General features: G+C 43.9%; 4 protein-coding genes and 2 non-coding genes across 12 annotated transcripts; all 6 read right to left on the reverse strand.

Moving 5' to 3' along the window:
• Window positions 1–6,574: 6,574 nt before the first annotated feature.
• On the reverse strand, window positions 6,575–6,657 carry LOC133260000 (small Cajal body-specific RNA 18). The gene has a single exon (XR_009740657.1). It is a non-coding gene; the product is annotated as a small Cajal body-specific RNA 18 (non-coding RNA).
• A 67-nt stretch (window positions 6,658–6,724) lies between these two features.
• LOC133259937 (small Cajal body-specific RNA 17) lies at window positions 6,725–6,867 on the reverse strand. The gene has a single exon (XR_009740605.1). It is a non-coding gene; the product is annotated as a small Cajal body-specific RNA 17 (non-coding RNA).
• A 343-nt stretch (window positions 6,868–7,210) lies between these two features.
• LOC133259799 (WAP four-disulfide core domain protein 6A-like) lies at window positions 7,211–11,263 on the reverse strand. 2 transcript variants are annotated; one of them, XM_061437743.1, is made up of 4 exons: window positions 11,044–11,263; window positions 9,693–9,824; window positions 8,204–8,371; window positions 7,211–7,536 (listed from the first exon to the last, which is right to left on the reverse strand). In XM_061437743.1, exons 1-4 carry the CDS (start codon window positions 11,144–11,146, stop codon window positions 7,514–7,516), a joined length of 426 nt encoding a protein of 141 aa, XP_061293727.1. In that variant the 5' UTR covers window positions 11,147–11,263; the 3' UTR covers window positions 7,211–7,513. The 2 variants fall into 2 exon arrangements, with proteins under 2 accessions (XP_061293727.1, XP_061293728.1); XM_061437744.1 differs by having other exon boundaries at window positions 11,056–11,251.
• A 5,774-nt stretch (window positions 11,264–17,037) lies between these two features.
• LOC133259801 (eppin-like) lies at window positions 17,038–24,533 on the reverse strand. Of its 3 annotated transcripts, none has more exons than XM_061437746.1 (4): window positions 24,045–24,533; window positions 22,421–22,552; window positions 17,884–18,051; window positions 17,038–17,351 (listed from the first exon to the last, which is right to left on the reverse strand). In XM_061437746.1, the coding sequence occupies exons 1-4, from the start codon at window positions 24,133–24,135 to the stop codon at window positions 17,338–17,340; spliced, it is 405 nt and encodes a 134-aa protein (XP_061293730.1). In that variant the 5' UTR covers window positions 24,136–24,533; the 3' UTR covers window positions 17,038–17,337. The 3 variants fall into 3 exon arrangements, with proteins under 3 accessions (XP_061293730.1, XP_061293731.1, XP_061293729.1); XM_061437747.1 differs by having other exon boundaries at window positions 17,884–18,062; window positions 24,045–24,416; XM_061437745.1 differs by lacking the exon at window positions 17,038–17,351 and adding an exon at window positions 17,743–17,780 and having other exon boundaries at window positions 24,045–24,408.
• Window positions 24,534–27,502: 2,969 nt separating this feature from the next.
• WFDC8 (WAP four-disulfide core domain 8) lies at window positions 27,503–51,830 on the reverse strand. 4 transcript variants are annotated; one of them, XM_061437751.1, is made up of 9 exons: window positions 51,760–51,830; window positions 51,115–51,187; window positions 45,836–45,927; window positions 40,502–40,611; window positions 36,727–36,867; window positions 35,274–35,441; window positions 33,576–33,716; window positions 32,342–32,484; window positions 31,326–31,453 (listed from the first exon to the last, which is right to left on the reverse strand). In XM_061437751.1, exons 3-8 carry the CDS (start codon window positions 45,892–45,894, stop codon window positions 32,345–32,347), a joined length of 759 nt encoding a protein of 252 aa, XP_061293735.1. In that variant the 5' UTR covers window positions 45,895–45,927; window positions 51,115–51,187; window positions 51,760–51,830; the 3' UTR covers window positions 31,326–31,453; window positions 32,342–32,344. The 4 variants fall into 4 exon arrangements, with proteins under 4 accessions (XP_061293732.1, XP_061293736.1, XP_061293735.1 ...); XM_061437748.1 differs by lacking the exons at window positions 31,326–31,453; window positions 51,115–51,187; window positions 51,760–51,830 and adding exons at window positions 27,503–27,590; window positions 51,221–51,325; XM_061437752.1 differs by lacking the exons at window positions 51,115–51,187; window positions 51,760–51,830 and adding an exon at window positions 51,221–51,344 and having other exon boundaries at window positions 31,325–31,453.
• Window positions 51,831–59,646: 7,816 nt separating this feature from the next.
• On the reverse strand, window positions 59,647–62,236 carry LOC133259803 (WAP four-disulfide core domain protein 13-like). Its single transcript, XM_061437753.1, has 3 exons — window positions 61,929–62,236; window positions 60,454–60,603; window positions 59,647–59,924 (listed from the first exon to the last, which is right to left on the reverse strand). Exons 1-3 carry the CDS (start codon window positions 62,215–62,217, stop codon window positions 59,857–59,859), a joined length of 507 nt encoding a protein of 168 aa, XP_061293737.1. The 5' UTR covers window positions 62,218–62,236; the 3' UTR covers window positions 59,647–59,856.
• Between the last annotated feature and the right edge of the window lie 1,280 nt (window positions 62,237–63,516).

The following is a 63,516-nucleotide window of genomic DNA, read 5'->3' on the forward strand; positions in this document are numbered from 1 at the left end:
ACTTCTGGGTATTCATGCTCTAAAGGACACCCATTCCAAAGAAAAACCTAACCCAGAGGAATATGGGCCCATAGCATAACGACAAACTTCAGGAACCGGTTGTGGAAGGACTTCATTGGACCACATCACGTTAGGCCGACAACCTGTCACGAGAAAAAAAGTCCTCTGTGCTCACTGAGATTTCCAGGTGGTGCTAGTGGGAAAGAATCTGCCTGCCAATGCAGGAAATGAAAGAGACTCAAGTTACATTCCATCCCCTGGAGAACCCACTCAAGTGTTCTCGCCTATAAAATCCCATAGACAGAGGAGCCTGGCAGGCTTCAGTCCATGGAGTCACAAAGAGTTGGACACAACTGAGTGCCTGAGCCTTATGATCGTTGGGACTTCTAGACTCTTCCAGGTGCCATCCTCATATATCAGTCAGGGTCTCCAGACACAAATGCAATCCAGGTTATTTTAAACATGATGGAAATCTATTTTTCAAATTCTGGGTGGTTCGCAGGATGCCCAACTGGACAGGAAAATAAGATTAGGGGAATGGATGGGAACAAGGAAGGCGACAAAGCCAGGGCCACATCATCAGAGCCCTGAAGAGACCCATCTTGTACCAACACCTTTACCATCATGCCCACTGCCCCCCAGAAACAGGATGAGGCTCTCTGCTCTTGCTGCTGCCCTCAGAATGGATTCCCTTTTATCCTTGCTTCTTGCTTCCTAGCTCCCAACTCAGTGTTTTAAGTGAGGCGTCTGATTGAACCCAAGACTAGTGCCTGTTTACAAGCTGCAAGACAGGCTGGGAGAGAGAGTATGCTAGCAATAACCTCCTCCCTTCTAGCTCCAAGTCCATCCTTGCTCTGCTGGGGACGGGCTCTCTACAAACAAAGTTCTCCCTTATTCTTTTGCAAGCTTGCCTTCAGTTAGACTCTGTGAATGGGAGACTCTGAAAGAAAACTGACAGATGAGATGAAGGGAGAAGATTTTTTCTGTCTCCCGTCGGCATCTTTCCAGCAGCAGAAAAGAGTTAGAGCTCCACTCTCTAGATCACTTTTCAAGCCAGACACATTTGCACCTCCTTGGAAATCCAGCACCAGCTGGCTCTGCCTGCTGACACAGTAGATCAAGTACCACTGGAGCCAACTTCCCCTCATTTCAGAGGGCCGAATACCAGCCGCAGGGCATTTTAGAAGATTGAGTGCCCACCACACAGCCCCCAGCTCTGTCCTTCCAAAAGTGTGAGCCCCAGCTATGCCTGGGCCCCTTCTATGAACTTTTAGATCTGATAACCCCAAATCTTTTATTCTCCCAAATCTAGGAGTGATGGATGCCTCAGCCCCGCCTCCTTTTGGCCTTTCATCCTCCCAATACTCATGTAACCAATTCATATTTTTTAATTCTCTCTGTTTGAAATACAAAATATGGTGGTTTCAGTGTCCTTTAATGAACCCTGACTGATAGTGTCTGACCCTCTCAGCTTTACATTGGAATGCTGGTTTTACCTCATTCCAAGACTCCCCTGGATAGGGAATTCTTCATCTGTAGGATTCATCTGTAGGGATGAGATTAAGATGCTGAATATTAAAAAAAAAAAAAAATGACAAATAGCCATTATGTCCACCTTGATTTCCCATTAGGCTGTGGGAGCTGGCAACACCTCGTGTTAGTCATTCAGTTGTACTCAACTCTTCGTGACCCTGTGGACTATGGCTTGCCAGGCTCCTCTGTTGATGGAATTCTCCAGGCAAGAATACTGGAGTGGGTAGCCATTCCCTTGTCTAGAGGATCTTCCCGACCCAGGAATCGAACCTGAATCTCCTGCGTTGCATGCAGACTCTACAGTCTGAGCCACCGAGCAACACCTTGCTACCCTTCAAACCTGGACTTTAGATCCAGATGTGTTATTGATTTGCTATATGACTTTGGACAAGTCTGCTTCCTGCTAGAAGCTTCTATTTGTACATGTGTTAAAAAAAAAAAAAAAAAAAAAAAGAGGGGAAAGTTATTGGGCTGTGAGAACTCTCTAGTCTCCTTTATCGGCTCATTCCCAGAGGTTCCAAGCCATCCACAGCTTCCTCTGGGCATTTCTGGCTCTGGAGGTAGTTTTGAAAAGAGAATGAGAAGGAGAAGGGAAATAAGGAGTCCTGGGTCTGCCTGCCACCACAAGTAACACCTAAAAATCCTACTCAAGGTATCCTCTTGAGTAGGGCTCTAAGGGGCAGAGTAATGAGCAAACAGTTGACAACAAGGAGACACAGCACCTTCCATATAAGGACCTATGCTCAACCCTGAGGGCTCTGCACAGGAGTGTCTGAGCACAGAGTACAGACACTGTCATCCGCAAAGCACACTGGGCCATTTACAAGGACCTCTGTGGTCCATGAGGGCAGAATGATTCTGTTCCAATTGCTCATGCATGTAAATTTCAATCAAGAACTGAGAGTTACCTATGGGATGGACAAGCATCAGTTGCCTCTCGGATTTGGCAGGGTTCCTGAGCTTCCATATTTTCTCAACTTTAGAAATACTCTGAATATTAGTCCACCACTTTCATCTAACAGATTGGAAACTGAGATTCTGAGAGGAGTACCTCTCCACCCTACCCTGTCCCAACCGGGCCATACATTCAATGAGGGGCAAAGTTGAGACTCATTTCCACGTCTTTATTCCCAGAGAAGTGCTCTCCCCATAGGATGCAGATTAATGATGACTTTTTGGTAATTTGGCCTGCATTACAAAGATGCACAGGACTGGAACAGACTTCCCAGGAGAACAGAGGTGTGAAGGCAAGAGTAATGTAAATGTAGGAGACACCACACACAAAGACCACTTGGCCAGGTGGTCACTCTGCAAAACCGCCAAATGAGCAGTGTTTTGGAGGTCTGCAGCGCAACCCTGCCTGATCCTCTCCAACTTTCAAAGATTCTAGTATTTTCTCCTAATGTCCTTCTGTACCAGGAGCAGACACCAATAAACATGTTAAACCTCTATTTTTTTTTTCTCACTGATGGATTGCCCCTTAAGTATCATTCCATCCACAGGTTCTGATAAAATCACTTAGATCTTGAAGATTCCTGGACTCTCCTTCTTGAGATGACAATTTCTTAGAAGACAATTTCTGGAGGACCCACACTTTAGACAAGTCCTTCCTACCCTAAGTGACGAGCCAGGCTCTTCTGTCCATGGGGAGCCTCCGGGCAAGAATACTGGAGTGTGCTGCCATGCCCTCCTCCAGATCTTCCAGACCCAGCAATTGAACCTGCATGTCCTGTGGCTCCTGCATTGGCAAACAAATTCTTTAACACTGAGCTACCAGGGAAGCCCCATAAGTGACCCTAAGTGACCCTAATGTAAGTGTTTGCTAACATCATTTTCAGAAATAGTCATAAATTTAAGCAGCCCTTTTTAAAGAGGGAGAAACTGAGAGTTGAGAAGATGATAGGTCTTACTTGACCAGTAAGTGTACCCCAGACTCTCTATAGAAGCTCTTGGTGCAAGTCAAAGCAAACAAGGCGTTTATTCAAAAATGACATGCAAGATGTGTGCTGTGGGGCTCCCTTCTCAAGCCTTGCCTTCTCTTACCTTGCCCTGTCTTTTGGGGACCCCTTTTTTTGTTCACCCGGGCTTCTCCATGTCTTTCCTCTTCCTCTCCCCTCCCCGCTTCCTGCTTCCATTCTATTCACTTCTTTATTTCATCTGTTTCAATTATCTACCAATTGCTGCAAATAAACTTTCCCCAGGGACTTCCCTGGTGGTCCAATAGTTAAGATTCTGCCTTGCAACGCAGGGGACGCAGATTCCATCCCTGGTCGGGGAACTAAGACCCCACAAGCCACGTAGCAGCTAAGCCCACACATTACAATGGCTAAAGCCCATGGGCTCCAGAGTGTACCAGTCACAACTAGAGAGTCCAGGGGCCACAACCAAGATCCCGCATGATGCAACTAAGACCCGGTGCAGCCAAATAAAGCACTTTTTTAATTCCCCAAACTTGGTAGTTTAAAACAAACATTTTATTTTTTGTGGGTGAGGAAATGGGAAGGAATCAGCCAGGTGGTCCTCTCTTGGGGTCTTCATAGAGTTGATGCTTGCTGGAGGCTCTGATGGGTTGCGAGCTCATTCATGTGGCTGGAGACTGATGCTGCTCCTTAGGCAGAGCTTCTCTGGGGCTGTGGACCAGATCACCTACAGGAGCCTCTTTAGCGTGATCATCTCAGTGTAGTTGGTCCCCTCCCTCTCTGTGGCAGATGCATGAGCCCTTTCCAAGATGGAGCTGCCCTCTATTAAGCCTCAAGCCTTAGGGCTCCTCACTCGAACAGACCCCTTGTAAGACTCTGAGAGTGGCCCAGGTAGTATGCTCCATATCATCTCTGAAAGCAAGATCTTTTAACCAGCCAGCCTGCTTTCTCTTTCCACTCCATCTTTCCCTCTCCTGTGCCGTGATATTTATGGCATCCAGCTAAAAGGAAGTTGAGTTGGGGAAGCACCTGAGTTTGGAATTAGTGGGATATATTTAGATGTGTGCATGCTAAGTCGCTTCAGTCATGTCTGACTCTTTGAGACACTCTGGGCTGTAGCCCTCCAGGCTCCTCTGTCCATGGGATTCTCTAGACATGAATCCTGGAGTGGGTTGCCATGCCCTCCTCCAGGGGATCTTCCCAACCTAGGGATCGAATCCCCATCTCTTATGTCTCTTGCATTGGCAGGCTGGTTCTTTACTACTAGGGCCACCTGGGAAGCCCCTGTGTTTAAGTAGTCATTCATGTACGTATGCTACATCTATGTACTGTGTATCAGTTATTTCTGTTAGGTAGTTAGAATAGGAAAAAGGAGTCCAGAATGGCAGTGGCTAAAAGACAAGGAAGGGAAAAGTCCATGAAAATAGAACAAAGGAATGTCCAAGGACCGGAGTGAGGTCCTCAGGTAGAACAAACAACACTCCTGCTAGCCCAATCTACACAGGGCAGGCCCAGGGGGAGGAGAAAAAACAAATAAAGAGGAGCCAAAGGGCCAGGGGTCTCTCGCTCGCTCGCTCACTCGCTTGCTCGCTCTCTCTCTCCCCGGCTCTCTCGCTCTCTTCTCTTCACATCTTTTGGGTCAGCATGCCTTCACACCCCGAGGATGTATTTTCCTTTAATTTTCTAAATAAAACTGAGCTGTAACAAGATGCTGTGACACGGTCTGTCCGAGAGCTTTAACATCCATTGCTTCAAATTTTTGTTGTGAAGAGACAGGACCAAGGAAATTACACACTCCCATGACGTTTCTATGTATCATAAGTTGCTGCCATCTGTCTTGGTACAAAAATGGTGCTGAGCAACATTCCTACCACCCACATGACACTAAGGAATGGGGCTAGAGGTTGTGTTGTAATAAAATGTACAAAATGCACCTAGAAGGATGGGATAGTGGAGGAAAAATAAGGTTTAAAATGTATGGAGCAAGAAAAATCATTCTGCAAACAATTCTTCCAAATATCAGAAAAATAAATCTATAAAGAGAAAAAAATTAGTTCTTACAGAAGCCTGTTCAGAGCAGGTGTTCTTTTTTTTTTTAATCGGAGGATAATTACTTTACAATATTGCATTAGTTTGTTGCAGAAACCAGTATTCGAGAAACCAAGCACCACACTCAGAGAGTTGGAAAACTCAGGTTTATTACACCGGTGGGCCCAGAAGAGTTAACACTCCAAGCTCTGAGCCCTGAACAAAGGGATTACAGATTTTTATAGACAGACTGTAGTGGGCAACACTAGCTGTAAATAGGCTGGTTTAAACTAAAAAGGGGTTTCACGTGTGCGGGAACAGCAGTCAAGATGGGTAGGGGGATGCCTGACCTGGACAGGCATGATTAAGCAGGTTTGCAGGGGTTGGGCAATTGCAAAGAGCAGGATAAGAGTGAGTGAAATAAACTCCAGTTCCTAGTATTGCAAGTCCCCACTTTCTGAAACTATGTGACCTACATGATCTACAATTTGCAAGGGGCAAGCTGAGTTACAGAGGCAGAGGGAGAAAGAGGTTATGTTAAATTTTAACTTTTCCTCTTCAGTTTCTGTCATATATCAACATAAATCAGTCACAGGTGTACATATGTTCCTTCTCTCTTGAACCTCCCTCCCCCATCTCATCCCAAGAACAGATGCTCTTTACTAGCAAGAATATACTTGATAATTCATTATGTACAATTTTAAATGTACCATACATTTTCTTCTTTTTTGATGGAATTATACAAGGAGAATTTACTAAAAGTCCTGTATCTTTAGGGCACAAACCTGCAGGAGAACTACAACTATCACATATGGCTGTTATTTATGCACCCCCACCATAATCAAAATAGAAAGATAGTCATCTTTTGATCAGCCACAGTAAATCAAAGACTGAATTATCTTTCCATAGACATTGACTTTTACAGAAATAATGTCCTACATTTTAAAAAATGGATAATTCATCTATATGGATTTTGTGCAATTAGTAGTACTAGCTAGCTTTTTAAACTTTGCAATTGGTGCAATTTCCTTTCTCACTTGAAATAATATTCACTTTTAAATTTAATGTGCATTCCTTTTTTTTTTCTTTTTTCTCGGTCTCAGTCCGTTCTCAGCACACGCTCCATCACCTAGTTCCCAGAACTCAGACTGCGCAGTGGTCACGTCATCATCGACCAGGGCTTGCAGGGGCCACCCTAACGTCACCCAAATCTTAGCCTAACTGCCTCCCCCTAACCTCCCAGCCCCCGGGTCCCTGGCCCCATTTCGCGTGACACGTTTTCATAATCGTCTCAGGCTCCGGGCCAGCAGAGCCGCCAGCCATGGGGCCCGATCATATAAGGAAAATACTGCGGCCTCATCCGGGGGCTGCATCGTGGACCCGGGAGCAACTCTGTTCCCTACGCCACTCGCTACACCCCACACCTGTCAACCTCCCTGTCCCGCTTCTCACGCCCGGGCCTCCCCGGCAGGTCCAGCCGCCTCGGCCTCTCCCTGGGCTGTGTGTGCATTCCTTTTTAAAGGAACTTCCAAGCTTTAGTCCAGACAAAACCTGGACCTGCTCTGTTTCCATTCTTAAGCAAATTTATGGCAATTGCACCAGGACAAAAATATCATCAGCCCTCTACAGGATTTTCATACTCTTCTTTCATACTCCATGGTGTCACTGGGAGATCCAATGACATTTTCTCTGCAGAGGGAACAGATGTGAATTATTCAGCTGCAGAGAACTCAGACCTCACAGAGCGCTTTATTGGGGTGAACTGGAGGTTTCCAAATGATAAATGGGGGCCCTGAAAGTTGAAGAAATAAGGTCACACACTGAGAAGGGATCAAAGAGCAAAGGGCATTGTGTTTGAAGAGTAGCTGAGCTGGAGTAAAGGATGTAAGCAAATCATGGGGCTCCTCAAGGGAACCGCCAAGGTCTTCGCAGCTGAGATTCAACCAGTGGAAGCCAACGTGGAACATCTGTCAGGCACACCTGGAGAGATCCCTGGAATAAGATCCAAATCCTGGAGGTTGTTCCAGCTTTCTTTATCCCAGCCAGCTGACTGACCCTGCAAGACAACAGGATGAAAAATGATGTCCTGGTGAGATGCTGGGGCCCTTCTCACCTTCAGGACCATAGCTTGCAATTAATGGAAGAAAGGAGATGGCGTCATTTTTATATCATTTCACAGGGAGAGAAAACAGAAGTGGAGTGTCTTCAGGGGCTCATAGAGTGATCGTGTGTTCTGGTTTTTCCAATAGTCCCAGTTTATGCCTGTTGTTCCCAGTGTAATAATTAATGGCATCTCCTTTCACTCTTAAAAGAATCTTAATTTGGTCAATAAAGCATGTAGTTGCCCTGGCTATAATCACCTTAAGAAAATAAAAAGAATCAGTGACGAGGTTTGATAGAAGTTAAGGCCTGGAGCGACTGGCTGGTGCATGGCGCCCAGCTCTGGGTCGGTTCACTGGGCCTTCTTCTGACTTGATCTCAGCTACTCCACCACCTCTGCTTACTCTGTCTGTACCCACCATTCATTTCATATTCACCCACATCCCTTGGACCACTGCTCCCTTTCCCACCCTCTCTTTCCCAAAACATCCTCTACTTACCCTTCTGTGAGCTGCATTCTTACCTCTGGATCATAAGCCCCAAGACTGCCAGGCTTCTGGAATGGACTAGTCAACACCAGACTTCCCAGGGTGGCCCAGGTTAGCATGGAGACTGGGACTTACTTCTCTGGGGGCAGATAGCATGGCAGACACTTTCAGATTGGAAGTTGTTATTGTTCCCTTGGCAACCTCCATAGATAAATGAGGAGCAGATTTCTTTTTGCTGATCATACCACCAGCGCACAAAGTAGGCGTTGCAGGGGCCAGGAACCTTTGGCAAAGTGCACACATCTGCAGGGAGATTGAGGGGCAGAGCTGTTTGGATGTCTGCCTCCTAAGGAACATTCCACGCATGTGCAAAGGCATGGGATGGGAGGACAGTGGGATGCAAAGGCATGAAAATTTTAGCGCACGGTACAGAACTCATCCTGCATGGATATTTCAGGAATGTTTACAGTAAAAAATCCTGAACGGAAGCATTTACTGAGCAGCTGTTTTGTGCACAGCCCTAGGAGGTACAAATAGAGTTCTTTAGAACCTCAGAGTCTGAAGCACGATGAGCACACAGTTATTAAAGGGTCAGGCATTGTTCTCAGTACTTGATATATATTAACACATAGTCTTATGAGGTAGGTCCTCTTATCATCTTCATTTTTCAGATGAACAAACTGAGACTCAGAGAGGCTAAGTCACTTCCCTAAGGTCACATATAGATGGTAAGGGATTTGAATGTAGATAGTCTGTTGCTTTTAACATTGAGACAAGATCCTTTACTCTGACTGGCAAGGCCCTGCCTTGTCAGAGCTTTCTCTGCCTACTCTAGCTTTATTGTGCTCATCTCTTACCATACTCATGCTCTTCTCTGCTCTCTGGGCTTCCTAGCTTGAGGATGGTGTCTTCTCACACAGGGCCTTTGCACATGCTGTTCCCTGTGCCAGAAACGTCTTCCATTCCATTTTTCCTACCTTCTATCCATCTTTCAGATCTTAAATCACGGATTCCTTTCCTGTCCCCCCGGCTACACTGAGCAAGTGGAGCCCATCACGGGTGTCAAGGCCACAGTAAATGTTTGTTTAATGAATGAATAATGCTTGATGAACAAGGTCTTCTTTAGAGCTCAATGATAAGGGCAGAGAGAAAAGAGTGTAAGAGATCAAAGATGTCTAGGAGAGGCATCCAGAATTTCTACAGACAGAGAGACCAGAAAAGAAGCTAGGAAATACAGATCATATACCCGTTTTTTATAGCTATCATGTCACCTGCCACCGTGCTGGCATTTGATGAGACTTCCATAGCTACTCAGCACCTCAGAGGATCACAAAATACTCACACCTTTCTTAGAAACAGGAAAACTAAGACCCTTAGAGGAAAAATTACATTACTCACATCACACACCTAAATAGAGGCAGAAATGAGATGAAACCCACGTCTGTCAGCACCCTCTCCAGCCCAGCATTGACAGGATTTGTGCCAAGTTGAAGATGCATCTGGTCTCTTGGTCAGAGACCAGTCATCAACAAGCTAGGGGAAGAGTATGACAATACCAGCACAGGTGGCAGGAAGTAGCCGTAGGGGTGAGGGTGTCAGGTAACCCAGGGGATTGGTGAGTTACCTTTGTCGATATCTAAACATTTCTTTCCACAGCTAAACTGGCAACATTTCATCTTCTTTGGGCAATCTCTGCTGTTCGTACATAGGTCTCTTTCTTGTATTTCACATCTTACCCTGTTTCGGGGACAATGCCCTGAGGGACAGAAGGATATACTCATCTGGAACCTTGAAGGGGTTGGAGCCCTCCCTTCCCAGGGCCAGGACACCATCACCAAAGGAGGAAAGCTGTTTTCACTTCACCTCTCACCTTCAGGGAGCTCAGAATTTCCCCAACGATATCCCCACTCCCAACCACATAACCGCTCAACATCTGATCTCTAAACCCATCATCCATAAGGTTCCAGGGACAGAGATGCTCGTCCCAGGACTATTCTGGTCACTTGGCCTTTCCGTATTTGGATGTTCCCTGGCTGGGGGCAGGGGGGGTTGCAGCTCTCAGTGGTTGCGAACTCCCTTTCTGGAATCAGGGCTTTTGAATTCTGTGCATCCCTTGGTGTGGCAGAAACTGTCCCTGAACCTTGATTTTCTTCCTTTGCCGAGAGGGCTGTTTTGAGGATTCATGTGACAAACCTTGTAAAGCCATTGTCAAGCTGCCCGGGACATCAGCAGCATCCCCACCCGCCATCCCCATCCTCCTCCTGCTCATCATTATAACCAGTACTGACTGAGTGTTTGCTGTGTCCCTGTTCTTTTCCCTTCAGCCCTCCTTACAGCTCTTCTGGGTAAGCTTTGTCACCATTCACATTGTGTAAAAAAGGAGGTGCTGTAAACTTGCCAAGTTCACACGGCTACCAGGGAGTGGAACAAGATTTGGCCCTGCCATGCGTGGCTCCGCTGCTATCTGAGGGCTCAGTTTTCTCTCTGCTGCTAATGGCAGGGGTCTTCATTATGTCAGCATTTCCGGGGACCTTCAAAGACCCTTCTTTACCCCAAAGACAAAGATCCCCTGTAGGTGCGGGTGTGGGGGTGGGGAGACTTTGGAAGGCTACAGTGAGAAGACTTAGAAGTTGATGTAGCTGGTGCTGGGGGCAGGGAGTGGCCTTTCTTATGGGGAATTTTCCCAACTTCCCTTAGTCTGTTTCATCCAAACCCTTCCAGGAAGAAGCCCTTTCATAATTATGGTGGGAAGTCAGTTGCCACAGGCTCGGGTTCCTGCATTCACCAAGGACATCTTAACCAGGAGGAAAGGGGCTAAAAGGAGGTCTCCGGATACAGTTCTTTCTCCCCCAGGATCCCAGACAGAGGTGGGGGAACACATTTCTCATCAGCAAAAATTTTTGTTCCTTCCTCCCAGCCAAGTTCAGTTTCTCCACTAGGAAGACTGAGTCTTCAATTCTTGCCTTGATACTTACTTTGATACTTACTTAGAAAGAATGCCTCCACCAGCCCAGGTTCCTGGACACCCCCCAAGAGAATGAATAGTATCAGGATTGGCAAAACTCTGAGGAACCCCATTATAGGAGGGACTCGCCTGGCTGGCAGCACCAAAACCAGGAACTCCTGCTCTGCAGCTTCTGCTTCTGAACTTTGGCTGCCCCGGCCTACCTTGACACTCCAGGAAACCACACATCACTGGAGCCAAGCCAGCCACACTCCCTCTTCTGGAGAACGACAAGCCCCGGAGGCCGTCAGTGGGACTAGCTGACTCCCACAACGTCAACCCTTGTGGGGAAGAGCTCTTTGATGGGCAGCTCCCTCTTCTCATCTCATTGAGGCTGTCTGGCTTTCTGGTCAACCAGGGAGGAGAACAAAGCTTGTCAGGGGCTTCTAGACCCCCTAAGCAGAAGGGTATATTTGATTTCAGGATCTTCTGTTTTCCAGGGGGAGTTTGGAGATCACGAAGATCCCAGTTCTCTTGTCTCTTTCTAATCTTACTCTTCTCCTGACATATCTATTTTGGTCTGCTTATTTTTCTCACACTGCTTTTGTTTTTTGTTTGTTTTTCCTTCTCTCGACACCTTTCTGTTATACTGCCTATTATTTCTCTCTTTTTCTTTGCATTTCCCTCTGTCTGGGTCTCTTTCTCCCTGCCATTCATCTCTCTTCTGTCTTTCTCTTCCTTCTTTTTGGGCCATCCCTTTTCATTGTGTGTGCGTGCTCAGTCATTCAGTTGTATCCAATTCTTTATGACCTTACAGACTGTAACCTGCCAGGTTCCTCTGTCAGTGGGATTTTCCAGGCAAGAATCCTGGAGTGGGTTGCCATTTCCTTTTCCAGGGGATCTTCCTGACTCAGGGATCAAAGATCCCTGCATCTCCTGCATTGATGGGTGGATTCTTTACCACAGCACCACCTAACTGGATAGGCACCACTGTTCTTTAATCATTGTCAAAGAGTAAAGGTATTGTCATGAGTAGCATGTGGGGGAAGAAACAGGCTGATTTCAGAATGAACCAAATATTCAGAGTGCCTGTTAAAGTTGTGGTGCTTTGAAAGCAGGAGAGGAGGTTATAGCTAACGGAGAGCTTCTATCACCTCTGAGTGTACTTTGGAATCAGTGATGCAGGGAGTGGAGGAGGGGGGAATAAATGTCAGTTATGACCTCATATCTAGCTGCAGCAGTGGGGCCTGAAGAATGTTCTGTTGAACTTTCCAATTTAAGGCTTGCAGCATCCGTAGGTCATATTCTTGGCTTGTCTCTGATTTTACTTGCAGCTGTAGGAGACAGTTCTAGTTCGTTATTTTTTTTCCTAATCCATTTTGTAAACTGAGGTGAAATTCATATTACATAACATCAAGAATTTTAAAATAACAGTGCAGTAGCTTTTCAGTACCTTCATAATATTGCACCTTTCACCTTTATTAATTCCAAAACATTTTCATCACTCCTAAAGAAAACCTCATACCATTAGCAGTCACTCTACACCCTCTCCAGCCTATTCCAGCCCCTAGCAGCCACTATTCTCTTTTTATCTTTATGGATTTACCTGTTCTGGATAGTTCATGTAAATAGAATCTCATAGTATATGACTTTTTGTGTGTGATTTATTCAGTTCAGTTCAGTCACTCAGTCGTGTCCTACTCTTTGCGACCCCATGAACTGCAGCACACCAGGCCTCCCTGTCCATCACCAACTCTCAGAGTCCACCCAAGCCCATGTCCATTGAGTCAGTGATGCCATCCAGCCATCTCATCCTCTGTCATCCCCTTCTTCTCCTGCCCTCAATCTTTTCCAGCATCAGGGTCTTTTCCAATGAGTCAGCTCTCAGCATCAGGTGGCCAAAGTATTGGAGTTTCAGCTTCAACATCAGTCCTTCCAATGAACACCCAGGACTGATCTCCTTTAGGATGGACTGATTGGATCTCATTGCAGTCCAAGGGACTCTCAAGAGTCTTCTCCAACACCACAGTTTAAAAGCATCTATTCTTCGGCACTCAGCTTTCTTCACAGTCCAACTCTCACATCCATACATGACCACTGGAAAAACCATAGCCTTGACTAGACTTGACTTGACTTGACTAGATGGACCTTTGTTGGCAAAGTCATGTCCCTGCTTTTTAATATGCTGTCTAGGTTGGTCGTAACTTTCCTTCCAAGGACTAAGCGTCTTTTAATTTCATGGCTGCAATCACTATCTGCAGTGATTTTGAAGCCCAGAAAAATAAAGTCAGCCACTGTTTCCCCATCTATTTGCCATGAAGAGATGGGACTGGATGCCATGATCTTCGTTTTCTGAATGTTGAGCTTTAAGCCAACTTTTTCACTCTCCACTTTCACTTTCATCAAGAGGCTCTTTAGTACTTCTTCACTTTCTGCCATAAGGGTGGTGTCATCTGCATATCTGAGGTTATTGATATCTCTCCCTGCAGTCTTGATTCCAGCTTGTGCTTCTTCCAGCCCAGCGTCTCTCATGATGTACTCTGTATGTAAGTTAAATAAGCAGGGTGACAATATACAGCCTTGATGTACTCCTTTTCCTATTTGGAACCAGTCTCTTGTTCCATGTCCAGTTCTAACTGTTGCTTCCTGACCTGCATACAAATTTCTCAAGAGGCAGATCAGGTGGTCTGGTATTCCCATCTCTTTCAGAATTTTCCACAGTTTATTGTGAGCCACACAGTCAAAGGCTTTGGCATAGTCAATAAAGCAGAAATAGATGTTTTTCTGGAACTCTCTTTTGCTTTTTTGATGACCCAGCGGATGTTGGCAATTTGATCTCTGGTTCCTCTGCCTTTTTGAAAACCAGCTTGAACATCTGGAAGTTCACGGTTCACGTATTGCTGAAGCCTGGCTTGGAGAATTTTAAGCATTACTTTACTAGCGTGTGAGATGAGTGCAATTCTGCGGTAGTTTGAGCTTTCTTTGGCATTGCCTTTCTTTGGGATTGGAATGAAAACTGACCTTTTCTAGTCCTGTGGCCACTGCTGAGTTTTCCAAATTTGCTGGCATATTGAGTGCAGCACTTTCACAGCATCATCTTTCAGGATTTGAAATAGCTCAACTGGAATTCCATCATCTCCACTAGCTTTGTTCATAGTGATGCTTTCTAAGGCCCACTTGACTTCACATTCCAGGATGTCTGGCTCTAGGTGAGTGATCACACCATCGTGATTATCTGGGTCATGAAGATCTTTTTTGTACAGTTCTTCTGTGTATTCTTGCCACCTCTTCTAATGTCTTCTGCTTTTGTTAGGTCCCTACCATTTCTGTCCTTTATCGAGCCCATCTTGGCATGAATGTTCCCTTGGTATCTCTAATTTTCTTGAAGAGATCTCTAGTCTTTCCCATTCTGTTGTTTTCCTCTATTTCTTTGCATTGATTGCTGAGGAAGGCTTTTTTATCTCTCCTTGCTATTCTTTGGAACTCTGCATTCAAATGGTGGATCTTTCCTTTTCTCCTTTGCTTTTCGCTTCCCTTCTTTTCATAGCTATTTGTAAGGCCTCCTCAGACAGCCATTTTGCTTTTATGCATTTCTTTTTCTTGGGGATGGTCTTGATCCCTGTCTCCTGTACAATGTCACGAACCTCCATCCATAGTTCATCAGGCACTCTGTCTATCAGATTTAGTCCCTTAAATCTATTTCTCACTTCCACTATATAGTCATAAGGGATTTGATTTAGGTCATACCTGAATGGTCTAGTGGTTTTTCCCACTTTCTTCAATTTCAGTCTGAATTTGGCAACAAGGAGTTCATGATCTGAGCTACAGTCAGCTCCTGGTCTTGTTTTGCTGACTGTATAGAGCTTCTCTATATTTGGCTGCAAAGAATATAATCAATCTGACTTCAGTGTTGACCATCTGGTGATGTCCACGTGTAGAGTCTTCTCTTGTGTTGTTGGAAGAGGGTGTTTGCTATGACTAGTGCTTTCTCTTGGCAGAACTCTATTAGCCTTTGCCCTGCTTCATTCTGTACTCCAAGGCCAAATTTGCCTGTTACTCCAGGTGTTTCTTGACTTCCTACTTTTACATTCCAGTCCCCTATAACGAAAAGGACATCTTTTTTGGGTGTTAGTTCTAGAAGGTCTTGTAGGTCTTCATAGAACTGTTCAACTTCAGCTTCTTCAGCATTACTGGTCAGGGCATAGCCTTGGATTACCATGATATTGAATGGTTTGCCTTGGAAATGAACAGAGATCATTGTGTTGTTTTTGAGATTGCATCCACATACTGCATTTTGGACTCTTTTGTTGACTATGATGGATACTCCATTTCTTCTAAGGGATTCCTGCCCACAGTAGTAGATATAAAGGTCATCTGAGCTAAATTCACCCATTCAGTCCATTTTAGTTCAGTGATTCCCAAAATGTAGATGTTCACTCTTGCCATCTCCTGTTTGACCACTTCCAATTTGCCTTGATTCATGGACCTGACATTCCAGGTCCCTATGCAATATTGCCTTTTTTTTTTTTTTTAGCAAAAAAGCAAATGAACACTTTATTTTCATTCTTTTAGTGTTGATTTTAGTAACAGCAATTTATGGAGTAAAGATATTAACAAATATGCAAGCAAAAATGAATACTTTTCCCAGCTACTTCAAAATGCTACATTTATGGCTCTTTACAGCATTGAACCTCGCTTCTATCACCAGTCTCATCCACAACTAGGTGTTGTTTTTGCTTTGGCTCCATCCCTTCATTCTTTCTGAAGTTATTTCTCCACTGATTTCCAGTAGCATACTGGGCACCTACCAACCCAGGGGGTTCATCTTTCAGTGTCCTATATTTTTACCTTTTCACATTGTTCATGGGGTTCTCAAGACAAGAATACCGAAGTGGTTTGCCATTCCCTTCTCCAGTGGACCACATTCTGTCAGACCTCTCCACCATGACCCGCCCGTCTTGGGTGGCCCCATACGGCATGGCTTAGTTTCATTGAGTTAGACAAGGCTGTGGTCCGTGTGATCAGACTGGCCTGTTGTCTGTGATTGTGGTTTCAGTCTGTCTGCCCTCTGATGCCCTCTCTCAGCGCCTACCATCTTACTTGGGTTTCTCTTACCTTGGACGTGGGGTATCTCTTCACCGCTGCTCTAGCAAAGCACAGCCGCTGCTCCTTACCTCGGACCTGGGGTAGCTCCTCTCAGCTACCGTCCCTGTGTGACTTCTTAGTGGAATGTTTTTGAGGTTCATCCACAGTATAGCATGCATTAGTGCTTCATTCCTTTTTATGGCTAAATTTTGTTTTGTTTTTGGCCACAGCACACAGGATCTCTGTTCCCTGACAAGCAATTGAATGCACACCCCCTGCAGTGGAAGTGTGGAGTCCCAACTACTGGGCGACCGCGGAAGCTCCAGTGGCTGAATTATATCCGATGCACACCAATAGCTTCCCACTTCAAGTATCAGAGCTCTGCTTCTCTGCTCGGAGTTCTCTCTGACTTCCTAGGAACTTGGTCAGCTTGCATGCAGAAGAGTCTGGAAGAGTGAGGGATTTAACAACCAACATTGCATCCAGTAGAGGATGAAAATCAATGACTAAACACCTCAGCTTTCTCATGAATGAAGAAAATTCAGAGGCAGGTTTTACAAGGTTCTTTGGAAGGTCCCTAATGGGATTAAGCTGCATTTTCCCACCACAGTAACGAACACATAATCAACTCCTCTCTTCTTTGTATCACTTATCCCACTCCTCAACTTGTATTTCTTGAAAGATCCCAAATAAACTTACTTTCACCCATGCCCTTCTCCTAGAAAGTAGCAGCACCCAAGAGCTCTTGCCTTAAAAGGGCCATATGATGCTTTGAAAAAACAGAGGAATAGTATAGTAACGCCCTTGGAATCCTCAACTCTCAAGGTTCTGAGTGTCTTCATTCCCTTTAATGATGTCACCAGAAACCTCAATGACCCTTTACTCCCTGCAAAGTGTAATATGCCAATAGACGTAAATTATTCAGCCTCAGAGGCACAAGACTAAATAAAGTGCTTTATTGGGGAAAATGAGAGCTTCACAGATATAAACAAGCAGCTCTAGAAGTTGTACATAAAGATAAGAAGCATAGAGATGGGATCAAAAGAGAAAGATTATGTCTAAAAAGAGGCTGAGATGGAGAAAGGGGAGACAGGCACCAGGATTCAGTTTAGGGGAGCTCTAAGGCCTTGGAACACTGGAAGTGGAACAGTGGAAGCCAGCCTGGATCATCTACAGCCACATGGACAGCGCTTGGTCATAAACTGAATCCCGGTGGCAGCTGCAGTGTATCCTTTCACATTCACGAATTAGAGCCTGTTGAGAACGGAGGATATGACCAACTGAGCTTCTAGGACTCAGCTTATTTTCCAAACTAATCTTGAAGTTATGTTTGTACATCTTTTCACAGAAGACTAAAAGGAAGTGGGTTTTTCTGGAAAACTCTGAATGGGATGTGGCTGGGAGTGGGTTGCTGGCGAAGACTCATGAGGGAAAATTGATGGCCTGGAAGGGGTGATTGGTCCACCTCTCCAGCACTAGGCTGGATGTCCTGTGATCTCTCTGAAGTTGGTCTCTGAGACCTCACCATGTCTGCATCCTCTCCCACTCCTAATACTTGCCAGCTTTGATCCACAACCACACCCCCTCCCAACCTCAGTTTCCCAGCAAGCCATGGTCCCACCCTCTGCAAGGCTCATTCTTACCTGCTGATCGTGGCTGGTCAGTTCCTGATCTTCACTTGGTCTGTCAAGGATGCAACTATTCTGGTATGGGCCAAGCAACACCCACACTCCCCCGCTCAGAGTGGCCCTGGCAAGGATGAGAGACTGGGGCCCCTGGGACTCACCCTTTGCAGAGCAGGCGCTCTGGCACACGGCTTGGGATTGGAAGTTGTTATTGTTTCCTCTACAACCACCATAGATGAAGCTGGAGCAAGAATTATTTGTCTTATCATACCACCAACGATGGAAAAGAGCCATGCAGGGGCCAGCTTCTTTGGGCATGCTGCATATGTCTGCAGGGAGATGCCAGAGTTGAGATTTTAAAGTGCCCACACCAAAAAAAAAAAAAAAGCAGCTGTTATTGTCCCCCTAGTAACTAGCACAGACGAAACCAAACAGGCTCCTTTTACCTTTTCACACCTTGGGAGCCCAGTTCCATTGATATATTTGCCCATTTGTAGACCAGAACAGAGCTGTTTGGCTATCTGCATCCCCAGGGAACATCAGGTCAGGTCCCCACTTTCCCTTCAGGTCACTGGACTCAGTGTCTCCCCTGAGAGTGAGGAGCCTCTGTTTTCAGGGCTGTGCACTTAATTCGGGGCATGCACATTGACCTCCCACATTACCAGTCTTGTCTTTGACTTCAGTTAAATGAGGATGCAAAATCCCACCCTGCTCGTCACTCGGGCTGTCCTGAGGTGCAAATAAGACCGCCCTCAAGGCCTGCTACGTTTTGAGCTCCTTGATTGTATCTAAATGTGCAGCTTCCAGCACAGTGCCTGGCAAGACTAGGTGCTCAATAAATTCGTTCTGAATGGATACAGGAGTGCCTCAAAACTGCCAAATTATAAGCCACTTACTCTGCCCTCCAATCCACGCCAAAGAAAGAGAATATGGGGTCAGAGTCAAGGGCAAGTCCATGCAGGGAATGGAAGGGGTAGTTTTTCAGATTGTCAAGCCCCTTTTTTCCCTGCAGTTAGCTTCTGTCCTGTTATGGGTTGAGTCCCCCTCCAATTCCAGTTCATACACTGAAAACCTAGCCCTCAGCACCTCAGAAGGACCCTGTTTGGAAATAAAATTGGGGCCTATATCATTAGTTAAGATGAGGCCATACTGGGATGGGATGGGCCCCTAATCCAAAATGACTGGTGTCCCTTAAAAAGGACAAGTTCTAATAGATAACTAGTATGGCACCCCACTCCAATACTCTTGCCTGGAAAATCCTATGGACGGAGGAGCCTGGTAGGCTGCAGTCCGTGAGGTCGCTAAGAATCAGACACGACTGATCAACTTCACTTTCACTTTTCACTTTCATGCATTGGAGAAGGAAATGGCAACCCACTCCAGTGTTCTTGCCTGGAGAATCCCAGGGACGGGAGAGCCTGGTGGGCTGCCGTCTGTGGGGTCGCACAGAGTTGGACACGACTGAGGCGACTTAGCAGCAGCAGCAAAGACCCACTGTATAGTGCAGGGAACTCTACTCTATATTTTCTAATGGCCTATATGGGAAAAGAGTCTTAAAAAGAGTGGATAAACGTATTACTGATTCACTGTACTGTATACCTGAAAGTAAGATAGCATTGTAAATTAATTATACTCCAATAAAAAAATTAATAATAAAAGGGTAAATTCTGACACGGACACAAACACAGGGAGGACAGCATGTGAACATGAAGATCGGGGATCTTCATGGCACAGAACACTGGAGATTGCCAGCAAACCACCAGAAGTTAGAGGAAGAGGTGTGAAACAGATCCTCCCTCCCTACCTGACAAAGAATCAACCAACTTGCCAACACGTGACCCTGAACTTCTAGCCTGCAGAATGGTGAGACAATACATTTCTGCGGTTTAAGCCATCTTGTCGGTGCTACTTTGTTACAACAGTCCTAGCAAACTAACACAGGTCCGAGCTAAACTGTAAGTTCCCCAAGAGTCAATTCCCACAGCTAAACAGTTGAGTCCTGTTGATTTTTACCTTCTCAAAGCTCACCTGTCTGCCCCTCTCCTTAAGTCTCAGGCTGTTGAGAGAGCCTCAAATTGATCTTCCAGCCTCTATCCTTGGCTCCTACAATCAGTCCTTCCTGCTGCCCACCAGAGAGAAGGACCTGACGGATCCGAGACCAAGCTAATTGCGTCATTCCACAGCTAAGACTTGACTTCATGAGCAGGTCTTCCGTGGCCTAGAGACACTTCGTCTGGCTCCTGTTTGGCGCTCTGGCCTCCTCCCCTACCACAGTCCCCTTTTGAGCTTCAGGCTTCCACAATCTTCAACACCCGCCCCCCACACACACACACACACCTTTCACTCCACATTCCCTCTGCCACCCTTCCATTGTTCATTAATCACACTCTTATTCTCCCTTCAAAACCCTTCCCAGACATCAACTCCACTATGGCATCTTGAACTCCATTCTCCACACCGCACCCCCACAGGTGCCTCACTCAATCCTGCATTTTTCTACTGTGCTTCTGAGTCATGTGAGTGCGTTTGCCATTTTTTTCATCTTCGGTCTCATCTATGAGGTGGTGAGCTTCTGTGAGGTAGTGAGCAGAGACCATGTCTGATTTCATCTTGGAACCCCATTCTTAGCAGGTGGTCATGCACAGTGTAGGATTTTGCAAATGCTAAGGGTAAAACAAAATGTATCCTGCCTGGAACTGAATAAGTCATTCCTTGAGCACCTACTACGTGCTCAGTGCTTAAAGAGGCAAAAGTATGGCCTCTGTTATATAGGAGCTCCCAGTCATGAATGACTGAATAATGTGAGCTAACATGTGTCACGTGACTATTAGATGCCAGGCATTGCCCTAAGCATTTCACCTGCATAAACATATTTGATCTTTCAAATAACCTTTAACATTAGTCTCTTTGCTATCTAGAAACTGAAGGGAAAGTGGTTAATTTGCCCAAGATAAATAGGCTGGTGAGAACTGGAGCTAAGATTTGAACTCAGGAAGTCTGCGTCCAGAATTCCTCAACTATAGGCAGACGAACAACCCACTGTCCCCCTGCCTGTCCAGTCTACTCCACTGTCGAGCCCTGTTGACTTCACTTCCTACTTGCCTTTCAGACACATCCGACTCTTCCCCACCCTCTCAGCTACTTACTCAAAGAAACCATATTTTTTTCATCTTGAAGTTCTTTAAGTCACTCCATTCCTGTCTCGTAGGCATAGTAAAAGCCACACCATGTGCCCACCCACCTCAGTGAATTTCCATTGGTCTTAAGATCAAGGTGAGACATTCGTCCGACAAGAACCTACCTACCGAGACCCTTTCTCCCTTTCACCATGTTCACACTCATGTACAAAGTCTTGATGGCGGGACGCCAGAATCCATCAAGACTTTGTACGTGTACATTGCCTGTGCCTGGAAAGCCCTTCCACCCACTTTTCCCCAAAATTTGCTGCCCATCCTTCTGAACTCAACTCTAGTTTTACTTTCTCAGGGAAGGCTTCCTCAACATCTTTATAATAGGTCAAATCCTATTATACGTCTCAGAGACACTCAACAAACATTTCTTAAATGAGTGAATAAAGAATCTCTGATAGTCTTAATAGATTCAACAGACATAGAAAACAAACTTATGTTCACCAAAAGGGAAAGGAAGGAGAAGGGATAAATTAGGAGTTTGGGACTAATAGATACATCCTACTATATATAAAATAGATAAACAACAAAAACCTACTGTATAGCACATATAGAACTACATTCAGCATCTTGTAATGATTAACAATGGAAAGGAAATTGAAAAGAATATATATATATATGAATCACTTTGTTGTACACCTGAAACATTGTAAGGAACTATACTTTAACTTTTGTCTTTATTTTTTTTTCAAAATTTAAACTTTTTATTTTGTATTGGAGTACAGTCGATTAACAATGTTATGGTAATTTCAGGTGAACAGCGAAGGGACCCTACGTATAATGTAATACATATACATTACACTTTAATTAAAAAAAATTTGTTGATAGTCTTTCTGGAGCTGAGGTAGATGGGCATGGAGTTAAGACTGCATCAGCAAGGATAGGCCCTCTGGTCTGGAGTGGTCAGCAAAGATTTCCTAATGCTAAAGTGGATTTGTATAGGCAGGCAGTGAATCTGGAGCAAAAAGCTATTTTTTTGTATTTTTAAGAAATACAAACATCTTAATTATCATTTGCAGCAACAATGTTGATATATGGTGAACCGATAGCGGCCCCCTTGCTGCTGTTGCCGCATCGCTTCAGTCGTGTCCGACTCTGTGCAACCCCATGGACTGCAGCCTACCAGGCTTCTCCGCCCATGGGATTCTCCAGGCAAGAACACTGGAGTGGGCTGCCAGACCCCCTGGGGACTAAGAAAATCATAAGGGTTAAAAAAAAAATAGTAAGAAAATAATAAGAGTGGAAAGGAGCCAAGAGACTTTGTGGTTCAATCCCAACCTTATACCTAGATTTTGCTTGCGGAACCTGAAGCCCAACAGGATAAAGATACTCCCTAATGTCAAACATCAAAATAGGGGCGGTGATATATCTAAATTTCAGGTTTCCCAAGTCCAGCAGTCTTGCTCAGAGACCAGCCCTTAGTGAACAAGGGACAGGGCCAGCCCAGAGGAGCAGAAGGGGAGGATACAGGTAGAGGGGTTGGTTATTGAGGCTCTCAATATGTGTTTACCTTGTTGGAGGTTTAAGCATTTTCTTCCGCAGCTGAAGAAGCAACACTTCTCATGCTTCGGGCACTTTTTGTTCTTTGAACATTCATCCCTTTCTTTGAATTCACAATTACCCTGGATTCTGGGGCATCTCTCTAGGGAAGGACCGACAACCATGAGTCTTACAGTCACAGTGTCCACACTTGTCCAGACCCAAGGCAATTCTGGGGAGTCAGGGGAGTTTGCTTTCACTTTGCTCATCCCCAGGTGTCCTTTTCCTGGGGGACTTTCATTTATTTCCCAGGGCTGCCTGCAGCGACCTTTCTCCTGACCACCCCTCACTCTCTGCCTCCTTTCCCCTAGCCCCGCCCGCTAAGGCAAGATTTCTCAACCTAGGCACTGGAGGCATTTGGGCCAGATAATTATTTGATGGGTAGAGGAGGGTTGTCATTTTGTAGAGCGTCCACTGTAGGACGTTTGGCAGCACCCCTGGCCCCTACCCACTAGACTGCCGGTAGCACTCCCGGGTTGTGACAACCAAAAAAGCCTCTAGACATTGTCAGTGTTCCCTGGAAGGCAAAATAGCCCATTGAAAGCCCCTGGTGTAACTAAGCCAATCTAGTCGCTTTGGGCTGGTTGAGAAAACAGTGTTTGGGAGTTCCTCTGGGGGGCGCTATTGTGCAGCAATATTGTTTACCCTGGTAGTCAGACAGCTGAGTTTTTTAATTCTCATCCTTGGTTTACCACTTACTGTCTCTGAACTTTGGTTTCTTCATTTATAAAATCCTTTTAGCCTTACAGAGAGGTGACGAAGAATTAAGACAAAGCGTGTAAAGCTATAATCATCGTCACAGATGCCCAGTAATATTAACTAACACTGGTTAAGTTAACCATAAGCCTAGCACTCTTCCAACCATTGTAAAGAGGTTATCTCACATAATCGCCATAATTGTTATATGAAGCTAATTCTATTAATATTCCCCACTTTTCAGATGAGGAAACTGAAGCACAGGGAATTTAAGCAGAATTTGTACCCACCAAGTCTGACTCCCTCTCTTTAAATCCCTACTTTCAGATTTTTCAGTAAATGGTAGCAATTATCAATATTACTCTATTTGTCGTTATTCAGTCGCTCAGTCGTGTCCGACTCTTTGCGACCCCATGGACTGCAGCATGCCAGGCATGGAGTATTACTGTCTTAAATTCAAAGGAATTTCAAAAAGTCAAGGAACCCCTGGGGAGGTGGGAACACTTTCTAGAACTACATTTGAAAGACTCAGGAGTTAATAGAGGTGGCGTTTCAAGAAAGGGGGCTATTTTTGTCATGGGGTGAGGGAAAAGTCCCTTACGCATCCCAGATCCTTACAGCCCCTCCCCTAAATGCTAGATTTTGTGATACACACCCCACCACCCCACCTCAACTCAAAAAGACCTTCCCTTTCAAAGGGGCTGAAAATACGAATTGCCCAGGTCTGGATTCTTGCATTCACTGAAGAGATCTTCCATAGAAAAGAAAAAGGGAAGAAATAACCCAAGTATCTCCCTCATCTCTAGCCCAGGCCCAGGGCTAAGGTGGTGGAAAGCTTGTTTCTTCCTCCCAGCCATATTCTTTCTCTCCAGGGCAAGGGCTGAGGCCCCAGTACTTACGGGGAAAGAACCAATCAGTCAGAGCAGGTCCCTGGACATTCACCAGAAGGAGGGATAGCACCAAGAGGCTCAGAAGAACAGAAGACTCCATTCTGAAGGAAAGCTGTCCTGCTGGTTGTTCCAGACCATAAAAATGTCTGGCTGCCTTTGTCCAGCCTAATCTTTCAGTGGTCAGTGTCTTGGATACTTGAGAGCTGGAGTCAAGCCAACCACCTCCTTTCCTGGTGGGAACACTGGGTTCCTGAGGTCATCAACGTGACTAGCTGGCATCCACATCCCACAGCCCTGGGCAAGGGTCTCTTACAGGTGGCTCTTGATTGTTAGCCCCCTCAACTGCAGTGGGTCTTCTGGTCAACCAGAGAAAGTGGGCAAAGCTGCTCTCATTTTCCAGGCTAGATTAGGAGTGAATGCCACCATCGGAGGTCTTCATCTTGATAACTTTGAGAGTTGTAGGAGGACCTCATTCTCTTTTCACTTTCCATTTCAACTGGCACACCCCTTCTTGTTTTGTTTGATCCATGTGCATCTATTAAGCTCTTAGTATCTCTTTGTTTCTGTAAGTCTCCCATGGTCCCTATGTTTCTTTGCTCCCTCTCCCACACTGGCCTCCCATCGTCCTTTTTCTCTTTGGCTCACTCCACTCAAACTCTGACTAAGACCAAAGAGTAAAGATGTTGCCCCAGAGTGATGTGGGGAGGAGGAAGCAGGCTGATAGCAGAGTTTGCAGATAACGTTTGTCCAGATTGCATTGTCCTGAGAGCAGGAGGGAGGGTCAGGAAGGTTGGAGCTTGTACAGACCATCTACCATCTGGTGCAAACTCCCTGTTGTCTGATGGGGAACTGTGAAGGGAAGAGACGTGCCTGAGACCACAATTCAGTAAATGTCAATAACACAGCAGAGTTTCTGGTTTCTAACTAATTAACGGACTTCTAACTAACAGACAGGCTGTGGGAGAGAGTGGGGGGTGGTGCTGTAGGACTTGTCAGCTTTCCTTCAGCTACGGAACCCAGAACCCCAGCCCGTCAATCAGTCCTGGTAGAGGAAGAGACAAATGTCATCAGTAGGGTCCCTGTTTTCTTCCCTAAATAGATGTTGCACATTTGGGCATAGCTTTATTTTCCAACTGTCTTATCTGCTGGAGAAGCCAGACAAAAACCAACCTTATTATCCATGACTGACTCTATGGTCACAAAATCTAGGATCATGACAAAGTCCCTATGGAATCTATCATGTGGGTCTGAGCCTACTGATGGTGATGTTCTTGGCCAAGACTGCCTGAGGCACTCAGACAGCCTGTATTTACTCTTGTAGAGCCCCACAGACATTCCTTCCATCATCACCAGGGCCGAGGTTGGGTCTGGACTAACCTTTGTGGTTCTTCGGGTGGTTGCAGGACACATCTCTGCAAAATCCTCAAGGAACTGTTAAAGGGAAAAACCACAGGCCACAAATGGCATCATTTATGCTCAAGTCTATGATACCAAGCCTAGATTTAATACCTAACCTAATTGCAGTTTTGACCTTCACCAGAAATGTAGCATTACTCAGTCTGGAATTCCTGGGTCAGCACCAATGAGGCAATCTGTCGTGTGGGCCATCTCCATGCGTCCCACTCCCCAAGAACAGGCAATCTGTGTGATAAGGACCCGTGATTCTCTTCCCTCCAAAAGCATAGCCCAGTCTAAAAGTAATCCTTTTTTTTCTTTTGCTTATAGCTCCCTTGTCTCATAGCTCTTCCTATAAAAACCCTCCGTTTTGTACAACCCATTGGAGCACCTTCTAGCAGTTCGATGGATGCTACTCAATTCATCAGTCACCTAAGAAAGCCAGTTTGACCTTCAAATTTACTCAGTTGAATTGTATTTTTTTAGTGGAACTTTGCAGAACAAGGTTTTTATTACTCACAAGTCCTGGAGGGTACATGACAGGCCCGAGGGCCACATAGTTAAGATCACAAGCAGAGAAAGATGAAGAAAGTGTAGACCTGGAGCTCTGCCTTTATTAGGGTTCAAGATGGAGTGTCTAAGGTTTCACTCTTTTTTTTTTGAAACAATTTCTGCCCCTCTCCCCTCCACCCTTTTTTTTTTTTTTTTTTTTTGCTACACTGGGTCTTTTCTGCGTTGCACGGGCTCAGTAGCTGGGAATCTCTTGTGGAGCATGGATTCTAGAGCAAGTGGGCTCTCTAGTTGTGGCATTGGGCTTAGTTGCCCCATGGCATGTGGAATCTTAGCTCCCCAGCCAGGGATTGAACCCACATCCCCTACATTGGAAGGTGGATTCTTAACCACTGGACCACAGGAAAATCCTAAGACTTCACTCTTTATTGATGAGTTTAAAGCATGAAAGCAGGAATGAGGGCATGGAAGGGAGAAACCGGGTCACCCAGTGGTTAGTCATCTAGGTTATGTTGCCAAAACTCAGCCTCTGTTCACCAGTGCCAAATAAAAAGGCAGAGACAAGAGTTTTGGGTAAAATAGGAAAAAGTAGCTTTTAGTGCTTTGCCAGGGGAAGGAGTCCACAGGGGGCTAATGCCCTCAAGATTGTGTAACCCACCCTGGGCGAGCTAGACAGGAGCTCTCTAGTGTTCAAGGAGCAGGGCCTCATCAGCTTGTGGACAATTCTCAGATTGACTGGCATCCAGGTGAAGTTTCAAGCATCTTCAATGTCCTGATTTCAACCAGTTTAGGGTCTATATTCGGAGAGGCAGTGGCATCCCACTCCAGTACTCTTTTTTTTTTTTTTTTTTTTGCAACATGAGAAATATATTTGAAGGTAAATACAGCAGACCTTTTACATTTTTTTTTTTTTAAAGTCTAATTTATCTGGTACGAGTATTGTGACTCCTGCTTTCTTTTGGTCCCAATTTGCATGGAAAATCTTTTTCCAGCCCTTCACTTTCAGTCTGTGTGTGTCCCCTGTTTTGAGGTGGGTCTCTTGTAGACAACATATGTAGGGGTCTTGTTTTTGTATCCATTCAGCCAGTCTTTGTCTTTTGGTTGGGGCATTCAACCCATTTACGTTTAAGGTAATTACTAATAAGTATGATCCCGTTGCCATTTACTTTATTGTTTTGGGTTCGAGTTTATACACCATTTTTGTGTTTCCTGTCTAGAGAATATCCTTTAGTATTTGTTGGAGAGCTGGTTTGGTGGTGCAGAATTCTCTCAGCTTTTGCTTGTCTGAAAAGCTTTTGATTTCTCCTTCATACTTGAATGAGATCCTTGCTGGGTACAATAATCTGGGCTCCAGTACTCTTGCCTGGAAAATCCCATGGACGGAGGATCCTGGCAGGCTGCAGTCCAGAGGGTGGCTAACAGTTGGACACAACTGAGCGACTTCACTTTCACTTTTCAATTTCCTGCATTGGAGAAGGAAATGGTAACCCACTCCAGTGTTCTTGTCTGGAGAATCCCAGGGGCGGGGGAGCCTGGTGGGCTGACGTCTGTGGAGTCACACAGAGTCGGACACGACTGAAGTGACTTAGCAGTAGCAGCAGGGTCTATATTCTTGCAGTGAGCAGTTTTCATCTGAAGGGAGTCTTCTTCCTGTAAAAACAACTTAGGAACTTGTGCCAGGCCTTCATCTGTATCTTTCAGGGAACTGGGAATTCGGGAGTTCTGCTATGTGACAGAATTATAGTCGATAATGTTACCAGCTCCCCAGTCAACAGCTATTCTTTGTTTCTGCATCTTCACATTTCCCAACTATTAACTCTTGAGTCAATATTTTACTTCAAAAGACAAGGACACAGGGGCTTGAACACAGTTTCAGTACTTGGGCTTTCTAAGAGGGAAACTTCACAGATGGGGGCAGCCTGGTTCCTTGCCAAGTTGTTTCGCTGTGTCAAATAACTGGCAATATGCTTACTCAAGAGGGATGTCGTCAAAATGGATGTCCCGACAATCAAAAGCTTAACATCAGGCACTACAGAATACTTTCCCACCAACTACATGATCTCACCAGATCCCACAAAGAAACTAGGGAACAGAATTTTTAATGAACTGCCAAGATGTCTTAAGCAGTAGCGTCCTTCTTATTCTACTACTTGCATTCTCCCAAACTCAGCCCGCGGGGAATAGAAAGCTGAAATACTTAAGTGGAAAAACTCTGGGGGCCCATCAAGTCCCATTTCCTCAAATTACAGCTAGAGATCATATGGTCCAGAGAAGTGAAGATGCTGACCCAACTTCACCTAGCAAGTGAGTGTCAGAAATAGTTAGGAGGGAGTTGAGTTCCTAAGCCCTTGCCAGAGGTCATGAGAGAATCTTCTGCATTGGTGTGGATATACTATTTTAGTACAGAGTTGAAGGTAAAGAGGAATGGTGAGTTCAAAGAGGAAGAAAATTATATTTTAGGCAACACAGGCTAAAGAACAGGGCTTCCCAAGTAGTGCAACGGTAAAGAATCTGCCTGCCAACGCGGGTGGTGCAAGAGATGCAGGTTCAGGAAGATCCCCTGCAAAAGTGAATGGCAACCCACTCCAGTATTCTTGCCTGGAGAATCCCATGGACAGATGAGCTTGGTGGACTACAGTCCACAGGGTTGCAAAGAGTCGGACATGACTGAGCGGCTGAGCAAACACACAGAGAAACTATAGGCCAACAGAGTCTGTAAGTGTCCAAGTGGTTCCCAGGGTTCCCAAATAAGACTGAATTTTTCTGTAAATTTTCTTAAATGAAATCTCAGAATTTCTGGTTGCTCTATCCCATTCTGTCTTGTTAAATTTTCAGCCACTTTAGAAGCAGGTGAAATGAAATTTACATTTTGGGGGCCTTGGATTAATGTTGCTTGGGGACCATTCCTTCATCTAATTTCTCGGAGAAGGCTGAGTAAGGATCCACCTGGATTTTTGTCCCTCCTTCCCTCTGGCATCTCCCCAACGGTCAGTGTGCCCTACCTCTGCCTTAGCCACACTTCTGTCCTAGGGCCAATCTTGGGCTCAGAATGAGGGACTCCAAAGGACACCAAGGTAGATGGCCTCTACCTGGAAACTTCGGCTTCTTCACTAGACCAGGACATATCACATGCTGACTTCCAGTCCCTGGCTTTCTGCATTGTTCCCTGTGCCTCTGACTTAACCACTGAGTGCCATGTTGGTTTCCCAAAGAAACTCTGAGCTCCTCTGAGCAGGTCTGTGTCTAGATCCTGGTGTTGACATTTTTCAATCTTATTTATCTTATTTCTGGTTGCACTGCGTCTTCATTGCTGCTCATGGGCTTTTCTCTGGTTGTGGTGAGTGGGGGCTACTCTTCACTGTGGCGTGCAGGCTTCTTACTGTGGTGGTTTCTCTTGTTGGGGAGTGCAGGGTCTGGACACATGGGCTTCAGTAGTTGCAGCTCCGAGGGCTCAGTAGTTGTGGTCACAGGCTTACCTGCTCCACAACATGGGGAATCTTCCCAGACCAGGGATTAAACCATGTCCCCTGCATTGGTAGGCAGTCTTATGCACTGTGCCTCCAGGGAAGTCTGAGATTTACATTTTTTTAAATTTTATATCAGAGTATAGTTGATTAACAATGTTGTATAAATTTCAGGTGTATAGCAAAGTGATTCCTAGTACATATGCATGTATCTATTCTTTTTCACATTTTTTTCCCATTTAGGTCATTAGAGTGTATTGAGTAGAGTTCTCTGTGCTATTCAGTATGTCCTTGTTGTAGAACCTCATATTTAGAACATGAATAAGCCCAGAATAAATATTCAGTACATTCTGTTGAATGAGCTATGGAGGTGCAGGATTGGTGAGTGGACATGTGGATGGATAGATGGACCAAGGTGTGATAAGTGGGAAGGTGGTTGGATTAGTAGGAAGAAGAAAGAGTGAGGGTAGCATGAATATTTAAGTGCATGAATGCATGGATATGGATGGGTGGATGAATGGCTGGGCCAAGAAGTAAATTGCTTTGGATAAAAGTATGGATAGGTTAGTGATGCAATGAATGGGTCTATTGATGAAAGCTGTTTGAATGGAAAGCATATGAGTTATTGGTGGGTGTAAGGAAGAAAGACGGATGTAGAAATGATGGAGAAGTACATTGATGGATATGAGAGAAGTGTGTGAGTGTGAAAGATAAGTAGGTAGATAACTAGGTAGATGGATGAAAGATTGGATGTAAATTGGGCAGCTGAACAGGCAGAAGGAAGATGAGTGAGAAGGGTAAGTTGGATGGATATATGGGTGAAAGAATGGGTGCAAAGATAAATTAGTCGAAACGTGTGTCAACGGAGGGCAAAGTGAGTGGATGGATGGGTGAATAAATGGACTGAATGGTTGATGGATAGGTAGGGGGGGGTGGAAACATGAATGAAAATATTAACTAAAGTTGAAGAAAAGAAAGGGACTGTATACAGAATAATTTATATTACTATAAAGTCATACATTTATAAATAGGGAGAAAATTTATCAATTTTAGCAAAATAGGCCAAAATTTACAGATGAGGTAGAAAGCCTATACAAATCCTAAGATGAAGTATCAAAAAATAAGTAAAAATATACCATTATGATATTTACATGTGTATGTATATATAACTGAATCACTGAAACTAAAATTGTGAATCAATTATATACCTCAATTGAAAAAAATCCTAACCTAAAAAAAAAAAAAATATATATATATATATATATACACACACACACACACACTATTATAGAAGGAGCCGAAAATAGGCAAGTTTCCCAAATAGTCTTCCAAGCTAGTTTTCTGAGGTAATATGACTCAAATAGCAAAGCACTCAAAAATCATAGGCCTAGTTTTTTCTTTTAACTATAGATATGGGAATTCTAAATAAACTATCTGCTAAAAGAACCAACAATGTATTAATTCAATTATACCTTCAACATGATTAAAGTCATTCTAGGAATATGAGGATGGTTCAACATATGAAAATTTGTGTAAGTTTTTTTTGTCTTTCTTTTTTATTTTCTAAATTATGAAAATATGGTAACACATTTACAGGAGACTTGGAAAATACAGAACAAAGTTACATGTAATTCCACTATATTTTACCATTGTTTAAGTAGATAAATTAAGATTTTTAGTTGTGGTTTCAATATCAAACTCTTGGAAATTAATAAAATGAATGTACAGAAAAGTAGATGAAGATGCTGCTGCTGCTGCTGCTAACTTGCTTCAGTCGTGTCCGACCCTGTGCAACCCCATAGACGGCAGCCCACCAGGCTCCCCCATCCCTGGGATTCTCCAGGCAAGAACACTGGAGTGGGTTGCCATTTCCTTCTCCAGTGCATAAAAGTGAAAAGTGAAAAATGAAAGTTAAGTCGCTCAGTCATGTCCGACTCTTAGCAACCCCATGGACTGCAGCCTACCAGGCTCCTGCATCCATGGGATTTTCCAGGCAAGACTACTGGAGTGGGGTGCCATTGCCTTCTCCGGTAGATGAAGATAGTAGATCTGAAAAACATTATGAACCAACTTGATGTAATTAAGATTTATACAATTTTCACACAACAGTAGGATACAAATTTTATTTAAGTTCCCATAGACTATAAGGTAGGAGACACTGGAACATATCCAGAGGCATAAGACCAGGTGCAGAAATTTCATGGTCTAAAGGTATTGAAAAAAATTGTATACGTTTTTATACCAACAAATTAGAAGAAAAAAATAATTGCATCACTAGATGCTGAAAAAATATATGACAAAATTTAGTAGTAATTTTCTGCAGCAGCTATAAATGGATTAAAGAGAAAATGACCCAAGGGCAATAAAACCTATATGTCCCAAACCCAAAAACAAATGTCATTTTATACAGCCAGAGACACTGACTTTAAAATAAAGAACTGGACAGGGCTAGAGCTTATTGAATTTATTCTCAACATTATTTCAGAGGTTCTATATAATATAAAAAGCCCTGAAATTTTTAAAAAGTAAGTCATAAAGTTGGGGGAAAAAAGAGTCAAATTTATCATCATTTTCAGATTATATGATTGTATATAAAATCAAAGTAACCCCAATAAATATTGTTATACTTAATAAGGCCATTTAGCAAACTAGTCGGATGCAAGACAAAATTGATAGCTCTTTATTATACCGAAAGTGAAAGTCACTCAATTGTGTCCAGCTCTTTGCAACCCCATGGACTATACAGTCCATGGAATTCTCCAGGCCAGAATATTGAAGTGGGTAGCCTTTCCCTTCTCTAGGGGATCTTCCCAACCCAAGGATAGAACCCAGGTCTCCCACATTGCAGGTGGATTCTTTACCACATGAGCCACAAGGGAAGCCCTTTTATTATACTGATCATCATTAATTACTTTGATGATAACATTTTAAACTTACTATTCATTTCAGGGATTCCAGGCACTTTAGTCCACAGCGTGAACAGCACTTCGTTGTCAATGGGCAATCATTATCCTGCAGGCACTTGGGTCTATCAATCGTGGAACATATTGGCGGCTTGTTTGGGCAAAAACCTGCTTTGACTTTATGAGGTAAAGCAAGACACTTGACCTTGAAATACTTGACCATACTTTGAGACAAATTAGGGGAATCTTGGGAACCTTAAATAAGGTTTTCCTCTAATTAAGCTTCTTACCCTTCCCCCTAGAGTAACAATAAGGTGGAATAGGTGGAGTATCAACTTCTATGTGATAAGTAATTTTAATAATTATTTGAGGAGAATCAGAAAGTCTTGCCAAGAGGTAGGGAACATATGCATACATATGGCTGATTCATGTTAACGTTTGGCAGATATGAATACAATACTGTAGAGCAATTATCCTTCATTTAAAAATAAATATTTTTTTAATGGGCAGAAAACAAAGTTTTGCCATCTCTGATTTATAAAATCTGATAGGATTCCTTATTGACTCTACAAAATTAATAGATTTGGGTTATCTAATCCCAGAGTACCAGAAGTAGGAGTGTTAGAGAACACGAAGAACTTCCTTGTTTTATAAACCGTAGATACTAAGGACCATAAAGGGGGAATTGAGTTGCCTAAGGTCACACAGAAAACAGGCAGGAAAGTTGAAGTCAGTTGAAAAGCCTTTGACTCCTTCCGCCATACCATGTTGTTCCTCAAAACACTGACAATCCCTGGGACAAGACCACAGTATCTTAGCACTGCATGAGGGAATGAATAGCATCTATAGAGGAAGAGTTCGCTTCTACTCCAACAGCACTTTGCTACCCATCTTTTCCCCTGCATACTTTACATGAAGTTCTGTGCAGACATAGGATTCATCTGAATTACACCTATGAATGGTTATGAATTTTCTATATGAATAAGTGGATACAGTCACCTTGCAGGACACTGAAGAATGAGACTTGAAATAAATACATTTTCATTGAGAAATATGAAGAGGGTTACCATGCAAGATTGGCTTGGAAGAATAGCACAACAGTCTCCCAAGGTCAAGAAGGCAACATGAGAGCCATGGTTGGCCATTAAGTGAGGGAAATTTCCTGAGAGACTTCTGAGTTAAACAAAGGGGCATCCACCACTCTGGGACAGCTTGGCATTCTCAGGGTTTGCCCAGTAGACTTTGGGAAGTATATCCCCAGTCCTTACCTGTCCAGGCCATGGCACAATCAAAGCCACACATGGATTCGCAACATTTTTCATTTAAGGGGCAATCGTAGTCACTCTTACACGAAGCTGAACACTCCATACGGTTCTTAAAAGGGAAGAGTGGGCACTGTCCATCCTTGACTGAAATGAGAGCAGATGTGAGTTCCTTCAAACCCCATCCTCTCCCATCACCCTTCAAACAGCTTCTCCTTTTCTTTAAAACTAGTATCTCTTTCTGGGATGTGGTTCATTCTACCCTGTCCACGGGCACCTCTAGTAGGCTGTGGAGTGATGAAATGCTCTGCTGTATCAGGAGATACAATAGAAAGAGAGTTAAACTTGGTGTTTGAAGGCCCAAGGTAAAGTCCCCGTCCTGCCAGTTAATGAATGACTCCAGTTTCCTTCTCTACAAGGTAGGATTAATTATGTGACATCCACACAAGTCCATGTAAGCTATTTTAGGGGACGTGCTTTACTTTGCAGGAGGAGTGATGTGATCTGACTTGAATTTTGAAAGAATCATTGTGGCTATTGTGTTCATAACAGACTTGTAAGAAGGGAAGGAGAGAAACAAGGAGATCTGTTAGGAGGTCATTGCGATTAATCTAGATGAGAAGATGGCACCTCAGGTTAGGGTGGCAGCTGTGGTTGTGGTAAGAACTGATCTGATTCTGGATCTATTTTCCAGGTAAGTCTAAAATGGCTTCTTAACAAAGGATGTTGATTGAGAAAGACAGATATCAAGGATGCATGTGCATGTCTCTGTTTGCCCTCATCTGATTGTAAATTCCCTGACAGCAAGAAATGTTTTTTTCTCCTTGTCCCTGTCATTCTCCTTCTTGCTCTCCTCCTCCTCCTCCTTAGTGACCCCGTAACCTTGTCAAATCTTTGTGTCCTTGATAATACATAACCCTGTCAACAATTCAGTGAGGTACTATTCCAGTATTCCAATACTATTATTCCAGTATTACAAGGGGAGGAACTGAAACTCAAAGAAGCGAAGAAATTTGCAGTGAGAAAGACAGATTTCTAGCCAGTATTTTGACTCCTAAGCTCTGTATCACGCTGTCATGCTGTATCCTTACTGGTCATTGCACAGGAATGAATCCACAGACTTTACCTTTAGCCCACTCTGAAAGTGAAAGTCATGCCCACCTCTTTCTGACCCCATGAACTGTAGCCCCCTGGGCTCCTCTGTCCATGGAATTCTCCAGGCAAGAATACTGGAGTGGGTTGCCATTCCTCTGAGCCACCAGGGAAACCCTTTCCTTGCTCTACTCTTCACCTTCTCCCTGCTCCATCCCTATTCCATGGGATTCCAGAGCTGACCTGTCTATGCTTCATTCTTGGGTGAATCCTTAGGTAATATTCAGCAGGTCAATGTCATGAGAAAATAACCTGTTTCCAAAGTGTAGACATGACTCTCAGGTCCCACTGGCCAAAGTTTACCAACAATTGATATGCACTACCTCATTTTTTGGCACAACTCCTTTAGGTAAAGACTATTATTATTCCCATTTTATAGACAGGAGAACTAAACCCCATGAAAGACACAAAACTAAGACTACCCAGCCAGTGAATGACACAGCAGAGATTTAAACCAAGGCAATTTCACCTCAAAGCCTGAATCTGCAACTGGGACGGTATACTATTTCTCATCAGACTAGGCTCACAGATTGCCAAGGGTATGAGTCTTACCAGCTGATAAGCAAGCCTGCATGCAGTCCTCCTTCTTGGAGAAGTTGTTGGCATTCCCAAGGCAGCCTCCATATAAAAAGGGTTTGCATACACGCTCTTTGGTGTTAAAATACCACTGCTGGACTGTATTCTTGCAGTGTCCTTGGTCTAAGGGTAACAAGCAGGGTTCTGAGACAGGAGACAGAGAGGGAAGAACATAAGAGTAGCAAAAAAGATAGGGGTTAGGCCCTCAGCTTTTGTATAGCTCCAGGTGTTATTATCCAAGTTGTAGAAAGAGCCATGATCAATAAAAGTTCCGGTCCTAGCTCTATATGGTCACTCTTTAACATCCCTGAGCATTCTTCCTACCTTGCAAAGGTGGTCACAAAGAGCATATAAGAAAGATTCAGAGCTGATCTTACTTCTTCACTGCTTTGAGTTTTGAGAGGGAAAGACTTGTTCAAGAACTGTATCCAAACTGCCTATCAAAGCACCTGGCACATAGAAAGAATGAGGTACTGAGACAGAAAAAGAGCAGTCCCTCTCTGTCTGGAAATTGATCTGATGCTCACAGCTAAGCCATATTGTTCTCCTGTTGGACTTAATCCCATAGGACATCCACATCAAACAAAGTTACTCTGAGGTGATAGAGTGGGACCAAAAAAAAAGATCACTGTGAAACCTACAAAATACCAAACACCTATGAGTGATGTATGCTTCTCTACCAATTACAGCTTTACCCTCCTCCTAGCCTTCCCACTCTATTGAAGAGACTTACCAGGATAGTTATACAACTCCCCCCACTTTCTGACAGCACCCAATCTAGGGTGAATTCCCACTTCCTTAGATCTTCCCCCAAATTCCCCAATCAAAGCCTTCATCCTGTAGTAGATACTTCCTAACAGTTTCTTCTCGAGACACTTCAAATTGTCTGCGGTGAACTTTCTCCCTCGCTGCAGCAAGTGATAAGCTCAACTTGTTCAACTGCAGATCTGTTCCTGGTGGTCTTTAACCAAGGGCATTGACACTACTTATTTGTTGAAGGAATGAATGAATGAAGAGTGAATCTATACAAAATGCACAGTTCCCTACTATTAGATACTTTGAATTACCAGAAAACCTCCTCGAAGGGCAAAGAATCAGAGAGCAAGTCCAGCCTCTGAACTGAGGTTGCTACTTGCCACAGTGCCAACAACAGTTTCTTGACGCACAGTGAACAAGCAGCAAGCTTTAGTTACTGGGAGCGATTGGATGTTGGACCAAAGAAGAATAACATCAAGAGTATCCATTGATGTCCACCATGCCAAGACTCATTGCTTGTACTTGAGGGTTGGGAGGCTCATTAGAGAAGGCGAAAAGCTTGAACCCTGGCCTCCCTATCCCAACGTTCAAGGGGGTCATTCCAGCAGGTCTTGACAGAGCAGGAAGCAGGACACCTCACAGACACCCTTGCTCTCAGCCTGGATGGCCCTACCTTCATACGGGTCCATGCACTTCTTCCCACAGGCAAAAGGGCAGCACTTGAGGTGTTCATCGCAATTGAAATCTGTTTTGCATAAGTCTGGGGCTTTAGAACTACAGGTGATCCTTTCCTGGGGGCACTTTCCTGGCTTCACTGTAAGAAAAAAATGTCCAAATTCACATCTTTTGAGAGTTTCAGCTCTTATCAGCCCATGGAAAAAAGTGGATAGTGAGATTCCTTCAGTCCTATACTCTACCTTCAATTCTTACCTGTCACTCTGTTGTGTTCAGGGTCTACCTCTCACCATTCTTCACACATTTAGGTAGATCTGAATCAAGAATTTGTGCCCAGGTAGAACCAAAGGGGAAGCATCTTAGTAACCATAAGTTTGCTTTCAAAATCTGTGAGTCTGTTTCTGTTTCATGACTAAGTTCATTACATTATTTTTAATTAGATTCCACGTATAAGTGAAATCATATCTGTCTTTCTCTGACTTACTTCACAGAGCATGATCATCTCTAGGTCTGTCCATGTTGCCACAAATGGCATTATTTCATTCTTTTTATGGCCGAGTAATAGTAATATATATATACACCACATTTTCTTTACCCATTCAGATTCCAGGGCAGGGGGTTTTATAGGGATCAAGACCCTAGTCTTAAATTCAGGATCTCCTTTCTCCTCTCAAAACTAATTATTTTAATGCCTAATTCCTCTGCCTCCTGTATCTTAGTTGATAAGGGAAGTTAATTAGTGAGAAGTGGTGGAAATATCATGGACATAGGAGTCAGGAGCCCTGATTTTGGTTCCTGACTCCTTGTGAATTCAAGACCAATCTGAGTTCCACTCTACGACTCTGCAGTTGTCTTTAAGGAGGAAGAAATGGTGGAGTGGAAGAATCACTATAAATAAGACAACTCTGGCTTAGGTGCTTGACTCTACACAACAGCTAAATAATCTTGGGGGAAATGTCTTCCTTTGTCTGAGTTATAAATTTCCATCTATGAAATGAGAATTACAATCTCTATAGGCTCTTCAGAAAGATTAAGATAGCAGAGTAGGAAGACTCTGAGCTCACCTCCTCCCATAGGCACACCAAAATTACAACTCTTCATGGAGCAACTCTGCAGGAGAAAGACCAGAAGACTAGCAGAAAAGATCTTCTACAATGAAAGATACAAAGAAGGAACCACAATAAGATGGGTAGGAGGGGCAGAGATGTCTACTCAAGACCTATACCCCAGGTGGGAAACCCACAAACAGAAGGATAATTACAATTTGAAGAGATTATCACCAGGAAGTGAGGGGGTCTGAGTCCCACATTGGGCTCCCCAACACAGGAGTCCTATATCAGGAAGACAAGACCCAGAATGCTTGACTTCAAAGGCCAGAGGGGCTTACTTTCAGGAGAGGCAGAGGGCTGTGAAAAAGATTCCACTGTTGAAGGACACACACAAAATCTCACCTGCTCTGGGACCCAGGACAGAAGCAGTGATTTGAAAGGAGCCAAGGTCAGAACCCCCTGCTGATTGTAGAGAGCCTCCCAGAGAGGCAAGGAGTAACTGGAGTTCAGCCCAATCTGTTAAGTCTTTTTAAAAGAAGGTTTTTTCCAGATTGGTAGAGAAGAGGTCAGAGATATTCAAAAAAGAATCTGGCCTGCTATTTGTGGCTTTGAAGATGGAAGAAGCTAATTGCCTAGGAATGAGGGTGGCTGCTAAAAGTTGACAACCAGTAAGGAAACCTCAGTGCTACAGCTGCCAGGAATGATTCTGCTAACAACCAATGAGATAGGAGGAGACCCTTGAGCCCATATAAGAATGGCGGCCTTGATGGACACCTTGATTTCAGTCTGGTGAGAACCTGAGCAGAGAACCTCAACACTCCATGCCAGACTTCCAACCTACAGGTAATTTGTCACACAGCAAGATAACTGATACAATATTTATTGTGGCTCCACGTCTCAAAACTGAGCATCTCTCTGGTGGAATCTGACCGGAGAGACGTGACTCTTTTGGATACTACTGAATCTTGAAATTACAGAAGTTTCGAATTAGAAAAAAACATATTTATCATTGGTATCAACTTCTTAATCTAATAGGTTAAAATAAGAAAGAGCGAGGTCACGTAGAATAATATAGTGAATTGGGGGCAGGTCTGGGACTTCCAGTCCATGGCTTTTTCCAGAAGACCCGCTTCTTTGGTGAGGACTGGCCACTGAGATTTCTAGTGCTTTCCAAATATATTTCTTGCCCTTCATACTACCCTTTTAAAAAACATTTATTTATTTATTTATTTATTTATTTATTTATTATTTTCTTGGCCAAGCCTCAAAGCATGTGGGATCTCAGCTCCCCTAACAGGGATCAAACCTGTGCCCCCTGCATCAGAAGTGCAAAGTCTTAACCACTGGACCACCAGGGATGCCCCCCCTTCATGCTATCCTTAATGCACTCTCCAAGGATGGCCTAAAGCCGAGGAAAGAAGATGGTATCAGGCCTCTCCTGTCATTCCTTGGCTCATACTTCCCAGGAGATCACATCCATTCCCACAATCCCAACTGTGGTTCCTATAGCTCCCTTCAGACCTAGCCTCTCTTCCAAGCTAAGACACTTTATAGCCAATGGAAAACACCATTTGGGCATTTAATAAACACCTCTGCTCCAACATGTTTAAAATGGAACTAATCACTTACACATGGAATCTAAAATACAGCACAAATGAACTTATCTACAAAACAGAAACAGGCTCAGGCATAGAGGACAGACCCGTGGTTGCTAAGGAAGAGAGAGGAGCGAGGGAGATGGACGGGGAGTGCGGGGTTAGAGTGGATAAACAGCAAAATCCTGATATATAGCGCAGGGATCTATATTCAGTACGCTGGGATAAACCATAATGGAAAAGAATATTTAAAAATGTATATATGTGTGTATATATATATGAGTCATCTTGCCACACAGCAGAGATCAGCACAATTTTGTAAATCAACTATACTTCAGTTAAAAGAATAAGAAGAAGACAATGGAGCTAGCATCTCCCCACGTCCAAACAGCACCTTCTCTCTGTTTCCGTCTTGATGTTTGGCATCAACAGTCCCCTGATCTGTTATTAGAATCCTGAGATTCAATTCCCTCGCTCGCCACCACCCCAGCATTTTACCAGTCATAGACTTGGGTCAGTTCAGCTCTCTAAATCCCATCTCTTCTTCCTCTTTGCTCCACTTCCTCAGGGCAGCAGCTGACCTCCTCCCAGGTGTGCTTTGTGTGCTCAGTCACCAAGTCATGTCTAGCGCTTTGCGACCCCATGGACTAGAGCCTGCCAGGTTCCTCTGTCCATGGAATCTTCCAGGCAAAAAAATTGGAGTGGACTGCCATTTCCTATTCCAGGGCATCTTCCCAACCCAGGGATTGAACCTGTGTCTCTTGCACCTCCTGCTTTGGGAGGTGGATTCTTCACCACTCTCGCTGCTAGGGAAGCCCAACCTTCTCCCATCTCCCCCCTCAACTACTGCACCAGGCTCCTCATCGGTCTTCTGCCCTCAGAGTCCTGCCTAGCAACTGACAAATTTTCAAAAATTAAACTTGGAAAAGACATGTATCAGGAAAAGTCGGGGAATAATTTGGGGGGAGGAAGGTGAGGGGAGGATATAAAGGGCTCAGGACAGGTGAGTGGGGCTAGTTCTCTGAAGCCACCATCGCAGTGGCCTCCTCTGACATAAGTCCTCGTGTCTAATCCTCAGTCCCCAAGATCTCCTTCTAAAGAAGAGCAGCTGCAGCTTTTCTGAACCCACTTTTGACTCTGTAGCTTGGCGAGGCAGATGTCTGCTCCAAAGAGAGTGAGAGAAGCAGCAGGAGGGCAACATTTCTCCAGGAGAAGGTGGAGCTGTGGAGAGGAAGATGCCTGTGGAAGGGGAAGAGAAGAGGGCAGGGATTAGGCACAAGCCAGAGAGATGCAAGCATCTGCAGATGAACCTTGGAGCTGACCCACCAATTCCCTGAGTTCACAGAGCAGAAAACCAAGGCGCATCACGTGAGGTCAGTCATGTGGCAAGCAGGGCAGGTCTCTCAGTCCCAACACCCTCCCAGGGGCCCCACGCTCTGCTGTGGATTGTACGTTACCTACCCAGACACTTGCCCATTGTCTTGCTCCCAGGCTAGAGGCCACACATGAGTGATCACAGGGATCTGTCTGGAACACCAAGTTGATTTGCCCACAATCAGTCCTGGGGCAACCCCAGACACTACTGAGAATCTTTTCTTTGCTCCACTGAACAAGAAACTGATGATGATATGAGATTTGCAGGGAGGCCTGGCCATATCCTGCTGGGTTTTAGTGCCCCAAGAGCCAAAAAGATGCCAGTTGATCTGAGGTTAACAAAGTGAAGTGAAAGTTGCTCAGTCATGTCTGACTCTTTGCGACCCCATGGACTATACAGTCCATGGAATTCTCCAGGCCAGAATACTAGAGTGGTAGTCTTTCCCTTCTCCAGGGGATCTTCTCAACCCAGAGGTCAAACCCAGGTATCCTACACTGCAGGCGGATTCTTTACCAGCTGAGCCACAAAGGAAGCCTGAGGTTAACAAAGGGATCCCTCTTATTCCTTCTGATGTTATCCAAGCCTAGGAGCTTATGATATGTCCAGACAACCAGATAAATGGACATCTTCCCCCACTTAAGTCTCCATTTTCTATGTATTTTCCTGGCCTTTATCTATTTTTTTTTAATAATGTGAAGAACTGATAATGTCTTACTGTATTGCCTCTCGGAGTAAATTTCAAAAATAGCAAGAGAAGGAGGCAAGAAGAAAGGGAGGAAGACAGAAAGGAAGAGGGTAGGGAAGAAAGAAAGTTTTTATGCCAAAGTGTGTTGTTGTTGCTGAGTTGCTAAGTCAGGTCTGACTCTTTCGTGACTCCATGGACTGTAGCCTGCCAGGCTCCTTTGTCCTTGAAATTTTCCAGGCAAGAATACTGGAGTGAGTTGCCATTTCCTTCTCCAGAGAATCTTCCCAACCCAGGGATCGAACCCAAGTCTCCTGAGTTGGCAAGTGGATTCTTTACCACTGAGCCACCAGGGAAGTAACATCTATTAACTCTTGAAAGTTAGTTGATCGGATTAGCCTATAGTCAGTTAGTAGGAAGCAGAACGCCTGAAAAGGGGTAAAGGGAAGGATACGGATAAATAAGATTACCAAATATAATATAGGATGTCCAGTTATCATTTTTAGTATAAGCATATCCCATGCAATGTAAGGACTGTAGTTACACCAAAAATTATTCATTCAAACTGAGTTGATTGGGACTTCCCTGGAGGTCAAAGGGCTAAGACTCTGCACTTCCACTGCAGAGGGCATGGTTTCCATCCCTGGTTGGGGATCTAAGATCCTGCATGCTGTGTCAATCAGTTCAGTCGCTCAGTTATATCTGACTTTTTGCAACTCCATGGACTGCAGCACGCCAGGCTTCCCTGCCCATCACCAACTCCTCAAGTTTACTCAAACTCATGTCCATTGAGTCGGTGATGCCATCCGACCATCTCATCCTCTGTCATCCCCTTCTCCTCCTGCCCTCAGTCTTTCCCAGCATCAGGGTCTTTTCCAATGAGTCAGCTCTTCTCATCAGGTGGCCAAAGTATTGGAGTTTCAGCTTCAGCATCAGTCCTTCCAATGAATATTTAGGACTGATTTCCTTTAGGATGGACTGGTTAGATCTCCTTGCAGTCCAAGGGACTCTCAAGAGTCTTCTCCAACACCACAGTTCAAAAGCATCAATTCTTCGGCCCTCAGCTGTATAGCACAGCCAAAAGAACCCCCCAAATTGAATTGGTCATCACGTATTTGTACTTGTTAAATCTGGAAACTTTAAAACAGAATCAATTCATTTTGATTGGAAGGGGACTTGTTTGGGCAATAGAATTAGAATTCAGAAGAATGATAGTTGCTACAGGAATGTGTATTAAAACATTTAAATTGAACAATTAATTCAATATTTTATGGAAGAAAGTCATTTGATTTGGTTGACTGAGGACTGACTTTGCCAATTAGACAATTTGGTTAACATTTTTCCACAAATATAGTGCATAACCTGCCTCTTGAGAAATCTGTATGCAGGTCAGGAAGCAACAGTTAGAACTGGACATGGAACAACAGACTGGTTCCAAATAAAGAGGAGTATGTCAAGGCTGTATATTGTCACCCTATTTGTTTAACTTATATCCAGAGTACATCATGAGAAACGCTGGGTTGGAAGAAGCACAAGCTGGAATCAAGATTGCCGGGAGAAATATCAATAACCTCAGATATGCAGATGACAACACCCTTATGGCAGAAAGTGAAGAGGAACTAAAGAGCCTCTTGATGAAAGTTAAAGAGGAGAGTGAAAAAGTTCGCTTAAATCTCAACATTCAGAAAACTAAGATCATGGCATCCGGTCCCATCACTTCATGGCAAATAGATGGGGAAACAGTGGCTGACTTTATTTTTTTGAGCTCCAAAATCACTGCAGATGGTGATTGCAGCCATGAAATTAACAGATGCTTACTCCTTGGAAGGAAAGTTATGACCAACTTAGTCAACATATTCAAAAGCAGAGACGTTACTTTGTCAACAAAGGTCCACCCAGTCAAGGCTATGGTTTTTCCAGTGGTCACGTATGGATGTGAGAGTTGGACTATAAAGAAAATTGAGCACCAAGGAATTGATGCTTTTGAACCATGGTGTTGGAGAAGACTCTTGAGAGTCCCTTGGACTGCAAGGAGATCCAACCAGTCCATCCTAAAGGAAATCAGTCCTAAATATTCATTGGAAGGACTGATGCTGAAGCTGAAACTCCAATACTTTGGCCACCTGATGAGAAGAGCTGACTCATTGGAAAAGACCCTGATGCTGGGAAAGACTGAGGGCAGGAGGAGAAGGGGATGACAGAGGATGAGATGGTCGGATGGCATCACCGACTCAATGGACAGGGGTTTGGGTGGACTCCAGGAGTTGGTGATGGACAGGGAGGCCTGGTGTGCTGTGGTTCATGGGGTCGCAAAGAGTCAGACATGACTGAGTGAGTGAACTGAACTGAAAATCTGTAGCATCAAAGATTTTTTAAAATGTACTAAAGGACTTCAATAAGATTAATGCATTTTATGAAAATATGCTATCAAAGTTCAATCAGGTTAAGCTTTCCAACATTTACAGAACGTATAAGGTTATGTAAGGTGTCTAAGTAAAAGAGTAATGGATGTAATCAAACATCTTTGATCATTTGGCAAATACTCTTAAAACCTTTTTGGTAAACTTTCCAGAAATTAAGAAAATCACTTGTGATTTGTGATCAGTATTCTAATTACTGGAAACAAATTATTTTCAAGGGTAGGTTTTCCAATTGTATGTCTAAATAAAAATTGAAAGAGGGCTTAATAAAACTTTCTTAAACATTTAACTAGATCATTAAAATACATTTTTATTATACAGAATTATGTGACTGGGGGGCAACTTGCTAGAAGTTCAAAGAACCGAGTGACATACCTATAACCGAACTCCATTTGTTCCCATGAACTTACATATCATTGAGTTGCATTACCTATGGAATGTATCAATAAAATTTTATTTATCAATAATTTCAATATATTTACTTATATAGTCATTACTATTATTATGTTATTTAAATAACAAATGGAGTGAAAATCAATCCAAAGGAAAACATTTTATTCCTATAGTCTTATGATCACTGTAAATGAAAAGGCTAAATTTTAATTTAAACTCATGTTCTTGCTGCATAGCAATATGAAAAAGTCATGAATAAAAGGCTTTTGAGCGTAAGATTGTATTTCATCAGATTAAAAGTCTGTGGGGTAAGAGCAATGGAAAGAGAAGTTCAAGGAGAAGTGTTTTAAATTTTCCAACTCTTCAAGTGCTTTTCACATATTTTTTAAATGAATGATGCTGTATATCAAGTTATTATGGTATTTTGGCCCCAACTGATTCATTTGTTATGTAGCAGGGTTTTTGTAAAGTATTAATATTTACAACAGAGAATTCCCTGGCAGTCCAGTGGTTGGTACACCATGCTCTCTCTGCTGAGAGACAGGGTCTAATCCCTCATCAGCAAACTAAAATCCCACAAGCCTCATGGCATGGCCAAATAAAGTTTACAACATGTTTGCATAACGCATTTGAGATTCATTCATGTTTCTGTGTGTTGTTTGTACCATTTTATTGATGAGTCCTAAATCCACTATATGGATGTCTCACAGGTTGTTTATCCATTCACTAAAGGATATTTGGATTTTTCCAGTTTGGGACAATTATGAATAAACTCCCTACAAACATTTGCATATAGGATTTTGCATGAATGTAAGGTATCTTTTTACTTCCCTGGTGGCTCATTGGTAAAGAATCCGCCTGTCAGTACTGAAGTTGATCAAACCTGCTAGATTCGATCCCTGGGTCTGGAAGATTCCCTGCAGTAGGAAATGGCAACCCAGTCCAGTATTTTTGCCTGACAAATCCCATGGGCAGAAGAGCCTGGGGGGCTGTCATCCATGGGTTCACAAAGAGTCGGACACGACTGAGACACATGCACACACATTTATAAGAAACGACCAAAATGTTTTTCGAAATGGCCGTACTATTTTGCATTTCCACAAGGATTCGATGAGAGTTCCACCTGCTCCACATGATTGCTAGAACTTAGTATTGTAAATATTTTTTTGCTTTTTAATTGAAGTATAGTTGATTTACAATGCCATGTCAGTTTCAGGTGTACAGTCAGTGATTCAGATATATAGAAATAGATATGTGGTTTAGGACACAATATTGAGTATCCTTCCCTATGCTATACAGTAGGTCTTTGTTGGGTATCTATCATATATACAGTAATGTATATGTATTAATGTAAATGCTTTTATTTTAATCATTCTCATAGATGCATAGTGGTAAGACTGAAAAACATTTTAAGAGATTAAAGTAGTTGGCTTAAATTTCTAGAACCCTAAGAATCTAAGCCACCGAGAAGGATGACGGGGAGATTTCTCCTATTTTCCAACTTTCCTTAGGGCACTTTCAAGCCCAGCATCCTCCTTGGTTCCTGAGCCTGCTTGGTCAGGAGTGTCCCCAGAGCCTCGTCATTGAACCTACCTCTTTGCCCAGCTTCCCCGCGTGGCTGAGGTTATTCTTGGCAGTAGACTGAGGAACATGTTGCAACTGAAAGGTCTACAGATGACCAGGAGCTGGGGGAACATGTGAATTTCCAGGTTACAACCTTTGGAACCACAGGTAAAGGCTCCACCTTGTCTCCACTATGTCCCACTACGTTCTAACTCCCCTACTGGGAGCAAACCCAGCCCTGTTTCCATGGCTGAGAGCTCCTTGCTCACATCTTCTTCTGGTGTAGTGTGGCTCAAGCAGTAATGTGCCTTGAGCCTCCGTCCCTGGGCAGGAGACCTTGAGGAGGACAGTTAGCTCTGGATGGGCTTCCCAGGTAGTGCTAGTGGTAAAGAACCCACCTGCCAATGCAGGAGATGTAAGAGATGTGGGTTTGATCCCTGGGTCAGGAAGATCCCCTAGAGAAGGGCATGGCAACCCACTCCAGTATTCTTGCCTGGAGAATCCCCACGGTCAGAGGAGCCTGGAGGGCTACAGTCCATAGAATCACAAAGAGTCGGACACAACTGAAGCAACTGAGCACACACACAGCATGCCCTAAGCTCAGGTAGAGTAAGTAGATGCCTCTTCCAAAGATACAGCCTTCTAAATAACTCCTACTTATCGATCTACACTCTGATACTGACGAAAGGCAGTCTCTAAGGGTGGAATGCAGAGCACTTTGTGTCTCCAAACTGTGTTAAGGATCTTAAATCTTTCTAATTTTTTGTCTCTTTAACCTATCAGTAATTGGAAAAGATGTGTTGAGGGCTATCAATATAGCCATAGGCGTCTCAGTTTATGCCTGTAATTCCACTAATGTTTGTTTAATATATCCTGATTCTATATACTTATTGTTGCTGTTGCTGTTTTAATTGCTTAGTCGTGTTTGACTCTTTGCAACCCCATGGACTGTAGCCCTCCAGGCTCGTTTGTCCATGGCATTTTCCAGGTGAGAAAACTGGAGTCAGTTGCCATTCCCTTCTCCAGGGGATCTTCCTGACTCAGGGACCGAACCTGCATTAGCAGGCGGATTCTTTACCTCTGATCCACCAGGGAAACAGTGCATTCCTTGTGAATTGTATCTTCTGTCATTATATAGTGACCTACTCTCTATCGCTAAAATAAATATTCACCTTAGAGTTCTTGATCGTCTGATATTAACCAAACTATACCATTTTTTTTGTTCACAGTTATCTAGACTTTGGGGCTTCTCTGGTAGCTCAGTGGTAAAGAATCTGCATGCCAATGCAGGAGCCGCAGGAAACTCGGGTTCAATCCCTGGGGCAGGAAGATACCCTGGAAGAGGAAATGGAAACCCACTCTACTATTCTTGTCTGGAAAATTCCATGGGCAGAGGAGCCTAGCAGGCTACAGTCCATGGGATTGCAAAGAGTTGGACACGCCTGAGCAACTGAGCACAGACACAGAAGATGACTTTTTTCCATCTTCTTGCTTTCAACCTTTCAAGGCACTTAGGTGTTTTTTTAATTGAAGTATAGTTGATTTACTTATATGTTTTATATTAGTTTCAAGTGTACAACATAGTGATTCAAATTTTTATAGATTATGCTCCATTTATAGTTATAAAATATTGGCTATATTCCCTGTGCTGTGCAATATATCCTTGTAGCTTATTTATTTTATACCTATTAGTTTCTAACTCTTAATCCTCTACCCCTATTTTGCCTGCTCCCCCCCACCCCCACCACTTTCCTCTCCTCACTGGTTACCACTAGTTCTCTATATCTGCCTTTTGTTGTTTGTTTTGACCCAACCACACAGCTTATGGGACCTTAGTCCGTGACCAGAGATCAAACCCTGGCCCACAGCAGTGAACGTGCTGAATCCTAATCAACTGGACCACCAGGGAATTCCCCAAGTGAGTCTTTTTTGTGTTATACTTACTAGTTTGACTTTTTAAAGATTCCACATAAGTGATATCATACAGTACTTGTCTTTCTCTGTCTGACTTACTTTACTGAACATAGTATTCTCTAGATCCATTCTGCAAATGGCAGAATTTCATTCTTTTTTATGGCTAATATTCATATATATATCACATCTCTTTATCCATTCATCTATTGATGGATACATGGGTTGCTTCCACATCTTAGAAGTTATAAATAATACTGCTATGAACATAATACTGCTACGAACATCTATGACCCAGATAATCACAATGGTGTGATCACTGACCTAGAGCCAGACATCCTGGAATGTGAAGTCAAGTGGGCCTTAGAAAGCATCACTACGAAAAAGCTAGTGGAGGTGATGGAATTCCAGTTGAGCTATTCCAAATCCTGAAAGATGATGCTGTGAAAGTGCTGCACTCAATATGCCAGCACATTTGGAAAACTCAGCAGTGGCCACAGGACTGGAAAAGGTCAATTTTCATTCCAATCCCAAAGAAAGGCAATGCCAAAGAATGCTCAAACTACCGCACAATTGCACTCATCTCACATGCTGGTAAAGTAATGCTCAAAATTCTCCAAGCCAGGCTTCAGCAATACGTGAACCGTGAACTTCCTGATGTTCAAGCTGGTTTTAGAAAAGGCAGAGGAACCAGAGATCAAATTGCCAACATCCACTGGATCATAGAAAAAGCAAGAGAGTTCCAGAAAAACATCTATTTCTGCTTTATTGACTATGCCAAAGCCTTTGACTGTGTGGCTCACAATAAACTGTGGAAAATTCTGAAAGAGATGGGAATACCAGACCACCTGATCTGCCTCTTGAGAAATTTGTATGCAGGTCAGGAAGCAACAGTTAGAACTGGACATGGAACAAGAGACTGGTTCCAAATAGGAAAAGGAGTTTGTCAAGGCTGTATATTGTCACCCTGTTTATTTAACTTATATGCAGAGTGCATCATGAGAAATGCTGGACTGGAAGAAACACAAGCTGGAATCAAGATTGCCGGGAGAAATATCAATAACCTCAGATATGCAGATGACACCATCCTTATGGCAGAAAGTGAAGAGGAACTAAAAAGGCTCTTGATGAAAGTGAAAGTGGAGAGTGAAAAAATTGGCTTAAAGCTCAACATTCAGAAAACAAAGATCATGGCATCCGGTCCCACCACTTCGTGGGAAATAGATGGGAAACAGTGTCAGACTTTATTTTTCTGGGCTCCAAAATCACTACAGATGGTGACTGCAGCCATGAAATTAAAAGACGCTTAGTCCTTGGAAGGAAAGTTATGACCAACCTAGATAGCATATTCAAAAGCAGAGACATTACTTTGCCAACAAAGGTCCATCTAGTCAAGGCTATGGTTTTTCCTGTGGTCATGTATGGATGTGAGAGTTGGACTGTGAAGAAGGCTGAGCACCGAAGAATTGATGCTTTTGAACTGTGGTGTTGGAGAAGACTCTTGAGAGTCCCTTGGACTGCAAGGAGATCCAACCAGTCCATTCTGAAGGAGATCAGTCCTGGGATTTCTTTGGAAGGAATGATGCTAAAGCTGAAACTCCAGTACTTTGGCTACCTCATGCGAAGAGTTGACTCATTGGAAAAGACTCTGATGCTGGGAGGGATTGGGGGCAGGAGGAGAAGGGGAGACAGAGGATGAGATGGCTGAATGGCATCACTGACTTGATGGACGTGAGTCTCAGTGAACTCCGGGAGTTGGTGATGGACAGGGAGGCCTGGAGTGCTGCGATTCATGGGGTCACAAAGAGTCAGACACGACTGAGCGACTAATCTGATCTGATGAACATTGGAGTGCATGTATCTTTTCAAATTAGTGTTTTCATTTTTTCCAGCTCTATGTCCAAGAGTGGGATTGCTGGATCATATGGTATGCTAATTTTAGTTTTTGAGGAACCTTCATACTGTTTTCCACAGTGGCTACACCAATGTACATTCCCACCAACAGCACACAGGTGTTCCCTTTTTTCCACATCCTCTCCAGCATTTGTGATTTGTATACTTCTTTATGATAGCCTTTCTGACGGATGTGAAGTGACACCTCATAGTTGTTTTAATCTGCACTTCCCTAGTAATAAGCAATGCTAAGCTTGTTTCTGTGTGCCTGTTGGCCATAAGTATTTCTTCTCTGGAAGAATGTCTATTCAGGCCTTGAACCCAATATTTTATTGGGTTGTTGTTTGTTTGTCTGACATTGATTTGTGTGAGCTGTTTATTTATTTTTGATAGTAACCTCTTGTTGGTCATATTATTTGCAAATATTTTCTCCCAGTCCACAGGTTGCCTTTTTATTTTGTTGCTGGTTTCCTTTGCTGTGCAAAATCTTTTAAGTTTAATTAGGTCCCATTTGTTTATTTTTGGTTCTATTTCTTATGCCCATAGGACACAGATCCAAAAAAAGGAAAAGGCATTGCTATGAGTTATGCCAAAGAGTGTCCTGCCAACATTCTCTTTCTAGGAGTTTTATGGTTTAAGATCTTGCATTTAGATCTTTATTCCATTTTGAGTTTATTTTTGTATGTGGTGTGAATAAATGTTCTAATCTCATTGTTTTAACATGTTCTCTGTTGTTTCTCTTTACTCTTTCCCCCCCATCTTTTCTTGTTTTCTAACCTATGTTGTGAATGTGTATGTCTATGTGTGTTTGTATGTGAGCTCCTATATTTAATGGAAGCTGGAGAAGGAACTGGCACCCCACTCCAGTATTCTTGCTTGGAGAATCCCATAGACGGAGAAGCCTGGTGGGCTACAGTCCACGGGGTCGCAAAGAGTCGGACACGACTGAGCGAGCGACTTGACTTAATAAACCATAATGGAAAATAAATAACAGAAAAAGTAATAGATATGGGTGATGATGATGGTTGCACAACAAGATGAATGTAACACGTGTACGCCTGTGGCGGATTCATGTTGATATATGGCAAAACCAATACAATATTGTAAAGTTAAAAAATAAAAAAATAAAAATTCTAAAAAAAAAAAAAAAAACCATTGAACTGTGTAGTTGGGCTTCCCTGGTGGTTCAGATGGTAAAGAGTCTGCCTGCAATGCAGGAGACCCAGGTTCAATCCCTGGGTCAGGAAGGTCCTCTGAAGAAGGAACTGGCCACCCACTCCAGTATTCTTGCCTGGAGAATTCCATGGACAGAGGAGGAACCTGGGGGGCCCCGGTCCATGGGGCCGCAAAGAGTTGGATAAGACCGAGCAACTAACACACAGGTGTATGTCTACTTTATATATGCATATTTTACCACAATTGCAAATAATTTTAATAATAAAAGGAAAGAGACTCTTGCTTTATGCTCAGAGATGCAGAGAGCTGAATAAACCTCCCAAACTTACCTTGAAAAAAAGCTGGACAGCTTTTCTTGAACTCACCAATCAACCCGTCCAGGATCTAGAGAAAGATGGGCACCTGTTCAGAGAGACACACCGTGAGCTGGATTACCTGGAGACGTGCAGCAGTCACCATGCAGGACGAGTAAAAGGAGTACACCTCCAGGGCTGGCAAATGGCTGGAGGCTGAGTGGGCACTGGCAAGATAGCGCAGTCCCTGAGGCTGCAAATACAGCGGGAAGTCCACACACTCCTTCTCTCAGGAATCCCACGGGGCCCTCATAGAGAAGAATTTACAGTTCTGATAAAGTCTCTTGGAGGGGCAACACTGGGGAGGGGAGACAAGGCAGGCCCCACTATGGAAAGGCAAGAAATTCCACCTGAAAGCTTTCCTGTCCTTCCTCCAAAGGGACTTTTCATTTAGAGAGAATGAAGCAATACTGTTGCCCTAAGGATACCAGTGAAATCTCTGTGCAGCCAGAGGAGGGGTCCAAATACTGGCCAGCTTCAGAACTTTGTCCCTGAGGGTGGGGGGAAGGGTAAGATCACTAAGACCACTCCCCTGAGACTCAGGACAGTGCATCTACCTAAGACTGAGGCTTAACCAGAACGACAGAGAATGGACCCCAACCAAACCTCCTCCCGCCTCACCTGGCTAAAAACACTGAATAATAAGCAACTTGCAAGAGTGTCATTCTCAGAGCCAGCCCGAAGCTGAAATCAGAGCAGTTGTTGGGGGGCGGAAAAAACCTGATAAACCCAGCTCCACCCTAAACACAGACACTATTTCTGTTTTGAGGATGAAATTTAAAATTCACGGTGCACTCAAGGGCAACCACAGCAACCATCAACCAGTCACCCCAAACGCAGCCCTGCTCTGAAATAGATTCACACAAACTCAAAGTCTAGCAGAAGGAAAGGTGAGCCTATTTCCAGGGGTAAGAAAAGCTACTTACTGGTTCTGGTTCCTTGTGTCTCCCACTGAATAGAGTATAAAAGCTGTAAAATAAGTAATAGCCGGCAGACTGGGAAAGACTGCAAGGGCCACACTACCAATCATGAGTTTACTGGCATTTTTTTCCTCCATCAAATATTCCTGGTTAACCAGGAAATAAGCACTAAGGTGCAGAGAGACAGAGCTTCAGAAGAAACCTTCTAATTTTGGCTTGATGCATGTGAAAGGGAACTTGCAATGTTCAGCAGCGGTGCAGGGTTTTTGTTTTTATTTTTTCCTTTCTTTTTTTTTGTTCTTTTTCACCCTGGCCCCTAAGAAATTCTATGCTAGTGACGACTGCAGTTAGTACAGGAATTAGAAGGAACCAAGACCCTGAAAGAAGGGAAATCTTCCTCATGGGGTACAGCTGTACTTTTGAGAGTGGGTGGGCCCCTGCCATCCTCCACTTCTGTCTTTGTTCTTCTGCCACTTGCCCTGAGTATGGATGCAGTTGTGGAAGTGCCTAGAGGAGCAGGGTAACCAAAGCCCATGCTTTAAGGTGTTTTGAAGAAACACAAGATACTGGGGAGATCACAGGGAAAATAACTCAGGAAAGTTACTTGGTTACTCCTAGGCTCACCTCCAAGCATGTATGGAAGCCTATTTAACATACCCTGCTGCTGCTGCTGCTAAGTCGCTTCAGTCGTGTCCAATTCTGTGCAACCCCACAGACGGCAGCCCACCAGGCTCCCCTGTCCCTGGTATTCTCCAGGCAAGAACACTGGAGTGGGTTGCCATTTCCTTCTCCAATGCATGGAAGTGAAAAGTGAAAGTGAAGTCGCTCAGTCGTATCCGACTCAGCGACCCCATGGACTGCAGCCCACCAGGCCCCTCCGTCCATGGGATTTTCCAGGCAAGAGTACTGGAGTGGGGTGCCATTGCCTTGAGAAATGAACAAATACATTGTCTAGGTCCCAGACTAGCCACTAGGTGGTACACAGGCAGGGAAGTTACTGAATGAACTGCAAAGCTTTAGAAATTGTACTGACATTGGAACCACCACCCGCAGAAGACAGATGGAACTTTTAAACCTGAACCTAACCATTTCAATGACTTTTAAAAACAAAATATCAGCTTTTTCCGGTGGATTTAAACAAGACCCAAGAGTTCCATAATACAATATTCAAAATGCCCCTATATAATCCAAAATTATTTGGCATCTCACACACTAGCAAAGTAATGCTAGAAATTCTCCTAGCCAGGTTTCAACAATTCATTAACCATGAACTTCCAGATGTTCAAGCTGGATTTAGAAAAGGCAGAGGAACCAGAGATCAAATTGCCAACATCTGTTGGATCATAGAAAAAGCAAGAAAATTCCAGAAAAAACATCTACTTCTACTTTATTGATTACACCAAAGCCTTTGACTGTGTAGATCACAACAAACTATGGAAAATTCTGAAAGAGATGGGAATACCAGACCACCTTACCTGCCTCCTGAGAAATCTGTATGCAGGTCAAGAAGCAACAGTTAAACCAGACATGGAACAAGGACTGGATCCAAATTGGAAAAGGAGTACATCAAGGCTGTTTATTGTCACCCTACTTGTTTAACTTCTACACAGAGTACATCATGCAAAATGCCACGTTGGATGAAGCACAAGCTGGAATTAAGATTGCCAGGAGAAATATAAACAACCTCAGATATGCAGATGACACCATCCTTATGGCAGAAAGTGAAGAGCAACCGAATAGCCTCTTGATGAAAGTGCAAGAGGAGAGTGAAAAAAGCTGGCTTAAAACTCAACATTCAAAAAACAAAGATCATGGCATGCAGTCCCATCCCTTCCTGGCAAATAGATGGGAAACAATGGAAACAGTGACAGACTTTATTTTCTTGGGCTCCAAAATCACTGCAGATGGTGACTGCAGCCATGAAATTAAAAGATGCTTGCTTCTTGGAAAGAAAGTTATGACCAACCTAGACAGCATATTAAAAAGCAGAGATGTTACTTTGCCAACAAAGGCTCATCTAGTCAAAGCTATGGTTTGTCCAGTAGTCATGTATGGATGTGAGAATTGGACTATAAAGAAAGCTGAGCAACAAAGAATTGATGCTTTTGAACTGTGGTGTTGGAGAAGACTCTTGAGAGTCCCTTGAACTGCAAGGGGATCAAACCAGTCAGTCCTAAAGGAAATCAGTCCTGAACATTCATTGGAAGGACTGATGCTGAAGCTGAAAGCTCCAATACTTTGGCCACCTGATGTGAAGATCTGACTCATTGGAAAAGACCCTGATGCTGGTAAAGACTGAAGGCGGGAGGAGAAGACCACAGAGGATGAGATGGTTGGATGGCATCACCGACTCAATGGACATGAGTTTGAGCAGGCTCCAGGAGTTGGTGATGGACAGGGAAGCCTGGAGTGCTGCAGTCCATGGGATCACAAAAAGTTGGACATGACTGAGTGAGTGAACTAGAAACTGGATGAAGGAAAAGGAAAATAACAACTCATAAGGGAAAAGACTATCCAGAGACTCCAATTCTAAGATGAAATAAATGTTGGAATTATCTGACAAAGACTTTTTTCTTTTTACATTTCTTTGGTATTTTTTCATAAGATAGCAAGTAATAAAAATATAAAATACTTAGTATGCACATGTATACATGGACGTACCAGTGATATTTTCTCCACAAATTCACTGATGTTCTTGAAGAAGAGCAAAAACACGAGTGGAAGTTTTCTTGCATTCTGTTGATTCACATAGTAAAGATCCAAGATTACTCTATGCATCTAAAAACTTCTCTCTGTAAATAAATCATTTAATATTTTTTCAAAATTTTTAAACCTTGACCACACCTTAACTGTTCCAAAAACATCCATTCTTAGTTGATGAACAGCTTGTAATAGGCATCCTAATCTTTCCTATTTCTGTAACTTACTTTGTATTGAATGACAAAGGTCTTACAATAAGAGTTGTTCCCTCTTCTATAAAGTTGGGAGAGGCAAGATAATTATGATTGAGGGATTTTGTTGTTGTTATCTTTTTTAAAAATATATTTTCACTGCTGCTGCTGCTGCTAAGTTGCTTCAGTCATGTCCGACTCTGTGCGACCCCACAGACAGCAGCCCACCAGGCTCCCCTGTCCCTGGGATTCTCCAGGCAAGAACACTGGAGGGGTTGCCATTTCCTTCCCCAATGCATGAAAGTGAAAAGTGAAAGTGAAGTCACTCAGTCATGTCCGACTCTTAGCGACCCCATGGACTGCAGCCTACCAGGCTCCTCCATCCATGGGATTTTCCAGGCAAGAGTACTGGAGTGGGGTGTCATTGCCTTCTCCAATTTTTTCACTGGAGTATAGTTATTTTACAAAGTTGTGTTAGTTTCTGCTGTACAGCAAAGTGAGTCAGTTATATACGCATATATCCACTCCTTTTTAGATTTGCTTCCCATTTAGGTCACTGATGAAGACTTGAAAGCAGCTACTATAGAAATTGTGCAGCAAGCAATTATGAACACCCTTGAAACTGATGGAAAAGTAAAAAGCCTCAGCAAAGAAATAGATGAGATAAAGAAGACTGAAATAGAAACTTTTTATGAGAAGAATATGATAACTGAAATAAAAAACTCACTAGATAGGCTTAATATCAGAATGTAGATGACAGAGAAAAGAGCAGTGAACTTGAAGACAGAGCAATAGAAATTATCCAATTTGAACAACAGAGAAAAATATATTGAAAAAGGTATACAGAGCCTCAGGGAGGATAACCAAAGTTCTGACATGTTTCCTTTCTTTCCTAGGGGAGAATTCTTTCATTCTTAGGAGAATCCTTTCTTTCCTAGGGAGGAGAATTCTTTCTACCTGGAAAAATTCCTCTCGATACTGGGGACTGAGCAATGCCTAAGCAATTCTTCTTTCAGGGATGGGATGCTGTAAGCAAAATGCAACCATTCTCCCTTCTCCTTTAAAAAAAATTTTTTTTTTCTGTTTTTTTGTTGAAGTATTGGGCTCCCCTCATGACTCAGTGGTAAAAAAAAAAAAAAAAAAAATCTGCCTGCCAAGGCAGGAGACACAAGAGACTTGGGTTTGATTCCTGTTTGATCCCTGGATCAGGAAGGTCCCCTGCAGAAGGAAATGGCAACCCACTCCAGTATTCGTGCCTGGGAAATCCCATGGACAGAGGAGCCTGACGGGCTATAGACCATAGGGTCGCAAAGAGTCAGACACGAGTTAGAGATGAAACAACGAATAGTCCATTTACAGTGTCCTGTTAGTTTCTGGTGTGCAGCAACGTGACTCCGTTTTATCCATGTTTATATGTATGGCACCACTTATACATGGAATCTAAAATATGGCACAAATGAGCTTATTCACAAAACGGAAACAAGCTCACGGTTCTCTTCTCCTCTTAGGTGGTTCTGTCGGGTGGTATTCCATGTGTTGCTCAGGTTTTCTTGCCCAGATTTTGTAAGTGGGCTCCAACGCTCCCCCAGAGCTGTTTTTGTTCACAGATAGCTAAGTATTGTCCTTTGTAGGAGGACAGAGACTGGGGTCTCCTAGGTCATTGTTTTATTGACATCATTCTGTATCCATATGTTTTGATCTGTCATATTTTCATTTTTCAGTTCAAAATATTTTCTATTTCCTAACATGATTTCATTTTGACCCATGGTTCCTTAGAATTGCCTTATTTTTAATTATGTATGGATAGTTTTCTAGCTATTTCATTTTATTTTCTAGTTTATTTCCACAGTGGTCACTTTGAATTTCCACCGTAGTCAGTTTGATTGCAATTTATTGACATTCACTGAGACATCCTTTAACGTTCCCATGTGGCTTTCCTGGTGGCTCAGTGGTAAAGAACCTTGCTTGCAATGCCATAGACACAGTAGAGGCGGGTCCAGTCCCTGGGTTGGCAAGAGCCCCTGGAGGAGGACATGGCAACTCACTCCAGTACTCTTACCTGGAAAGTCCCATGGACTGAGGAGCCTGGTGGGCTACAGTCCGCAGGGTCGCAAAGAGTCGGACATGACTGAAGGGACTGAGTACACATGCGCGTGCTCTGGGGGGAAAAAGTATATTCCACAGAAATGCTGAATTCTTTGTTATTTACTTATTTATTTTTGGCTGCACTCGGTCTTTGTTGCTGCACTGGGGCTTCCTCTAGTTGCAGAGAGTGGGGACTCCCCTCTGGTTGTGTTGAGCAGGCTTCTCACTGTGGTGGCTTCTCTTGTTGAAGAGCCCGGGCTCTAGGTGCAGGGGCTTCAGTAGTTGTGGCACATGGACTTAATTACCCTGCGGCATGTGGAATCTTCCTAGACCAGGGATTGAACTCATGTTCCCTGCATTGGCAGGAGGATTCTTAACCACTGGACCACCAAGGAAGTCCTGAATTCTTTTTGATATAAGTCGAAGAGTCACTTTATGTTGCTCAAATATTCTGTCTCTTTGCTGATTTTGTGGAGGAGGGAGCAGACATATCATCCTATTTTATCAGTTACTGAGAGAAAGATGTTAAAAATGTCTGCTGCTGATCAATCATGCTTGATCAACCATGGCAGGCCAGTTTACTTAGGACCAATCCTCCCAGTAAAGCCAAAATGAGATCCCCTGGGGGGCTCTCAGTACACATCTTTGAGTAGCAATCACCACCCATTTCCAGAGTGGGTTGACTCCACACTTTGAAGCTAGATAACCAGGTGCAAAGGCTGTTTCAGTGTGTTCCTAGCACACCCCTGGGGAAATGAGAGTCTTCTCTCTGACAAGTGATTCCAGAGATTTTTCTCAACTTTCTTTTTCTCTAATCACTCAACAGTGACTAGTTCATTGGTTTTGTCCTAAGGCAATCACCCCCTGCTTGTCCAGGAAAACATTGAGGACCTGTCCTCCATCATGCATCTCACTTAATGCTTTTTCTGCACAGTGCCCCTCTCTAACTCTATTCCCCACCAGACCCCTTCCCTGAAGCACATCTTTGTCCCCTGACACAGATAAACTTCCGTAAACTCAAGTGCAGAGGTGTTTGGAGAATGGGGTCTGCATATTCATTCATCATCAAGTTGCCCAGTGAGTTTGGATAGGTTCAGTCACCTGTTAGTTCCTGTTTGTTCTCCGTTACTAATTTTGGCAAACAGGATGAGATGGTTGGGTGGCATCACCAATTTAATGCACGTGAACTTGGGTCAACTCTGGAAGATGGTGAGGGACATGGAGGTCTGGCTTGCTGCAGTCCGTGGGGTCGCAAAGAGTTAGACATGACTTAGGAAATGAACAACAACAACTTATTCTCTGCAGGCTTAATGGGCATAACAGCACAGATCAAAATGGAAAAGTTGCAAATTAGAAATGCTAGGGCCATAGAATTTAGTACCAAATTCATGATCCAACCCTTTCGGCAAACTCGTCTGTTGCTATTGGAGGCAGGGGGAGGTTAGGGTAGCAGGCTTTCATGTCCTTCAAGCTCCCTTTCCTCTCCCCCCAAGTCTACATTTAATCTACTCAAGAAGGGAAAATAACTATCATTTGGGGCATTCCAATTCCTCTCTATCCTTCAAGATAGGACCAAGCATCTCTCCTTGCAGGAAGCCTGATTACATCTACCCACTGTCTTCTGTACTTTAATGCACTGTCTGTCCATTGGCCCCTTCTCGTCATGTCTCATTCAGGTTTCTAGCTGTTTGGATTATACCTCCTTCCTTGGGTAAAATGCTAACAGATAGAGTTTGTGATACCCTCATTTATGTGGAGTGGCCTTGCCACCATCTTGGGCACATGGTAGGCTACCACCCTCCAAAGGTTGCTTATGATTTCTAGGAGTATTTACATCTGAAAATAGCCCTGTAGGTGCCAAATGATTGAATAAGTAATGGTAACACGTTAGGCATTGTTCAGGAAGAGAACCTGGGGAGGCCAGGGGTATTTCCTTTCATTCTAGACCATTGGTGCTATCCCCTTTAGGTAAGATTGTAATTTCATGTGTGTGCATTTGTGCTCAGTCGTGGCCTACTCTTTTTGACTCCATGAACTGTCAGGAGCCCATCAAATTCCTCTGTCTATGAAATTCTCCAGGCAATAATACTGGAATGGGTTGCCATTTCCTACTCCAGGGGATCTTCCTGACCCAGGGATCAAACCCAAGTCTCTTGCATCTCCTGCCTTGGCAGGCAGATTCTTTACCAACTGTGCCACCTGGGAAGCTCATGAACTAGTTAAATCACAGGCCTGAGATTATAGGAGAAAGGCTACACCACGTTATGGGGATCTCAGAGGAACAGTGTTTTCTGTAGCCATAAGAACATCCCAGGGAGGTTGGTCCGTGGACAAAGAAGAGTAGAATCCAGATATCTTGGCTAAGGACATCAAGCCCCTAAAGGGGGAGGAGGTAGGGGGATCCAAACCGGGAGGCAGGGACTTCCCTGGTGGTCCAGTGGTTAGGCCTCTGTGCTTCCACTGCAGAAGATACAAGTTCCATTAGTGGTTGGGGAGCTGAGATCCCACATACTGCAAGATGTGATCAGAAAAACAAAACAGAGCTGGGAGGCAGAAGTTGAGGGCATGTATAAAGTGGGGTGGGGATGGTCAGCGAACGATACGGGCCGGCGTTATGGAAGAAGAAACAGATGTCTCCTTTACTGTCACAGCTTATTTGTCAAGGAATTAAAGCTGATAACATAATAGCTTAGGGAAGAGGGTTGGCAGGGGGACATTACCCGGGCCCACCCTCCTCGCCCCACCCAGAGCTGAGTCAGGAAGATGATCCTACTGGAGGTCACAGCACGGTCTTCCAAGGCCTCCTAGGTATCCTCCGACTCTCACGGGTGCTTTGTGGGCTGCACGGTGGACAGGATGTTGCTGATTTTGTGGTCTGTATTGCTGCTCACTAGGAGAGAGGAGGAGTAGGTACTCAGTCATCACACAATCCAGAGAAAACAGATCCTCCCAAACCATAGGGGCACGGATGTGTTCTGCAGCGTAGGGAAGGGCCACACAAGGTTTCTCCAGGGATGTTTTAAGTCAGCCATGAGCAAGGAGACATAAATGTCAGACCTCCTGAAGTCTGGATGAATCAGGTAGGCCCACAAGCAGACAAGGACTCAGATGAATGAAGAGGCAGGGGATCCCAGGTTTGATTAGATATTGGAACTGGGAGAAGGAGGGGAGGCTGAGTCTCCTGCAGTCTGTCTCCCCGCAATTTGGAATCCATAGTCTTTTGGTTTTCCTTTTTTAAAAAATCTTTTGGCTGTACCTTGGGGCATGTGGGATCTTATTTCCCCGATTATGGATCGAACCCATGCCCCCTGTATTGGAAGCACAGAGTTTTAACTACTGGACTGCCAGGGATGTCCCAGGAGTCCATAGTCCTTGAGAACCAAATGGCAAGGCAAGGAAGGGTGTTTCTTAGACCCTACCGTTTGGCTTCAGAAGCATGCAGACATCTCCACAGAAGGCACTGCAGCAGTGATGACCGAGCTGACACTCCGTGTGAAGCTTGCACTTGATGGCACACTGCTCATTAGTGGGACTCTTGTTGCAGGGTTTCAGTTTCAGCTTTGGCTCAACTTAGAAGAGTACATGAGTACTGACTCCCAGAAGAAGAGCGTCCTCAGTATTATCAGCCCCTCCAAGACCCCAGGACCTGCTCCACTCATTTCTCTTCTTCCTCTGCCTGCCCGGGGGTCTAGGTGGACTTCCTAGTGCCCAGACTCAAGATCCTGCTCCCACCCCTGCCCCCAACAAACCCAGCCACCCTGAAGTCACCCCTGTGGAATTTAAACTCACAGAACCTGGGTCCTGAAACCCAAGTTTCAGAACAAAGAATCCCAAGAGATCTCCCAGTCTCCCACTCTCATTTTACAGAATGAGGGGAACCAGGTCCCAGAGCAGAGACTCCACTGTTCCACCTCTGGTGGAAATGGCCCTCCACACCTAGTTCTTCCCTAGAAACATCTATCACTAGTTATTCACTGCTCTTCTCCCCTCAATTCTATTGATTTCAATTTTTTTACACCAGTGGTTCTAAATTTCTCTTCATGGAACAGAATTTTTTTATTGGCCTTTAGTCTTGGAATATCTAGGCTTATTTTCCCCTCAATCTATTTTTTATTTGTTTTTTCATTGGAGTATAATTGCTTTACAATGTTGTGTTAGTTTCTGCTGTACAACAGTGTGAATCAGTTAAATGTGAAAATATATCTCCTCCCTCTTGAGCCTCCCTGTCACTTCCCCCCGATTCCACCCGTCCAGGTCATCACAGAGCACCACCTTGAACTGCCTGTGCTGCACAGCAGCTTCCCACTAGGTATCTGTTTTACACACGGTACGGTATTTATGTCAGTGCTCTTCTTCCAACTCATCCCACCTTCTCCTTCCCCTGCTGTGTCCACAAGTTCCTTCTCTATGTCTGCATCCCTATTCCTACCTTGCAATTGGGATCATCAGTACCATTTTTCTAGATGAGCATGTGTTTTATTTCTCCTCTCCATACCCAATGTTCTGAAATACTCAGAACATTGTAAACAAAGGGCATATTTCAAGAAATTATTACCAGTCCTTTTCCAGTTTGCTGCTCATCCTTGAAACTCCTGAGAACATAAACTCCTGGTAGCTCAAGCTAAGCTCTAGACCCCATGGAGCTTTTCACTGCTAAGTGCTCTCCTGGACAAAAACTCTATGTGCACATGTTTAAAAAAAAAAATCGCATTCCGTGTAGCATCAGAAGACCCTCAAGATTGAGAACAAAACATTCAGCCTTCCTCTGGTACCCGGACTTTAAAAAAAACCACTGCTTCTATTACAGACCCTGGTTCTTCTCTGCAATTGGACCGAGAAAGGTCCTTTTGTTTCCTATTCCTTCTTCATCTGGAAGCCCAGCCCAAATACCTACTGTAAGGTGGAAGTTCAAAGGGAGAATCTATTTTTTCTTTCCAGCTTCCTGAAACTGGCAGGATTGCCATGCAGGAGAGCATCAGCAGCGGGAGACCCAACGACTTCATGACGCTGACCCCGGACATGTCAAGGTGAGCCTGGCAGAAGACCCAGCACTTGGGCCAGGTTCTGCAGGGGCTCAAGAAGGGTTTCAGGGTGGGGAGTTGGGAGACCACGTGACCTTCTCTCAGTGCACCATCTGGTTCTGCCTCCTCTCCGTCTTCAGCCACCACTCCTGGGCTGGGCATTGATGTCTCAAGAAGCACTTGCCTCCTCTTATACTTTATATACTCCTCTCATTGTAGAAATGGATTCTTTGTACTTTACTAATTTTTATTTTAGCAGTTTGAAAAACACAGAAAAGTATGAAGAAGAGTAATGAGGTATTGTCAGTTGATTATCCATTACCTAGATATAGGTAGATACTAGGGCTTTTTATCTTTTATAAAAAAGAGCTGTAAACTCCCAAATTTTAAAAATTGTAATCCTATGATAAACTCTAATGAAAAAGAATATTTTTTAAATGTTTTTTAAATGTATGTATAACTGAATCACTTTGCTTTATAGTGATTTACAACATTGTAAATCAACTACGAAGTGAAGTGAAGTGAAAGTTGCTCAGTCATGTCCGACTCTTTGCGATATAGTCCATGGAATTCTCCAGGCCAGAATACTGGAGTGGGTAGCCTTTCCCTTCTCCAGGGGATCTTCCCAACCCAGGGATCAAATCCAGGTCTCCCACATTGTAGGCAGATTCTTTACCAGCTGAGCCACAAGGGATTTTAAATAAAACTTATTTCATTAATCCCCAAAATACTTGCACCTGTTTACAAGTATTTTACTGACAAAAATCAGGTCCTAGTTTCATGGTGAGAGAATTTGATGGAAAAAAAGGAATTGCAGAAATAATGATTGAAATAGGGATCTCCCTGGTGGTCCAGTGGCTGAGACTCCATGCTCCCAATGCAGGGGGACCCATCTTCAATTCCTGGTCAGGGAACTACATTTCACATGCTGAAACTAAAGATCTTGCATGCTGCAAGAAACAGGATCTCTAAACCAGGAGAAAGTAAAATACCACTTTGATGGTGAAGGGAAATCCCCAGGGGCGCTCCATAGTGGGGAGCCTGGAGCCCCACTCCTGAAGGATGTTTACCCAAGCCCCTGGCCCATTGTCCCTTTTCATTGTTCTGAGCTCTAAAGCTCAGTGTGCTAAGTCGCCTCGGTCGTGTCCGACTCTTCGCAGCCCTACGGACTACAGCCTGCCAAGCTTCTCTGTCCATGGGATTCTCCAGGCAAGGTTGCTACAGTTGGTTGCCATTTCCTTCTCCGGGGATCTTCCTGACTGAGGGGTTGAACCCAGGTCTCTTGCATTGCAGGTGGATCCTTTACCGTCTGAACCACCAGGGAAGCCCAACAACAGAGGTTATCAAGGGTGCTTGCTCCCAGGGCGAGAGTGATATGGAGGCCAGCATCTTAGGTCTTACTTCAGGAGTCTGGTTTTTCATAAATAGGCAGGTAAGAGACTGTCATGTGTTCACCAAATC

Source organism: Bos javanicus, chromosome 13, assembly GCF_032452875.1.
Source record: "Bos javanicus breed banteng chromosome 13, ARS-OSU_banteng_1.0, whole genome shotgun sequence".
NCBI classification, from domain to species: Eukaryota; Metazoa; Chordata; class Mammalia; order Artiodactyla; family Bovidae; genus Bos; species Bos javanicus.

Bases quoted from the DNA above. Each gene is read 5' to 3' on its own strand.
- LOC133259799 (XM_061437743.1), bottom strand. From the start codon at position 11,146: ATGGGGTTCCTCAGAGTTTTGCCAATCCTGATACTATTCATTCTCTTG. The intron at 8,372-9,692 runs GTAACTCACCAA...ATCTCCCTGCAG, and splicing joins ATGTTTAGATATCGACAAAG to ATGTGTGCACTTTGCCAAAG. The intron at 7,537-8,203 runs GTAAGTCCCAGT...GTTGTCTTGCAG, and splicing joins TGCTATCTGCCCCCAGAGAA to GGTCAGTCAGCTGGCTGGGA.
- LOC133259801 (XM_061437747.1), bottom strand. From the start codon at position 24,135: ATGGAGTCTTCTGTTCTTCTGAGCCTCTTGGTGCTATCCCTCCTTCTG. The intron at 22,553-24,044 runs GTAAGTACTGGG...GTCCTTCCCTAG, and splicing joins GACTGATTGGTTCTTTCCCC to AGAGATGCCCCAGAATCCAG. The intron at 17,352-17,883 runs GTGAGTCCCAGG...CGTTCTCAACAG, and splicing joins GAGCGCCTGCTCTGCAAAGG to GCTCTAATTCGTGAATGTGA.
- WFDC8 (XM_061437748.1), bottom strand. From the start codon at position 51,244: ATGGTGACTGCTGCACGTCTCCAG. The intron at 40,612-45,835 runs GTAGGTTCAATG...CCCCTTCCACAG, and splicing joins CGGGGAAGCTGGGCAAAGAG to GCATCTTCCTCTCCACAGCT. The intron at 36,868-40,501 runs GTGGGTTCAGAA...TTTTTCTTACAG, and splicing joins GCCAAGCTACAGAGTCAAAA to TGAAGCCAGGAAAGTGCCCC.
- LOC133259803 (XM_061437753.1), bottom strand. From the start codon at position 62,217: ATGCCCAGCCCAGGAGTGGTGGCTGAAGACGGAGAGGAGGCAGAACCA. The intron at 60,604-61,928 runs GTAGGTATTTGG...TACTCTTCTAAG, and splicing joins CTTTGAACTTCCACCTTACA to TTGAGCCAAAGCTGAAACTG. The intron at 59,925-60,453 runs GTAGGGTCTAAG...CCTCTCTCCTAG, and splicing joins CATGCTTCTGAAGCCAAACG to TGAGCAGCAATACAGACCAC.